At 35.4% G+C, this 72089-nt stretch overlaps 1 long non-coding RNA gene across 1 annotated transcript; it reads left to right on the top strand.

The window, feature by feature from the left end:
* Positions 1 to 33216: 33216 nt before the first annotated feature.
* Positions 33217 to 65774, top strand: LOC122468287. Its single transcript, XR_006293200.1, has 2 exons — positions 33217 to 35405; positions 65599 to 65774. It is a non-coding gene; the product is annotated as an uncharacterized LOC122468287 (long non-coding RNA).
* The last annotated feature ends 6315 nt before the right edge of the window (positions 65775 to 72089 follow it).

The raw sequence follows: 72089 nt of genomic DNA, 5'->3' as shown, positions 1-72089 counted from the left end.
AATGTTTGAGATAACACATGCTTTCTTTATTTTACACTGTACTGCTCACAGAAATAATGAAACAGAAATAATGTGGACCATTACAGTCCAAGAAGTTTATTTAGAACTATTGTTTTCTGTGATGTATGGACTTCTTTTGTCTTTACTGACTACCTTCACAGTTTACAAGTCCTCAGGTACCTTTGCCATATTTTCCATTTTAATTGTGAAGTATGCAATTCTATTTCATCTGAAACACATTGATACACTTAAAACAAGTAACTGAATTACCAAAATTTCACAATTTGCATTGTTTATCACAATTTGCATTGTTTACAGTTTTTTTCATTAATTATTTTCCTAATATAAGAGGACACATCATCATTGTGTCCATTGTATATTAATTTCTTTTTTTGGCAATAGAATAATATTTTTGAAGGATAATGTGATTTCAACAAATAATAAACTGAAAATACACATAATTAATGTGTTGTGATAGCAGTATTTGACAGAATATATGTGTGTACCTATCAAATATAACTAAAAGGGTATAAATACAAGATAAAAAATATTTCACAAAAGGTATTAAATATATTATGCTATAGACTATGTGTTTATAACACATGCAGTGCATTTTACACATAGAACTTTAATAAATATTGTTGATTATGTAAACAAATATCTGTACTGCCCATGATTATTATTATTATTTGCTGTAAGCTGGTTCAAAAGGTAAGCATAAACATTATATAAGATGGTAAAATGAAATTATGAAGTTAACAAACTTTCCAGAGGTAAAAGGAGAGAAATATTTTACCATTATTAGAACAATAGACTGTTAAATATCTATAGCACTTATAACTAATGGACTATTTCTTGATACTGGTGTAAACTTAATCATTTATATTCACTTCAAAGAAGCAGTGAGGTATAAATAAGCTTCAAAAAGTACTGACAATGAAAAAATGGAAAGATAGCCATTTAGGTAAAGATAATGTAAGTAACTTCTTTGCGCAAGATGAGTTTCAAGGTTGGTTTGCAGTTATTGTATTTTGCAACAATTTTAAATATAATGATATTCAAAAAGTAAACCACAAATTCCAGGCAAACATATAAACTTAACATAGGTCAATTACCTGATTAACAAAGAACCAATAAGATGCTGTGACTGGCTCAAAAATCATCTGAAAATTCATGATATATCTAGGTAATTTAGCACAAAAATGGGTGGATGAGATTATTGTGCAAAATATAAAACTGGTTATGTCTAAAAGACCCTAATATCTGAGGTTATATGATTCACCAGAAAGATTTTTTTTAATCCCTACTGGATAAATCTCTACTAATTAGCAAGTAACTTCATTAACCTTAAGACGTTACAAAATAAAAAAAACAATGACACGAACTGAATAGAGTCCCCTGAGCAATATTTGGGTATCTTTTGTTTTGGGGTGTTTTTTAAAGATGTGCCACCATCTTTTCAAGTTTTTTTTCCAAAATAGGATAATTTTTCTGACATATTAAATTGATAAATGAACAATTACAAATTACCAGGGATTACCATAATCATATTTACTACTACATAAACTTCAATATATCAAAATGGAAATGCAGCCATGAAAAATAATTGTAATTCTTATTATTTGATTGTAATGCAGACAACTTGAATGCAAGTTGGAAGATAAAATAATGGTGATGCAAACAAATCTATTTCAGGGATTTTGAAAATTATAATTATAAAATAAATTATTAAATTAATACTTGAGAAAAAGGAAAACAGAGCAACAGTTATAAACTATATGAGTATTACTGAGAATATTAATATGAATTTATAATAAAAATCTACCATTTATATGTTAATGCATACATGATTACAATTTATACTATTAAGAATATTATTGTATAAATTAAGATAAATGTAGCTTCTATGACAGATAACCTTAATTCCCTTTCATGAATTATATGTTAAGCTATTTTGTCATCCTTTCTGTTGGCCTAGTTATCTTATTACCAATGAATTTTTTTTTAATTTTTCATTCAATATAGTGTTCTCATCATCACTATTAAAGTCACCTGTGGGATTACAATTGTTTCTTCATAAATGTTCTCAGTAAAGGAATTGCTTCAATTGATGAAAGAGTGGAATTTAATATTCAAAACCTAAAACCTGAACAAAAGAAATTATACACTTATATTTGTATTAGAATATTTAAAATGAGCAAATTATAAATACACAATTTTGAAACATTATTATGAATCATTTATTATGAAATCACAATATATTCAAAGTTAAACAAATAATGTACAAGTATATAAGTGGACAAGTAGAGCTAAAAATAAATTGTAGCAGTAGAAATGCAGGGGGAGTACAATGTTTACTCAATTTATTTAAAGGTAATTTAAAGCATATTCCTAGGTTTTACTTGTATTATTTAGGTTAGAGTATAATTGTACTTAAAGTCTGCAAGTAGATGATACAAAATGATTTACATCTGAAAATCTAATTTTTTAAATATGAAGATTAAAAATTGTAAATAAAACTGTTATCTAAGGGATGCCTGGGTGGCTCAGTCAGTTAAGCGTACAACTCTTGATTTAGGCTCAGGTCAGGATGTCACCACTCCTGAGTTTGAGCCCCATGTCAGGCTCTGTGCTGACAGAGTGAAGCCTGCTTGGGATTCTCTCTCTCCCTCTCTCTCTGCCTCTCCTTTCCTCTATCCCTCTCTCTCTCCCTAAATAAATAAACATTAAAAAAAAAAGACATTCTGAAGACTCGATAATCTAATTTACAAAGAAACTCAGAAGATAGGAGACATGAAAATATATTAAAAATATATATTTCTTGGATGAAAGACCTAAATGTGAGACGGAAAACCATCAAAATCCTAGAGGAGAACACAGCCAGCAACCTCTTAGAAGCTATAGTTGTAGCAACTTCTAACAAGATAGGTCTCCTGTGGCAAGAGAAACAAAAGCAAAAATAACATGGCTTCATCAAGATAAAAACACTTCTGCACAGTGAAGGAAATGGGTCAACAAAACTAAAGGCAACTTTCAGAATGGGGGAAGATATTTGCAAATGACATATCTGATAAAGGGTTAGTACCAAAATCTATGAAGAATTTATCAAACTCAATGCCCAAAAAAGCAATCCAGTTAAAAAATGGGCAGAAGACATGAAGAAACATTTTCCCAAAGACACTCAGATGGCTAAGAGACACATGAAAAGATGCTCAACATTACTCATCATCAGAGAAATACAAATCAAAACCTCAATGAGATATCACTTCACACTTGTCAGAATCACTAAAATTAACACAGGAAACAACAGGTGTTGGTGAGAATGTGAAGAAAGGGGGACCCTCTTATACTGTTGGTGGAAATGAAAACTGGTACAGCCACTCTGAAAAACAGTATGGAGGTTCCTCAGAAAGTTAAAAATAGAACTACCCTATGATCCAGCAATTACACTACTTTGTATTTACCCAGAGGACACAAAAATACTTCTTCAAAGGGATACATGCACCCTGATGCTCATAGCAGCATTATCAACAATAGCCAAATTGTGTAAAGAGTCCAAATGTCTACCAACTGATGAATGAATAAAGAAAATGTGGTATAGATATAGATATAAATACAAATATAGGTATAGATACAGATACAGATACAGATACGGATATTATTCAGCCACAAAAAAAAAATGAAATCTTGCCATTTGCAATGATGTGGATGGAGCTAGAAAGTATTATGCTAAGCAAAGTAAGTTAGAAAAAGACAAATACCATATGATTTCACTCATCAGTGGAATTAAGAAACAAAACAGATGAACACAGGGGTAAAAAGAAAAAAAGACAGGCAAACTAGAAAACAGACTGTTAACTATAGTGAACAAACTGATGGTTACTGGCAGACAGATGAACAGGGGAATGGGTTAAATGGGTGATGAGTATTAATGAGGGCAGTTGTGATGAGCACTGGGTGTTGTATGTAAGTGATGAATCACTAAATTCTATACCCGAAATTAATATTAAACTGTATGTTAACTAACTGGAATTTAAATAAAAATTTGAAAAAGAAGAAAATGCGTATGTATATATATTTCTACCTTATGAGTTTGGACAAAAATATACATGTATATTTCATACTCATATAAACAATTTATATCCACATATATCCATATATATGTAGTTTTTATGAGCACCCCAAGACACTATGATGTATGTGTATACATTTTAATTAACTTATTGTGATGCTAAAGGTTTTTCTATAATCTGAAAGTTATAATAAACTTTACAATTGATAATTTTTTAAAGAATTAAGTGTTTAAGCTCATTTTGAGAGAGAGAGAGAGAGAGAGAGAAAGAGAGAATGAGCACACAAGCATGAGTTGGGGAGGGGCAGAGGAAGAGAGAGAATCCAAAGCAGGCTCCACACTGTCAGCACAGAGCCTGACTCAGGGATTCATCTCCCAAACCAGAGATCATAACCTGAGCTGAAATCAAGAGTCTAATGCTTAACTGACTGAGCTCCCCAGGAGCCCCAAGAATTAGAGTTTTTAAGGTAATCCATAGACCAATTATCATTTAATACAAATATGGAAATAAAAGCTAAATAATTTAACATCCTTCACAGAATTTTTTTAAGCTTCATTAATGGCTTGTGATTTGGTCAAAAGGTCTTGAATGATTAAAAAACTTGAAAAACTAATACAACTCAAATAACCTGATGATGTCTTTTATTTCTTTTTCTTGCCTTAAATGCTGTGGCTAGGACTTTCAATACTATGTTAGATAAAAGTGGTGAGAGAGACATCCTTGTCTGGTTTCTAGTCTTAAAGGAAAAGCTTTCAGCTTTTCATCATCAATTTTGATGTTAACTGTGGGTTTGTCATAGGTGGCCTTTATTACGCTGAGGTACATTCTCTATACTTTTTTTGAATCAATGCTTATTTAAATGAAAATTGGTAGAGCTATGCCATGTCACTTTTTTTTTCAATAAAAGAATAGTGTGCATGTTTTAGGTTATAAACAATCCTTCAGAAATCAGTTTCACACAAAAATTATTTTTACGTCGTGTAGATATATACACATTCTGTAAATACACTCACACATACATAGATATAAGTGGGATTTGTCTACTCCTTGTGGTTATTGATTTTAAAACATGTTCAGTTCACTTCAACCTTGTGTAGATTTTATGTAGAGATTTTACTGCTTTTCTGGTTACTTTTCTCATTATTTTTAGTTATAATGGTACAATTATTATCATGGTACATGATACATGGGGCAATTTTTCAAGTGTCCTAAGTAGTAGGAATAACTTTGCTTCAATCATTATAAGGTATCTAAGATTGATGACACCACTGCAACCAATTCTTTAAATCTGTCACTCTGGAATTCTCAAATGATTAGGAATTACTCTTCTGTGGCTGTTGTTTGCAAAGAGCAGCTAACCAAAGCATACAGTGCATAGTAAAAAGAAAACAATGATAAGAGAATAAGAATTCAGACACTGCCAAATGTAGTCTTCTTGACATTGAAAAATGATCCCCCCACTTTTTTAATGAACGTAATTTTAGCAATCTTATGTGATTTAGTGACTGAATACATGGTCCAAAACTAATATTTTTCTGACAACAAATATGGATCTTTTCTGAGACTCATGAGCTAATTAGACACGTATGACTTTTTGCTTTATACAGAGCTGGGACTTGGTTCTTGTTCAGAGTGATGTCTTCAATTTAAAATGGGATAGAATTAGCTAAGGAAGAAATATGAAACAGGTGTCCAAATCAAGAAATGGGTGTTGTTGGCTCAAGCTGATCTAGAAAAGTGTGCGTATCTGACCAGGATTTGAGGAGCAAGTGAGAAGAGAAAAGAATGCAAGTAGTCTAATGTGGAAAGTAGATTGCTGCCAAGGATTCCTAGGAGTAAATTTAATGCATTTGTGAAATTGTGTATATATTTTAATGGATTCTGCCTTTGATGGGTCAGAGAAGAGATGATTAATGCATCACTATACTACCCATACATGCTGTGGTAAAATATCAGAAAGCTTAAGAAAATAGATAATAGAAATAACAATAATAATAATAATGGAAAATTACTTTTTTAGTTATGTACTTCATTGCATTTTATCAAAAATATTCTGTAAAGCGTAGAATGGTAAAAATGGAAATAATTCACAGAATCTTGAATATAAAGATATTTATAATAAAATATATTTCTAGGGGTGCCTGGGTGGCTCAGTCAGTTGGGCATCTGGCTTTGGCTCAGGTCCTGATCTCACAGTTTGTGAATTCGAACCCTGTGTCCAGCTCTGTGCTGATAGCTCAGAGCCTGGAGCCTGCTTGTGATTCTGTGTCTCCCTTTCTCTCTGCCCCTCCCCTGCCTGAGCTCTGTCTCTCTCTCTCTCAAAAATAAATGAAATGAAAAAAATAAAAGAAAAGAAAATACATTTCTATACAAAGAATTAACAACAACAACAAAATTCTTAACACTACCAAGTGTTTACAGCAAGTTTACAAGATGCAGGCTGATAGAAAAGTGTTCATTGTTGTTATATATATCATCAATGAACAACTGGATTTTGAAATTAAAAACACAACACCATTTACATTAGCACATACACATAAAACATGAAGTGCTTTAGTATAAATCTAACATAATATGTACAAAATCTATATGAAGAAATCTTTAAAAAGAAATGCTGATGCAAGAAATCAACAATCTAAATGAATAGTAAAATATTCCATGTCTGTGGTTAAGAAGAATAAGTATTATTAAGATGTCAGTTCTTCTCAACTTGATAGCATAATCGCGGTCAAAATCCCAGCAGCTTATTTTTGATATCAACAAACTGACTCTAAAATTTAGATGGAAAAGCCAAAGACCCAGAATAGCCAACATAGCACTGAAGGAAAAAACAAAAAACAACAACAACAACAAAAAAACTCAGAAACTGACACTGACTGACTTCAATATTCGTTGTAAGTCTAGTAATCAAGACAGTGAAGTATTGGCAAAAGAATAAGCAAACGTATCAATGGAACAGAGGTGGAAGTTCTGTTAACTAACTTTGACAAAGGAACAAAGGTAATTCAGTGGAGAAAGGATAATCTTTTCAATAAATATGCTGGAATAACTGAAAATTCACATGCAAAAAAAAAAATTAATACAGACTAAGATTTTACACTCTTCCCCATACACACACACACCCCCTCAAAATTTATCATACACATAAATTTAAAGTGCAAACCTTATAAAACTTGTAGAATATAATAAAGAAGAAAACTGATTACCATTTTTTTCATATTTTAAACAATTAAATTAACATTTATTTCCATTTGGATTGAAATATACACATCATAAACTACTTACTGTTACCTAATTTCAGAATATTATATAATTACCCAAGCATTGGGCTAATGGATGGATTCTGGATATGGGCAGTGAAGAAAGAGGAACAAAGAACTCAGGAACCTTAAGATTGCTTTTTCTATTTTAAAACAAAACTACTGACTGACGAGCTACTTTAAGTGATTTTCCTTATTCAGAATGGTGATGACTCTTTAGATACAACACCAAAAGCATAATTATGAAAAAAAATGAGGGGCGCCTAGGTGGCTCAGTCGGTTGAGCGTCTGACTTCTGCTCAGGTCATGATCTCATGGTTCGTGAGTTAGAGCCACGCATCGGGCTCTGTGCTGACAGCTCAGAGCCTGGAGCCTGCTTCGGATTCTGTGTCCCCTTCTCTCTCTGCCCCACCCCTGCTTGTGCTCTGTCTTTCTCTGTCTTTCAAAAATGGATAAACATTAAAAAAAAATGGTAAGTTGGGACTTCATTAAAATTAAAAACTTCTGCTCTGTGAAAAAACAGTTAAGAGAAAGAAAAGACAAGCCACAGACTGGGATAAAATATTTGCAAAACATATTATTTAAAAAACTGGTAACTAAATTTTTAAAAAGAACTCTTAAAACTCAAGAGTAGAAAACAACCCAATTTTAATCTTTTTTTTTTTTTAATCTGGGGTTCCTGGATGGCTCAGTCAGTTAAGCAGCTGATTCTTGATATTGGCTCAGGTCCTGATGTCACAGTCATGAGATCAAGTCCCATTCAAGCTGCATGTGGAGCTCCGCTAGAGATTCTCTCTCTCTCTCTCTCCCTCTCTCCCTCCCTCCCTCTCTCTGTCTCTCTCACTCTGCCCCTCCCCACCCTTGCACGTGTGCTCTTGCTCTCTCTCAAAAAAAATGAAAAAAATATATATTATATTAAAATAGGTAGAAATCTGAATAGATACCTCACCAAAGAAGACATACAAATGTCACATAATCATATGAAAAAATACTCAACAGCATGTGTCACTAGGAAATTGCAAATTAAAACAGTAATGAGATATCACTATACAGCTATTAGAATGGGTAAAACTCCAAATCCTGACAATACCAAATGCTGGTAAAAATGTAGATTAAGAAGAACTCTCATTCACTGCTGGTGAGGATGCAAAATGGTACAGCCACTTTGGAACACAGTTTGACAGTTTTATACAACACTATTTACAGAATACCAACATGATTGGGCAATCCTGCATCTAGGTCAAATGACCCAAAGGAGTTGAAAACATACATACACAGAAATCTGCACATGAATGTTCACAGATGCTTTATTCATAATTGCTAAGACTTGGAATCGGTCAGCTGTCCTTCAATAGGAATATAGATAAGTAAAATGTTATACATTCATACAATTGAATAGCATTGAGAAGAAAGTAATGAGTTATCAAACCACAAACAAAGACATGGAGAAACTTTGAATGGTATTGCTAAGTGAAAGAAATCAATCTGAAAAGGCTACATATTGTATGATTCTAACTATAAGACATTCTGGAGAAGGCAAAACTATGGAAATTGAAAAAAAAAAAAACACAAAAACCAAAACAGTAATTGTCAGGAGGCTGGAGAGAGTTGGAGATAATGAATAGATGGAGCACAAAGAAATTTGGGGCTGTGAAACTACTCTGTACGATACTTTAACAGTACATGTGTGACATTATGCATTTGCCCAAATCCTTAAAACCATATAACACAAAGAGAAAAAGCTCTTATGTAAAATGGACTTAATAATGTATCAACGCTGGCTCATCAACTGTAATATAATTACAATTACTGTGCAGGGGGACAAGGGGATTATATAGGATTTCTCTGTACTTTCTTTTTTTTTTAATTTTTTTTAATGTTTATTTATTTTTGAGAGAGAGAGAGAGAGAGAGAGAGACAGAGCATGAGCAGGGGAGGAGCAGAGAGAGAGGGAGGCAGAATCCGAAGCAGGTTCCGGACTCTGAGCTGTCAGCACAGAGCCCGACACAGGGCTCGAACTCACAAACCACGAGATCATGACCTGAGCTGAAGCTGGACACTCAACCGACTGAGCCACCCAGGCACCCCTCTATACTTTCTGCACAATTTTTCTACAAACTTAAAAAGTGCTCTAAAATTAAAACCTATTAAAATATAATTTTAGACTTTTTATAATTGTTAATGTTTATTTATTTAATATTTTTGTTTTTGAGAAAGAGAGAGAAAGAGAGAGAGAGAAAGAGAAAGTGTGATGGGGGAGGGGCAGAGAAAGAGAAACAGAAACTAAACCAGGTTCCAGGTTCTGAGCTTTCAGCACAGAGCTCAATGTGGAGCTCGAACTCATAAACTGTGAGATCATCACCTTAGCTCACAACCTGACCTGAAGCTGGACACTTAACCAACTGAGCCACCCAGGCACCCCCAATTTTGTACTTTTTAAACACAGCTTTTTCTTTTTTTTCTTTTTTTATCATAGGTAATTGTAGCAGATTCAAAGTAAGGAGAAAATGTACATCTCCCTTGGCTTTGACTTGCATGTCATTTTATTTTTTTCATTTGGTTAAAAAAGGCAACCACAGATTAATTATATTTGTGACCTCCAGTGTGTAAAACACTGGTTTTAATTCTGTCCAGAACACCAGATATTTATAATTTCATAGAAACATGTATGGAATCAATCAGAGATGTGGAGGCTTTCTGTAAATAAATGTAAGGCACAAATAGTGACTTATGGAGCAGGGTCTTTAATCTAAAGCACTTCCTAAATATTTACTGTTGTGATGTTACTCCATCTCCTACACCTTACTCTGAAACCATATGAGAACAACATGCTAAAAAAAAACCACTGAAACTATCACTACACTTACATCAGTAACTTACGAATTAATTCTGAAAGCCTGACACAATTTAAACTTTTACAAAGTCATTGTTTTTTTTAGACATCTATTTCGTTTAAAGACTGCTTCATTTCTTTAGTATGGCAATTTCAAATAATATGTTGCTCTAAAATAATTATCTTGTTTTTAACATCTATGAAGAATGCTTCAAGGACACCAGCGTGGCTCAGTAGGTTAAGCATCCAACACTTGATTCTGATTCATGACCTCACAGAGGTGGAGCCTTGCATCAGGCTACATGCTGACAGAGCATAGCCTGCTTGGGATCCTGCCTCCCTCTCTCCATCTCTCCTGTGCTTGCTCTCTATTTCTCTTTCAAAATAAAATTAAAAAAAAAAAGATTGCTTTAGAAATTTATATGTACAAAGTTTATTTATTTTGAGAGAGAGAGTGTGGGAGAGAGAGAATCCCAAGCAGGCTCCATGCTGTCAGCGAAAGAGCCCAACAATCAGATAAGTCGATTTATCTTCACCTTTCCTTCTTTTACTCCATCCCATTTTGTTTCAGTACTAATCAGAAATCACATTCAAACAACGATAGTTAATAAATACAGAGCTTAATGCAATTTATCTGTTCTCTATCCACTTATATTCATTAAATTGAATGGTTTCATTTTTATTAAAAATGAGGGTATTCTCAGAAATATGAATCTTTTGGGGCGCCTGGGTGGCTCAGTCAGTTAAGTGTCCATCTTTGGCTCAGGTCATGATCTCACGGTTCATGAGTTCGAGCCCCATGCCAGTCTCTGTGCTGACAGCTCAGAGCCTGGAGCCTGCTCTGGATTCTGTGTCTCCCTCTTTCTTCCCCTGCCTCTCTCTCTGTCTCTCTCTCTCTCTGTCTCTCTCTCTCTCAAAAATAAACATTAAAAAAATTTTTAAAAAGAAATATGACCTTTTTAGGTTTCCCATATAAGCATAAGTTGAAAATCAATTTAAGGGTATCTAAGCTTGTACATTCTAGCCTTCATATCCTTCAGCAAAAAGTCTTGCTGGAATAACATAGGTTAAAGACGTGACAAAATAATCTTAATAAAATTATAACATCTCCAAAAATATTTCTTTGAAAATAATAAAAAGAAAATAAATTTGAGTGGCTCAAGTAGAAAATTATGCTCTTACAGTTCAGAGCCTGGAGCCTGCTTCACACTCTGTGTCTCCCTTTCTTTCTGCCCCTCCCCTGCTCGTGCTCTGACTCTTTCTCTCTTTCAAAAATAAATAAACATTTAAAAAATAAAAATTAAAAAAAAAAGGAAAAAAAAAGAAAATTATGCTCTTATAGAAACAAAAGTAAAGTTAGAGATTATTTACTCATGAATATGAACTTTAAAAGTAATAAAGTAGATAAAAGGACAGTAATATATTCACTTGGAAGTTCTAATAGAGAAAGCATTTTTATCCCATTAAAATTGATAAAATTAAGACTTTCATTAAAAAATAATAACATTTGAGGAAAAATAAATTTATTTCTATCTTTAAATAAAACGCATTAGTTCAATATTTAACAGAGCTTACCTTGACATTTGGAAAAAGAGATATATGTGGTAGAAATATTATGAAAATATTTTTTTCAATATTTGCATCTGAAATATAGCAGGAAAATTAACAGAAGAATATACCTTTTGCTTCAGGCATCCCTTCCTTCAGGCATTCTATATACATTTCATTATTCTCTTCACACACACACAAGATACACAAAAACCTGCATTCAATTTGTTTTCATTTGCATTTAGTTTTCTTCCTTTTATCAATTTAAAAAAATATCTGATAAATGGATTCTCTATGCTTTTGTGATCTGATATTATTTGATTTTAGCAGCAACTTTTGAGTTAAGACTATTTAATACTGGGAAGGCTCTCTATAAACATGTTTATGCAACATGGCAATGAAATTTTATTTAGTTGATTTTTAAGTTTACTTATTTTGAGAGAGTGAGAGCACAATCAGGGAAAGAACAGAGAAATAGGGAGAGAGAGGATCTCAAGCAGGCTCTGTGCTGACCGCACAGAGCCCTATACGGGACTTGAACTCACGAACCATGAGATCATGACCTGAGCTGAAATCAAGGGTTGGACACTTAACTGACTGAGTCACCCAGACATCCCAAATTTTATTTAATTGTGATTATGTTTTTAAATTTTATTATATACTCAGACTGCAAGATGCTATTTAGAAAAGAAGCTTCACAACTATATTAAATACAAATTGGGGTTTGGTGATTTCGTATCTTATCAAAACCGGAAAACTGTATTAAACACAAATTGGGGTTTGATGATTTCATACCTTATCAAAACATGAAAAAAATGAATCTTCACAATTCTTAGATGAACCTGTTGTGCTAGGTAGAGTTTGGAAAGCTGCATGCCTAAGCCAACAGTGGAAAACTTTAAATACTGCCTATCAACTTCAAATGTCAATGGAAGATTATTAGTAATAAATATCCTGGGGAGCTCTAATTACCTCCTACTGCTCCACTGCTTTAGAGAAGATGTTCTATCCACACAGGTCATGCTGTGTAACATATTCATCAAATATTTTCTGTGCTAATGAGAATTTGTACAGGAAAACAAACAAAAAATAATGCTTTATCAAAAACAACAGTGAAAGAACAGCACATACCAAAGCAAAGAATTCTTGCCATTAAGAAATAAAATCTCCAATTTACAAAAATCATACTGACTGGTATTATACCTTCTTTAATATTCTGTCTGGAAACAAACAGGTAAAGAGGTATTTACACATCATTAAGGCTATTTTATTTGTCCTCCATCCTTTCAGAATGAGGTACTACATTTTTGCACACTTGAAAATCACTTTAAAAATGCATCTCTAGTGCCACAAGTTTCTCTTCCATTGTCATCATATGAGTTATTTAAATATCTAGTATATGCAAAATGTTATTCATTTATGGGAATATTTTCACAGTTAGGACATGAAAAATTTTAATGTGCCAGTTCTTTTAAATGTAAGTCTGTTTCCCTAAAAGATAACTTTCCAGAAAAACAAATGGCATTAAAATTTTTTTAATCCAAATTAGGATTTGAATTTTAAAATTTCATAGGTCTATTTTAATGTTCTTTACATTTTAACAAAAGACAGAAAGATTAACATAGATTTGAACTGTGTGGGCCCACTCATAGGTAGATTTTGAACAGTACAATACTATAAATGTATTTTGACTTTCTAATAATTTTCTTAATAACATTTTCTTTTCTCTAGCTTCCTTTACTATATGAATACAGTGTATAATAAATATAACATACAAAATATGTGTTAATCAATATTATGTGTTTATGCCTTTATCTGTAAGGCCTCCAGTCAACAGTAGGCTAACAGTAGTTAAATTTTTGAGGAATCAAAATTTAGACGTGTGGGACATCACTATGTCTAACCTCCATGTTGTTCAAAGGCCAACTGGGATTGAAAATTATTTTGGGGGCACCTGGGTGGCTCAGTCAGTTAAGTGCCCAAGTCTTGATTTTGGCTCAGGTCATGATCTCATGGTTCAAGTTCCGCATTGGGTTCTGTGCTCACAGCGCAGAAACTGCTTGGGATTTTCTCTCTACCTCTCTCTTTGCTCCTCCCTCTCTCTCTCTCAAAATAAATAAATAAACTTAAAAAAAATTATTTTTTAAGATCCTTCACTGAGTTATTACAACTATCTACGTTCTAGAGTTTTTAAACAACTGAACATTCTGCTAATCATCTGGATTTCAGTTGGTTATTTTTTCATTGGTTCCATGTCTGCTGCTTCCTCTCACACCAGGTCCTTCAAAAAAACTGTGATGTCTTTTTCATCCCATAACCTTCCTACTGCAGAATCCACAATCTCTTCAAATTCCTTTTTTAAAATGACAACCTTAAAATATGAGATTTTTATAATTATAGTTATCTTAATTATTCTCTTTCGACAATTAGACTTCCTGATCTACTTCACTCGTTCACTATATGAAATTACAGTGTATCTGATGGACTCTCTCCCCAGCTATATTAAAAACAGCATGAAAGCAGTGTCTGACTGCTTCCCCAAGGTTTAAGTGTTCTAGGATACAGTAAGTATGAAAATGGATTAAGTCAACATTAAACATTTTTAATTTCATTTAAATTTAATTAATTTAATTGTCTATAAGCCTACCTCAAATCTCCAGGTGATTTTTATTTAAATTTATTCAAATAAATTACTATAAAACATATTATTTATGTCAAAGTTTTTATGAGAATTAAATGAATATATATATGTATATGCATACACACATACTAGAAAAGTTCTTGGCACACAATCAACATTTGTGAATTTATTTACTAATGTTTTTTTTGTAATTTATCAAAGAATTTTTTTACACAACTGTCTGTGAAATTCTAATATACTATATCTAAAACTTATTATTGGGGCAATTAAAATTATACAGACCACTCTTTTATAGAAGCTATTTTGGTAGTGGGAAAAACAAAACACTTTAAATTCTAGAATTTAATATCATCATTCCTAAAACATGGATCATTATTTTGAGAAACTTTATGTTCTCCAAATTAATATTTTATGTCTACAGTCACACAATACACACACACACAGGCATCTCATCTCATTTTGGATAAAATTATTCTATATCCTGGCAACCAGGATACTAAATTATACCTTATTAACTGCCTGCCTAAGAGTACTGAGAGTACTGACTTTGGACTCAGAACCCTGGATCATTTTTTCCATGTTCTTCCATTTGGTAATGTACCTTAAGCAAATTACGACAGTTACTATACACACTTCTGAGGTTCTATTTCTTCCACTGTGAAATAAGGAATACGATTCTATTCCTCAGAGAGTGGTTATAAAGATTCAATTAGATGATATATGAATCAATATGCCTAGAATTCAGTAAAGATCTAATAAATGCTACATAGATGCAGTGTTATTTTTATTACTAGATTCCAAAGAATTCACTCTTAGAAACATAGGTTGAGAGGAATATAGCTGTAATTTGAGATGGTGATTCAAAAGGGGGTAGACACAGAACCCTTAGACAATGGAAATCAAATTCTACAAAAAAATTATTTATAACTCCTAAACATATTTGTGCCTAAAACGAATTTAAAAATCTCGGGGCGCCTGGGTGGCTCAGTTGGTTGAGCGGCCGACTTCGGCTCAGGTCATGATCTCACGGTCTGTGAGTTCAAGCCCCGCATCGGGCTCTGTGCTGACAGCTCAGAGCCTGGAGCCTGTTTCAGATTCTGTGTCTCCCTCTCTCTGAACCTCCCCCGTTCATGCTCTGTCTCTCTCTATCTCAAAAATAAATAAACGTTAAAAAAAATAAAAATAAAAATCTCTTTGAGGGGTGCCTGGGTGGCATGCACAGTCTATGCAAGCAAACTGAAATGTAAGCCGGAATAAACTCCTATAAATGCCTCAAGGCTAAGAAATTAAAACCTAAGAACAAGTGGGCACCTGGGTGGCTCAGTAGGTTAAGCATCCCACTTAGGCTCAGGTCATGATCTCACAGCTTGTGAGTTCAAGCCCCATATAAGGCTCTCAGCACAGAGCCAGCCAGCATTGGATCCTCTCTGTCTCTCCCTCTCTCTCTCTCTCTCTCTCTCTCTCTCTCTCTCTCTCTCTCTGCCCCTCCCCGGCTCGTGCTTGTGTTCTCTCTCTGTCAGAAATAAATAAATATTTAAAAAATAAATAAATAAAAATAAAAATAAAAATCTCTTTGAAATCTCTGAGTTAAGTTCATCTTCTATGTGAATAATTTGTAGTAGTAAATGTGTGGAAACCAAGGATCATCATTTATAACAAAAACTATATTCATATTTACTTTTTTTTTTGTATATGAAATTTATTGTCAAATTGGTTTCCATACAACACCCAGTGCTCATCCCAAAAGGTGCCCTCCTCAATACCCATCACCCACCCTCTCCTCCCTCCCACCCCCCATCAACCTTCAGTTTGTTCCCAGTTTTTAACAGTCTCTTATGCTTTGGCTCTCTCCCACTCTGACCTCTTTTTTTATTTTTTTCCTTCCTCTCCCCCATGGGTTCCTGTTAAGTTTCTCAGGATCCACATAAGAGTGAAACCATATGGTATCTGTCTTTCTCTGTATGGCTTATTTCACTTAGCATCACACTCTCCAGTTCCATCCACATTGCTACAAAAGGCCATATTTCATTTTTTCTCATTGCCACGTAGTATTCCATTGTGTCTATAAACCACAATTTCTTTATCCATTCATCAGTTGATGGACATTTAGGCTCTTTCCATAATTTGGCTATTGTTGAGAGTGCTGCTATGAACATTGGGGTACAAGTGGCCCTATGCATCAGTGCTCCTGTATCCCTTGGATAAATTCCTAGCAGTGCTATTGCTGGGTCATAGGGTAGGTCTATTTTTAATTTTCTGAGGAACCTCCACACTGCTTTCCAGAGCGGCTGCACCAATTTGCATTCCCACCAACAGTGCAAGAGGGTTCCCGTTTCTCCACATCCTCTCCAGCATCTATAGTCTCCTGATTTGTTCATTTTGGCCACTCTGACTGGCGTGAGGTGATACCTGAGTGTGGTTTTGATTTGTATTTCCCTGATAAGGAGCGACGCTGAACATCTTTTCATGTGCCTGTTGGCCATCCGGATGTCTTCTTTAGAGAAGTGTCTATTCATGTTTTCTGCCCATTTCTTCACTGGGTTATTTGTTTTTCAGGTGTGGAGTTTGGTGAGCTCTTTATAGATTTTGGATACTAGCCCTTTGTCCGATATGTCATTTGCGAATATCTTTTCTCATTCCGTTGGTTGCCTTTTAGTTTTGTTGGTTGTTTCCTTTGCTGTGCAGAAGCTTTTTATCTTCATAAGGTCCCAGTAATTCACTTTTGCTTTTAATTCCCTTGCCTTTGGGGATGTGTCGAATTAAGAGATTGCTACGGCTGAGGTCAGAGAGGTCTTTTCCTGCTTTCTCCTCTAAGGTTTTGATGGTTTCCTGTCTCACATTCAGGTCCTTTATCCATTTTGAGTTTATTTTTGTGAATGGTGTGAGAAAGTGGTCTAGTTTCAACCTTCTGCATGTTGCTGTCCAGTTCTCCCAGCACCATTTGTTAAAGAGACTGTCTTTTTTCCATTGGATGTTCTTTCCTGCTTTGTCAAAGATGAGTTGGCCATACGTTTGTGGGTCTAGTTCTGGGGTTTCTATTCTATTCCATTGGTCTATGTGTCTGTTTTTGTGCCAATACCATGCTGTCTTGATGATGACAGCTTTGTAGTAGAGGCTAAAGTCTGGGATTGTGATGCCTCCTGCTTTGGTCTTCTTCTTCAAAATTCCTTTGGCTATTCGGGGCCTTTTGTGGTTCCATATGAATTTTAGGATTGCTTGTTCTAGTTTCGAGAAGAATGCTGGTGCAATTTTGATTGGGATTGCATTGAATGTGTAGATAGCTTTGGGTAGTATTGACATTTTGACAATATTTATTTTTCCAATCCATGAGCAGGGAATGTCTTTCCATTTCTTTAAATCTTCTTCAATTTCCTTCATAAGCTTTCTATAGTTTTCAGCATACAGATCCTTTACATCTTTGGTTAGATTTATTCCTAGGTATTTTATGCTTCTTGGTGCAATTGTGAATGGGATCAGTTTCTTTATTTGTCTTTCTGTTGCTTCATTGTTAGTGTATAAGAATGCAACTGATTTCTGTACATTGATTTTGTATCCTGCAACTTTGCTGAATTCCTGTATCAGTTCTAGCAGACTTTTGGTGGAGTCTATCGGATTTTCCATGTATAATATCATGTCATCTGCAAAAAGCGAAAGCTTGACTTCATCTTTGCCAATTTTGATGCCTTTGATTTCCTTTTGTTGTCTGATTGCTGATGCTAGAACTTCCAGCACTATGTTAAACAACAGCAGTGAGAGTGGGCATCCTTGTCGTGTTCCTGATCTCAGGGAAAAAGCTCTCAGTTTTTCCCCGTTGAGGATGATGTTAGCTGTGGGCTTTTCATAAATGGCTTTGATGATCTTTAAGTATGTTCCTTCTATCCCGACTTTCTCAAGGGTTTTTATTAAGAAAGGGTGCTGGATTTTGTCGAAGGCCTTTTCTGCATCGATTGACAGGATCATATGGTTCTTCTCTTTTTTTTTTTATGGTTAATGTGATGTATCACGTTGATTGATTTGCGAATGTTGAACCAGCCCTGCATCCCAGGAATGAATCCCACTTGATCATGGTGAATAATTCTTTTTATATGCCGTTGAATTCGATTTGCTAGTATCTTATTGAGAATTTTTGCATCCATATTCATCAGGGATATTGGCCTGTAGTTCTCTTTTTTTACTGGGTCTCTGTCTGGTTTAGGAATCAAAGTAATACTGGCTTCATAGAATGAGTCTGGAAGTTTTCCTTCCCTTTCTATTTCTTGGAATAGCTTGAGAAGGATAGGTATTATCTCTGCTTTAAACGTCTGGTAGAACTCCCCTGGGAAGCCATCTGGTCCTGGACTCTTATTTGTTGGGAGATTTTTGATAACCGATTCAATTTCTTTGCTGGTTATGGGTCTGTTCAAGCTTTCTATTTCCTCCTGATTGAGTTTTGGAAGCGTGTGGGTGTTCAGGAATTTGTCCATTTCTTCCAGGTTGTCCAATTTGTTGGCATATAATTTTTCATAGTATTCCCTGATAATTGTTTGTATCTCTGAGGGATTGATTATAATCATTCCATTTTCATTCATGATTTTATCTATTTGGGTCATCTCCCTTTTCTTTTTGAGAAGCCTGGCTAGAGGTTTGTCAATTTTGTTTATTTTTTCAAAAAACCAACTCTTGGTTTCGTTGATCTGCTCTACAGTTTTTTTAGATTCTATATTGTTTATTTCTGCTCTGATCTTTATTATTTCTCTTCTTCTGCTGGGTTTAGGCTGCCTTTGCTGTTCTGCTTCTAGTTCCTTTAGGTGTGCTGTTAGATTTTGTATTTGGGATTTTTCTTGTTTCTTGAGATAGGCCTGGATTGCAATGTATTTTCCTCTCAGGACTGCCTTCGCTGCGTCCCAAAGCATTTGGATTGTTGTATTTTCATTTTCGTTTGTTTCCATATATTTTTTTAATTTCTTCTCCAATTGCCTGGTTGACCCACTCATTCGTTAGTAGGGTGTTCTTTAACCTCCATGCTTTTGGAGGTTTTCCAGACTTTTTTCTGTGGTTGATTTCAAGCTTCATAGCATTGTGGTCTGAAAGTATGCATGGTATAATTTCAATTCTTGTAAACTTATGAAGGGCTGTTTTGTGACCCAGTATATGATCTATCTTGGAGAATCTTCCATGTGCACTCGAGAAGAAAGTATATTCTGTTGCTTTGGGATGCAGAGTTCTAAATATATCTGTCAAGTCCATCTGATCCAATGTCTTATTCAGGGCCCTTGTTTCTTTATTGACCATGTGTCTAGATGATCTATCCATTTCTGTAAGTGGGGTGTTAAAGTCCCCTGCAATGACCACATTCTTCTCAATAAGGTTGTTTATGTTTATGAGTAACTGTTTTATATATTTGGGGGCTCCGGTATTCGGTGCATAGACATTTATAATTGTTAGCTCTTCCTGATGGATAGACCCTGTAACTATTATATAATGTCCTTCTTCATCTCTTGTTACAGCCTTTAATTTAAAGTCTAGTTTGTCTGATATAAGTATGGCTACTCCAGCTTTCTTTTGTTTTCCAGTCGCATGATAAATAGTTCTCCATCCCCTCACTCTCAATCTAAAGGTGTCCTCAGGTCTAAAATGAGTCTCTTATAGACAGCAAATAGATGGGTCTTGTTTTTTTATCCATTCTGATACCCTATGTCTTTTGGTTGGCGCATTTAATCCATTTACATTCAGTGTTATTATAGAAAGATACGGGTTTAGAGTCATTGTGATGTCTGTATGTTTTATGCTTGTAGTGATGTCTCTGGGACTTTGTCTCACAGGGTCCCCCTTAGGATCTCTTGTAGGGCTGGTTTAGTGGTGACAAATTCCTTCAGTTTTTGTTTGTTTGGGAAGACCTTTATCTCTCCTTCTATTCTAAATGACAGACTTGCTGGATAAAGGATTCTTGGCTGCATATTTTTTGTCTAGCACACTGAAAATCTCGTGCCAATTCTTTCTGGCCTGCCAAGTTTCAAAAGAGAGATCAGTCACGAGACTTATAGGTCTCCCTTTATATGTGAGGGCACGTTTACCCCTTGCTGCTTTCAGAATTTTCTCTTTGTCCTTGTATTTTGCCAGTTTCACTATGATATGTCGTGCAGAAGATCGATTCAAGTTACGTCTGAAGGGAGTTCTCTGTGCCTCTTGGATTTCAATGCCTTTTTCCTTCCCCAGTTCAGGGAAGTTCTCAGCTATGATTTCTTCAAGTACCCCTTCAGCACCTTTCCCTTTCTCTTCCTCCTCTGGGATACCAATTATGCGTATATTATTTCCTTTTAGTGTATCACTTCGTTCTCTAATTTTCCCCTCATACTCCTGGATTTTTTTATCTTTTTCTCAGCTTCCTCTTTTTCCATAACTTTATCTTCTAGTTCACCTATTCTCTCCTCTGCCTCTTCCATCCGAGCCGTGGTGGTTTCGATTTTGTTATGCATTTCATTTAAAGCATTTTTCAGCTCCTCATGACTGTTCCTTAGTCCCTTGATCTCTGTAGCAAGAGATTCTCTGCTGTCCTCTATACTGTTTTCAAGCCCAGTGATTAATTTTATGACTATCATTCTAAATTCACTTTCTGTTATGTTATTTAAGTCCTTTTTGATCAGCTCATTAGCTGTTGTTATTTCCTGGAGATTCTTCTGAGGGGAATTCTTCTGCTTGGTCATTTTGGATAGTCCCTGGCGTGGTGAGGACCTGCAGGGTACTTCCCCTGTGCTGTGGTGTATAACTGGAGTTGGTGGGCGGGGCCGCAGTCCGACCTGATGTCTGCCCCCTGCCCACCGCTGGGGCCACAGTCAGACTGGTGTGTGCCTTCTCTTCCCCTCTCCTAGGGGCGGGATTCACTGTGGGGTGGCGTGGCCCGTCTGGGCTACTTGCACACTGCCAGGCTTGTGATGCTGGGGATCTGGCATATTAGCTGGGGTGGGTAGGCAAGGTGCACAGGGGCAGGAGGGGCAGGCTTAGCTCGCTTCTTCTTAGGTAATTCACTTCAGGAGGGTCCCTGTGGCAGCAGGAGGGAGTCAGATCCGCTGCCGGAGGTTTGGCTCCGCAGAAGCGCAGAGTTGGGTGTTTGAGCGGAGCGAGCAAGTTCCCTGGCAGGAACTGGTTCTCTTTGGGATTTTGGCTGGGGGATGGGCGGGGGAGATGGCTCTGGCAAGCGCATTTGTTCCCCACCAAACTGAGCTCTGTCGTCCAGGGGCTCAGCAGCTCTCCCTCCCTTTGTCCTCCAGCCTTTCCGCTTTCGGAGCAGAGCTGTTAACTTATGACCTCCCAGATGCTAAGTCTTGCTTGCTGTCGGAAAACAGTCTGTCAGGCCCCTCCGCTTTTGCCAGCCAGACTCGGGGGCTCTGCTTGGCCGGCGAGCCGCCCCTCCGCCCCGGCTCCCTCCCACCAGTCCGTGGAGCGCGCACCGCCTCGCGGCCCTTCCTACCCTCCTCTGTGGGCCTCTCGTCTGGGCTTGGCTCCAGCGACTCCATTCTGCTAATACTCTGGCGGTTTTCTGGGTTATTTAGGCAGCTGTAGATGGAATCTAAGTGACCAGCAGGACTCGAGGTGAGCCCAGCGTCCTCCTAAGCCGCCATCTTCTTGATTTCCCCCTCATATTTACTTTTAAACCCTGCAGTGTTACTCCATGTTTGGATACCTGTTTTTCTTTTTTCCACATATATTTTCTTTGAAAATATTTCCTCTCCAGTTTAGAAAAGTGGATTGGAATGAAAGAAACTTTTTTACTATTTGTATTAATCTAAAATTCCACAACCTAAGTAAATAAAGCAAATACGAAGTAAGTTCTACTCTAAACCTAAAAAGAAGTTTAAATAATTGCTTAGGATTCTAGTTATTAGTTGAAAGTATAATTGAGGACAAATAATGAAAAAAGGAGCCTCATTATTTTAAAATGAAAGCTTAATGTTTTATTTTAACTGATATGTGAATATGCAGATTTTTAAATTAATTAAAAATATGCAGCATTTATGTTTCTGTTTCACAACTCAGGTAAACCAAAAGCTACTTCTCTAAGTTTTTATGTAAACTCCAGTTAGTTAACATACAATGTAATATTAGTTTTAGGTGTAGAATTTAGTTATTTAAATTAGAATATTCTTATTGAACTCATCTCTCTGATCAAGTAGTGATGAAATGAGATAGATTTAATTTACAAATTAACATTGTAAGTTTGTCCAGGTATATATTATTCCTGGGTTTTGGATTTTTCGTAAGAATTTAGAATGCATAAGCAAGAATGTGTCAACAAGCAGTAAGTAACCACCAAAGTTAGATTTTGTCTCATGTGTCAGTCCTTGTAAGAAAATATATTAAACAGTAATATAGGCCAACTTTTGAGGGTTAGCCTATTGGAGAATCCCTATTTATACATGACATTTCTTTTTAAAGACAATTGTAAACTAAGTTAACATACAATCCATTACTCTTCCTGTTATAGTTTTTACTTATTCTGTACAGAAAATAAATTTTTTAATATCACAGACTAATTATTAAATCATCTTTTTTGCAGTTAAATAATTGAAAACAAAGGTGAACAAGTATATAAAACATGATACAATGGAGTGTACATGTCTACACATAAGAGATACATGTATTATGTGTATACATATACATATGTGTATATATATGTATATACACACATATACTGTATACACACGTACATACAGTAAAGCCTTGGTTTCTGAGCATAATTCATTCTAGAAACATGCTTGTAATCCAAGCACCTATATATCAAAGCAAACACTCTCTATTGGCTCAATGGAATCTTTTTCTTTTCATGCAATGTTAACAAGGAACCTATCCAATGACACTTGTGTTTGCCTCCTTTTGAGAATTTCACGTAAGTATGACACTGCATTGTCATTAAACTGATTGATCGTTTGCACTGCTACAGCATTATTCCTGTGGTGCTTTTCTACAAAATTTTGCACTGTTTCCCAAGATATAAAATCTTGCAATTTTGTCCACTTGCATACCCATGTTTCTCGATGATTTCCTTCTTAACTTCCACCGCAATCATCTCCTTATCACCTTTTTTTTCAACTTTTTTCTGCATGGGGACCATTGTATTCGCTCCACAGATGTTGACTACAGTGTGGTATTAATAAACTCTTGTCATATACTGTATTTAATGTAACTGGCAATAAGGCAGGAGAGGAAAAGGTCTATATCTGCAGGCAGCCTGACCTAGAATGAAGCAAAACATACCTAAGCTTACTCTCGTATGGAAAATAAAGGAGTGTCCGTAGGTGTTCTGCAGTGACAACAAATACACTAGTGCCAGTCGTGAGCACCTTCCAACATTCCAAAAAAAATCACTGATTTCTGCGAAACACTGCGGACTGAGACGGAGCACCTGAGCATGAGTGATGATCACTCAATACCACAGCAAGAGACAGAGAAGAATTATTGGCTCAGTTGTGATGTGACATTCAGTGTCACATCACATACTACTCGTATTGCAAGACACTGCTCATTTATCAAGTTAAAATTTATTAGAAATGTTTTCTTGTCTTGCATAACACATGCAGAAGAAGTTACTCATAATCCAAGGTTTCACTGTATTTGCCTACATACATACACACAAGTATATACACACATACACAAAGATTATCATAGATATATGCATATGCAATTGAATATTCTGTCCTCTAGCATGTAGAGAAATGCATGACCATATATAATGAATATCAATATATATATTTCACATATATATTGCAAATCACATACTCCTAAACAAAGTCAGCTAGCTACACCCCAAATCAGTGCATATTATAAGTGGATTCTAGCTCACTTCAAGCTTTCTTTTAGTGAATAAGCATTGAAGTGGCTTTGCTTCATCTTTACAAAATTGAAATTGAAAACAATATGTAACTCATAGGGCATTTGTAAAAATTAAGTACAAAAATGCATGGTAAATGATTTTCATAATATCTATATATGTTAGCTAATATAATTATCACGATTATAATTACCAGTAGGGCCTAAAATAAGAATATACTATATCATAAGATATTGGCTCACAGAATTTTATATCCTCCAATGTCTATAAACTATAAAACATTTCTATTCTGTTAATGAGTTTAATAACTTTGTAGATACTTTGACATTTATAATCCAAAGTTTTGAAGAGCATTAGCTCCAGAAATCTTCATTATTTTTAAAGATAAATATTTTAGAATATCAATATTAAAATATGTCAAAATATTTTACAATTATTTAAACTGTATGGAACATTATAAATAACATTTTTCTTTTTAAAATACATATATTCGAGGGGTGCCTGGGTGGCTTAGTCAGTTGAGCGTCCGGCTTCGACTCAGGTCATGATCTCACGGTTTGTGAGTTCGAGCCCCGCATTGGCTCTGTGCTGACAGCTCAGAGCCTGGAGCGTTTCAGATTCTGTGTCTCCCTCTCTCTCTGTTCCTCACTCACTTGTGCTCTCTCTCTCTCTCTCTCTCTCTCAAAAATAAATAAACATCAAAAAAATTTTTAAATACATATGTTTGAGTCTATGATACAAGAAACAGACATGCATGAATGCTTTTTCAAAGTCTAATATTTTACTACAGCACTGAAATATTTCAATTGTTTGTTAAAAGATAAACTGAGGCATATTAAAAACACTAAGGGTTTATTTGAGCAAAACTGATTCAATACAGCAAATAGAAAGAAGCTCAGAACGCTGTACAAAATGAGACTTTTATAGACAGAAGGAAGCAGGAAAAACGAAGTTATACTGGCAAAAAAAGCAGACTTGTTATTGCAAAGTAACTTTCCTTTAGATAATGGGAGGGATCCATTAGGCAGATCATCTAACTAGTGTTGATCGGGTGATTCCTGATTGACAGGTTTTAAAACTTCATTTCTAGGAAAGCTGTAACTGTCAAATCTCAGTTTGGTGACATGGTACTTATTATAAGTGACTCCATTTTGAGCCTGTTTTATTTTCAACATGTTGAACATCTCTAAAAATGTCTATAGAAATGTACCGCTAGTTATATATATTATGTATATTATCTTTTCAACTTAATACATCAATGAAAATTATTATATTCCAAATAAATTTTACATAATTGGAAACAGAAGAGTCAGATAATGTATACTCAGAGTAAAATTTTGACTTGTTTACTGATGTAGAATCTTTTGGAACATAGCTTCTAACCAAGGGACCCATATGCTGAAGGATGTGTTCTGAATAGCACATGACCCTGGGATCCACAATTTTTCCCATACACCACATCACCCAGAGGTACACAACCTGAAACAACACTGAAATGTTGTGTCATTCCAGAGTCACACAACACTGGCATACGAAAACCTTGGCTATAACCTGGAGGGTTTGAGTGTCATTTTTCAGGATGCAGCATAGGCACTGACACACACAAAAAATGATATACTGTATAGAGGTAGAATCGATTCATCCAACCATCATTCCCAATATCCTACTTGCAAATTTTTTGTTTTCATTCCTCCTGGAGGCTGTATCAAGTAGAGGACTGTTCAGTAAATATTCAATTCCCATTGCTCCCAACCCACTCATACACATGCCATGGAAAGATGATATTTTTCTGCTCCGTTGATGTTGAATTTGGCAATATAATCTGCTTGGCTCCTTAAAGTATATTTCCCCACACTTTGACTTTGGGCTCAGACAGTGACTTGCTTTAATCAGCGGTATGGTAGCAGAGATGACTCATGCAAAGGCTTGATGTGCACTAGCATAGTTAAACAAGGACGTGGGCCTTGTCTCCCTGTGTTTCTGCCATTATGAGAAGGTAGCCCACTTGATCCCAGAAGAACAAGAGACACATGGAGCAGAACCAATCCAGTCAACTAGCAGACCCACAGCTTAAAGAGGTGCTTTCCTAATAGACCTCTGAGCATCATAATAAATGCTTATTGTTTGGAGATTTTAAACAAATAAATAAAATAACCTTATCAGGTTATCTATAGACTCTACCCTAGTTGTTGTGACAGACAACTTGATTTCAAAAGTTCAAATAAAAAATGAAAATTTCCAGAAGGCTAAATCTACCTCTTATTTTTCTACTATTTCCTTCTACACTCGTTTGATAATATTAGGTATTTGAAAATGTAATTGTGTAATTATAGATTTCCTATATTTGGCAAAAACATAGGAGAACCTGGTTAAGCATATTTTAATACTAACCATAAGAGGGGACATTATGCTGAGTTTTTTTCCCCTGGTTTTAAAATATATTCACTGTTGCAGTAAAACACAAATGTACTTTAAAAGTGCCATTATAGCTGACCCCATAAATACCAAATTCACATTAAAGTAAGTGCTGAAGAATTCATGAATTGCTAACAATCTACTATGAAGTGTATTCTTTGTCTTTTTTCTTTTCCCCAACAAGGATGAAAACAGAAATCATCAATTTAATTACAGTGCTTGTATTCCATCCTTTGTTATCCAAGGAAGAACATTGTTATTTGTGACTTATTCAACCTACCACAAAATGTGCAAGTTAATTTCCAACTTTATTTTGTAACGTGAAGTAGGGAGTCTTTAAGCTGTCACAGCCCATGACAGGTATTTAAAACTTGTGTTGCTAGTTCTAAACATATTCATAAAGCTGACATTTCTGAACAGACTATGTCTCGATTCTGACTGGCAAGAATATTTAATGGAAAAATTTATTATTCTTTATTGAATAAAAAACATAGAGTAAAATTTAAACATCTAGAAAAAGTAACTTCTGCAATTAATGTAGTATACTTTCAATTAAATATCAAAACAAAATGCTATTTACTGAACATAATTAGGCCAAACCTAACTCTTAGGCTAATACTTTATAACATCAATCAGTCAGCCTTTCTCTTGACCTCCAAGAAATTAATCTATTGTTAGATCTAATACAATATTGGTTGTAGAAAAAAATCAATATATTCTATGTCTGTTTTACCTATATAAATAAAATCATGACAACTCTGATACACCGTCATTTGGCCAATAAATTGAATTTAAATGATATGTTGATTAGGAAACGAAATTCCTACAAAAAATTGTTATGTTACAATTCCTGTTATGTTAAAATTCTTAAGAGGTGAAATTCTCATAAGTAAAACAGAAAATCCAAGATTTTAACTTAATTAGTACTGATGGTACAACTTATGTTAAGAGTCTTTAAAGTCATGAACTAATTATTTACCCCAGCTATTTTATTATGCTCCAGATGAACTGCATAAAATGTATAATATATGTTGTATTTCCCATAACTATCATATATACAATCACATAATATATAAAACATATAATATACAATTATAAAATAAATGATAATAAAACCTTTGCACTTTAAAAATTTAATATTAAAATCTTTTATCTAAATTCACTTAATCTGTAAAATATAACTGTAAATTTCTTTGTTTATATTTATTTGTATATCTGACACAACAGTGCTTTAAGTCAATACCTTTTTGAATAGTGACAATAATTCAGTACCTTTCCATAAATTTCCCAAGACAAGGATGATTGTTTCTGGCTCCAAAAGGATAAAAAATTAGCCTAGACTCTTTAAAAAAAAAAAAGTTATTTTTTATCCTCAATTAATTTATAATGGTCTATTCTCTTATGGAAATATAGCAAATAATCAACAACATGGAATTAATATACAGAATAATAAAGACAGATGAAGAAAAAGATACTGGGAAAACAAACTATTCCAATAATAGCAAGTGTAACAGACATCTAATGTGTTGAAGAACTTATGAAAGCAACAATAATTATTCTTAAGTATGATACCAACTAATAGACCAGAGACAGGGGTTATAGGCCTATGGAGAGGAGAACACAAATACTCCTTTTAACAAGATAGATTTAAAGGGAGAACTCCAAAGTATATTCAAGTCAAATCAATCATGCTCCAGAAAGAGCTCCATGAAAGCAAAATTTTTACTCTATTGTTCATAACCATAATTCTTAGTACCTAGAACCCTGCTTGGCATGTGGTTAGCACTTGATAAATATTAAATGAATATATGAATGAATGAACCTCTTGAATAGAAGCCTTTTGTAAGTTAGACAAAGAAGTGAAAATAAAAATTCCAAAGGCAAGGGGTGCCTGGGTGGCCCAAGCAGTTAAGCCTCCGACTCTTGGTTTCAGCACAGTTCATGGTCTCATCATTTGTGGGATTGAGCTTGAGATTCTCTCACTCCCTCTCCTTTGGTCCCCTCCCTGTCACGTGCTCTCTCCCTCTCCCTCTCTCTCTCTCTCTCTCTCTCTCTCTCTCACAATAAATAAACAAACAAACAAACATACAAGCATTTAAAGACTAAGAGGGGCACCTAGGTTGCTCAGTTGGTTAAGCCTCTGACCTTAGCTCAGGTCATGATCTCACAGTCCATGGGTTTGAGCCCCAAATCGTGCTGTGTGCTGACAGCATGGAGCCTGGAGCCTGCTTTAGATTCTGTGTCTCCCTCTCTCTCTTCCCCTCCCCCACTCATGCTCTGTGCGCTCTTGCTCTCTAAATAAATAAATAAATAAATAAATAAATAAATAAATAAAATAAACAATCATTTTTTTAATATTAAAAAAGACTAAGAAATAAATTTATAAAAAAAATTTGAAACGCAGGAATGATATCCTAAACTTGAATGGTTAAAGGGATAAATACTATAAAATGGTATAAAAAGTCAAAATGGTATTTTAAAGTATACAAATCCCTAAAGAATCCCCACGGTACTTGGGGAAAAAACCTGATTACAGATCTGGTAGAAAAGGTACAAGATGTGCCTGGGATATTGTGCAAACAACAATGCAAATGAAACAATAATAGACAATTTTAGTGATGTCAAAAATATAAGTATCCAAATTAGAGAAACCTCCACTGGTTAATACTGAGATATATGTGGATGAAATCATATAATATCTAAAACTGGCTTAAAAATAATCCACTGGGTTGGGTTGGTGGGGTGCTTGATAGGATCTATAGATTAAACACAAACAATTTTGAGTTAATAAATAGAATCTAGGTAATGACTCCTTGACGGTTCATTATACCAGACTACATTTTTCCACGTGTGAAAATTTCCCTTAAAAATATTAACTAGAGTTTAAATGTAATGTATCCTGATATACAGGTAGTGTTTTGCAAAAATGAAATACACTGTTTTAACAAAATGACATTTCTTGTTTCATAAAGGTTTATATTTCATATTCTTAAGTAAATGCTTAAAAAATAAAGAAATGATATAGAAAAAGAAATATGTAATAAACATACAATTTTGTATTTCTATAACTCTGATCATCTTTTGCTTATAAAATGGTCTCTCCTAGGGGCGCCTGGGTGGTGCAGTCGGTTAAGCGTCCGACTTCAGCCAGGTCACGATCTCACAGTCTGTGAGTTCGAGCCCCGCGTCAGGCTCTGGGCTGATGGCTCGGAGCCTGGAGCCTGTTTCCCATTCTGTGTCTCCCTCTCTCTCTGCCCCTCCCCCGTTCATGCTCTGTCTCTCTCTGTCCCAAAAATAAATAAACATTGAAAAAAAAATTAAAAAAAAAATAAAATGGTCTCTCCTTCTTAACACATAATTAGGCTCGCATGTCAAGCTAGACCAAGCAGACAACTCCTCTAGAATGTGTGCCACAACTTTTAGATAAGAGTAAGCCTAAAAAACTTGTAGGATGTAATATAAGGACATCATGTCCAGCAATTAGCTGGAATATGTCTAAGAGATGAAGAGACGAACTGGCACCAGAGATCTCTTAAGCATTTAGTTTCAGCCATACCTAAACTCCTGGGTAAAAGTAATGTCCTTACTTTTTTTTAAGGTATTTTAAGTTATAATTATTTCACTTTCAATCTAAAATATGTTAATGAATATAGGCCAATAATGACCAATGATAGAATCAGATGATAATTAAATTGAGATAGTTTTGTAAATCAACTAGTATGGATACTATATGTATAAGAAGTTAGAAGTATGGTCCCTATTAAATCAGATGCAGGACAGTGAAAAAAATCTAAGGTAAAACAGAGGATCATGCCCACAGTGATTGGTTTAACGGCTTGATAAGAATATTGCCAGTGAGATAACCAGCTGCCTTAGGATACTAGATAAAGAAAGATGGTTAGGCACAGATTTATTGCAATTAATATGCAAATACCTTCAATATATTAAATGCGGAATTACTGAACAAGACTGAAAAGAATAGCCCTGATACACATAGGAGAAGGCAGAAAAAAATTAAAATAATAATAAGTAAAAACTAGAAAGAAGACTACTGACCATATTAATACAATTTATTAGTCAGAATCTGTGGAGAGGAGGACCTAGTGAGAGTTTAATATAAGAATCATAGCTTAATGTATATTAATTCTTTTGAGTTCCAGGACATATTGGAGTTAAATATAAAAATAGTTTATAAGTCATTTGTCTTTATGGGCACACTCTTTTGCTGTTCGTGTTTTTAGTATACAGCTTAAAAACAAAACAAAAAGAATTTCCAATTAATTTTATACATCAAAACATAGAGATTTTGAGGCTTTTATTTCATAATTAAAGTCAGAATTTTGGTGCCAGTATGAAGTATATTCATGCAAATATCACACATTAAGGGAAAGTACCTTTGTTATACTAGGAAATACAGGAAATATAAGAGTAAACTCACAATTATAAGAGAAGGCAAGGAATATTTGCTTGAATAAATAAAGTAACATTTCAAAGAATAGATGATTTTATTCAGGTTGCTCTGTGAATGTTTGTTTTATTCCAATAGTATTCAGTATTTGCTCAGAAAAAAAAAAAAAGAAAAATAAATGCTTCTAAAAGAAATAATGTTTCAAGTATGAAGTTGTCAATGAAATGCATTTCTACACCAAATAAAAAATGTATTTGTATTTTACTTAGTTTTATATTCATAGAAATTCTCATTTCCAATGTACAGATAAGAAAACCTACATTTCATTCAATTTTCTGCATTTCCCACCTATTTCAATCAAAAGTAAGCTAAAGGGTTTTTATTTCTTCTTCAAAATTGTTCAGAGTTACCATAGCAAGTTTTTATAGTTATTTCACAGTCCTATTTTAATAGATTATTGTATATTGATACTTCATTTAATATAGTTTCTCAGTTAAAAAAGAAAGAAAAAAATCTTGGTTTTAATACTGTGAAGTCTCTTAAAATCTCATTTAAATGGCTTAAACATCACTCTGCAAAAAAAGCAAAAAGACATACATTTCTCCTTATGTAATTATTGCCTAATTTTATTTAAGTTTATGTATTTATTTTGAGAGACAGAGAGAGTATGTGACTGGAGAAGAGCAGAGAGAGAAAGAGAGAGAGAGAGAGAGAGAGAGAGAGAGAGAGAGAGAGAGAGAGAGAGAGAGAGAGAAAGAACCCCAAGCAGGCTCTGCACTGTCAGCTCAGAACCCAACACAGGGCTCAATCACACAAATCATGAGATCATGACCCGAATTGAAATCACAAGTCAGACGCTTACCCAATGGAGCCACCCAGGTGCCCTAGCTGTTGCCTAATTAAAAAAAAAAAAAAAAAAAAGTACTTAAACTGAACACACAGCATTCTTTTATAAACTTTTAAACGATTTATTAAGCAGTAACTAAATCACATAATTAATTAGTTAACATACAGAGATAATGATATTTAGACATCATCTCTCAACACTGCATTAAAAAATTTTTTTAATGTTCATTTAGTTTTGAGAGAGAGAGAGAGAGAGAGAGAGAGAGAGAGAGAGAGAGAGAGAGAGAGAGAGAGAATGAGTGGGGAGGGGCAGAAAAAGAGGGAGACACAGAATCTGAAGCAGGCTCCAGGCTCTGTGCTGTCAACAGAGCCCAACACATACTGTGAGATTATTACCCGAGCCAAAGTCAGATGTTTAACCACCTGAGCCACCCAGGCACCCAAACACTGAATTTTTAAAATGCACCTGACAAACATTTATAAAAGTCGATACATGCCTAGCTATTCTATATTCCATGTATATGATAGAATAGATATAATCTGTCTTCTGAAATGGGGTGGGAAAGGAGGCAATGGTTTGAAAACCAAATAAATGACAAATGTACAAAAAACACCTAATGTAAAGTTCGGGTGGAAGAGTTACCAAAAGCTGTTACAGAGAATGGTGTGAGGGGGACATTCAAAGTTATCACAGAGGGCTTAATTGAGATAATATTTAAGGTGAGCCGTCCAGGATGATTTAGAGCCACAGCTCCATAGGAGCATAGCCTGTTCAATGGCCTTAATCCTGGAAAGGGTTTGGTATATTTGTCGAATAAGAAACAGTCCTGGCTGACATTGGCTACTAGGGCACAGGTGGTGGAGCATCATGGGATTTGACTGGCATAATAGGCTGCCTCAGACTATTATGTGTCAGAGCAGGAACCATAGAGTTTACTCTGAATGGAAAACTCCCAGAACATAAAGCTAGTGGTTGGGGTAGGGTGGGGAAATGTGGGCTGATGGTGCTATCATATAATGTGATTTAGGTTGTGAAAAGATCACTGGGCTATTTATGAAGAATACATTGGAGTTTAGAATTCCAGTAATGATTCCTTGTGCATTTTACCTACAAAAAGCAAACACTGAAACTTCTTAAAAAAATTAGGTGAGACTCTCCATATAAATATAATTACATATATTTCTTTACAGTGGTACCACTAGATTACTATTCAATTTTTCAAGTGTGTGATTTTCCTGACAAAAGCATACTGAATTACATATAAAAATTATTTTAAAAACACTGCATTTGAATTTCCCCTACAACTATATTTTTGTATTTGGTATTTTATATATATATATATATATGTATATATATATATTTTTTTTATATATATATTTTGTATATATGCCTCTGGTATCATGCGGGTACTAAACATCACAATGTGCACATGGCAAACCCCGCAACAAACAATATTGTAGCCTTAAATACCAACAGTGTTGTATCTGAAAAATCCAGGCTTACCAAGTCCCTGTGAGTAACATAAAATGACTAGGAACCAGAAACATTACAGAGAGCAAGATGGAGTCACTCATGTCAAGCAGGGACCTGCGTCAAGCAATGATGCAAGAATTACGGGCACTGCAACTACCAGATATCCCCAAGATCAACACCAGATGATGACACAGTCTGAACTGTTAACCAGCAGAAACACAGGAGGTCCGAAAAGGCCCAAGACTGATTAAATCCTTTAAAAGAGAGGATTTGTGCAGCAAACTGTCAGACTCCTCAGACACTGACCCTTCTAAGTCTGTCTACTTCAAAAAGGCAGCTGCCTCTGAAGACTCTGACTCATCTCTGAAAAGAACAGAGATCCTTCACTGCTTGAACATTGCAAGCAGTAAATGCCGAGAGAGATCACCGGACCCCAGACCCAGGCCTTATTTCAACTGTGCACCCGCAGACTGACTTCTAGTTTAGCTCCTTAACTTCCTACCCGCTTCCCTTTCTATCTTATTTGTGTGACTTGTCTTGTGCCTCGCTTTGCGGGAGGTGTGAGAAGCCAAATTAAACGTGTGATGAAATATCGTTGATTTCGGGATCCTGAACCTGCATTGTTAACCTTGCTTTATGACTGAATAAACATGACATTATAGAAACACACAACACGTGTGTGAGCCTTCATAGCCTTCTTATAACAAGCATACAACTTTGTCCCGCGTCAATTTACCATTAAAACAAGATGCAATCACAAGGATAAAAGGAAGCTGAAATTAACTTGGCAAAATGGTGGAAGGAGAGGTGCCCTGCTCTAGTCCCTCCCACAGAAACTCCCATTAAGCAACTCTCTATGGGGCTTTGGGAGACTTCTGGAACACAGGCGAAACGTTACAGTTCACCTACCAAACAAGACAAACAAAAGACCTGAGAAACACTGCATTAAAAGGATAAGAAAAGCAGTGCCGCTTTTACCGCCACACCCCTCCCGGAAGTGCATTAGCACAGCGCGGAGAAAGTCCCCGCCCACATTTCCTCCTGTGAGGGAGAGACCTAGAGGGAGTCCAACTCCATGGACTTCTCCGACACTGACAGAGAAGCCCACTTCTGATTCAACTGTGAACAACGTGGGGTCTGGCACGTTTAGACCATCTGGGGACAGCGAGGAATGAGGAAAACGGTCGGGGTTTTCTGTGACCAGTCCCTGGAATCTCAGTGATGCTGGCCCCTCGCCCTTCAGGCCAACCACAGAGCACAAGGGTTTGCTCTATCACACAGCTTTCCCAATGCCACACACAGATGAGGAGCCTGTCACCAAGCTTGCTCTGCCTCATCCTCAGGGCCTCCCGCAGCGGAACCCACACCTGGAGCCCTTCTTCACGGCAGACCCTGCCAGTGACCTGGCAATCAGAAACCCACCTACCAGTCTGTGCGCAGCACCACTGGCAGTCTCATCCCCCTGAAGAGCCTCACCAACAGCTTTCGCCCAATGCTGGAGCTTGTCTAGAGGCCGCCTTCACCGCGAAGCCCTGCAAGTGGCTTCCTGAACCCTGCGTGCCACCCACGTCAACGTCGACGTAAATCCCTGCTCCTGGCCACGCCCACCCAGAAAGCCCCGCGGGGAACCGTAGCTTTACAGAGCCCAGTTAGCGGTTTTGCCTGACAATCAAGCCCAGCCAGCCGCTGCAGGTGACCTCAGCGATTTACTGGCGGTGTCCTCACCAGAACTCAGAGCTCAGCAAAACAGCCCTGCCGAACTGCAGGGCCGTGGCAGTGTATCCTGCCCAATTGTGGACCCTGAGACCCCAACCCTGATCCTTATCCAATTGCAGACCCTGGCAACAGGTCACCCACCGGGCAAAGACGGGTCAGCTGGCCCTGCTGAAACTCCGAACCCACCAGGCAGCCCCAGCCCCCTCCAGAATGGATTCCAAGAGAGGGAACTGGCTCACTATGGACACCACCAACTGATGTGCCCAGAATTGTTGGCTGGCTGATATTGGCTTGCACCCTCAGGAGTTTCCAGGTGAAATCTGAAATTGTCCCCATACATGGAGGACAAGAAGAGACTGAAGAAAGAGGCAGACCACTCCAGATTGGTAGGTGGCAATTCTAATAAGCAAGGAAACTTACTTGGGAGGCTTGTTAGGCATTTGCAAGATAAGTAGATCTCTACCCCAGCCTATCAGAATTTTAAGTTTATATAGAGGCCTTCACTGGGTTCAATCAGGTATACAGTGTAGATGGTCTCAACAACACATTACTATCTTAACGATATTTCTTTGAAACAGCGTCTAGTATGGATAAAGCAAGTGGAATGCATGTTCCAAGGACAAGAGAAGGGGTGTAGAGCTTCCAATTTCCTGGGTCCAGCCTGTGGGTCAAATGTTGCTCATGTCCTCTTGATAATGTCCTCCAACAATCCACCCCTCTTGAGGAGCTCTTATAATCTTACACACACCTCATTCCCCTTCCACACTGTGCCCTGAGAGGTCAGCAAGGGCTTTCACTGGCATAGAAGTTGCTTGTTTGGCAGCTTTCTGGCTGTATTGGAAGCAGATGCTACAGCGACAGTACAGGCATATGCAAGAGAAAACACAGGTTAAAATAATGATGCCCAAAATAAGTAACATTTTTTTCCCCAGGAGCTCCAAGATCTAAACCACTAATTTATTAAGTCCCCTAGGCTGAGAGTTGGATCATTCAGGGCATTCAATTATTGACTAATGTGATTTAATAAAGATAATACATTAGCTGACTCATGGGTGTGAACACACAACATTCTCTTTAAATGACAACACAGTTGCTTCCTTGCAAGGTAGAGATAATATCCAAGGCCCTCCTATTTTGGAGGACAGCTTGTCTCCTTAGACACATTTCCAGTGTTCAGGAGAGACTGGCTTTATCAGCTGTCATTCAAGCCTTGCTTGGCGAATGTAGTAAGGGCTTCTATGTACGCTATAACATCCTCCATGCCAATGGAGGGGATAAAGGTGGTGTCCTGGATGACTGTACCAGTGGAACACAGGATGTGCTCATCTGCCATTGAGGAGAGGGAGGTTGGCAATGGTTACCATGAGGCAGATTCCCCTTTGTGCCCAGGGTAAACCCAGAGTGCAATGGTTCAACCACCCAAGTGGAAGCTAAGCCCAGTGCAGAGCCCAATGCAGGGCTTCAACTGCCAACTCTGAGATCAAGACCTGAGCTGAGATTAAGAATTGGACACTTGGGGCACCTGGGTGGCGCAGTTGGTTAAGCGTCCGACTTCAGCCAGGTCGCGATCTCGCGGTCCGTGAGTTCGAGCCCCGCGTCAGGCTCTGGGCTGATGGCTCAGAGCCTGGAGCCTGTTTCCGATTCTGTGTCTCCCTCTCTCTCTGCCCCTCCCCCATTCATGCTCTGTCTCTCTCTGTCCCAAAAATAAATAAACGTTGAAAAAAAATTAAAAAAAAAGAATTGGACACTTAACTGACTGAGACACCCAAGCACCTCCAGCCAAACTTTTCTTAGTTCAGGTCACTAGCTTCTGTGGTTCATAATTGTTTCCATTCAGATGGTGTCAGTGTTGAGGTGAATAGTGACTACAGTCCTTGTGGGCAGATTGTCCTGACCAGATTCATCTGTATTCCAGGAATCGATGGGAATTTCCCCCAGCCCCTCTCTGCAGGACACAATGGCCACCACAGAATAGGGGTGGGGGCATTTGGAGTATCTACCCACTCTGCAGGGCCTAGTAGCATCTACATTTCTAAGCCAGTGTTTTGGAAGACAGGATACTCCTCTGTTGCAAATAGGCATGCCACTTAGTCAAAGTGAGGGTGAGTCATGGCTCACTTTGTCTCTGCCACTGTGTCCAGCACCATTACTTCCAGAGTCACAGACACATCTAACTGAAATGGTAGCCCTGCTTCGGAGACGGCCAGAGCTTTAATGTACTTCACCAGTATTTTTGACTGCTCAAAGGTGACTTGCTGCTCTGATCCCCAGCCCCACACTTGCCCTTTATTTATTCAGCAATATAAGTGATAAAGGCACAATGCTAGGTAGGCAATAAAAGTCCTCTAAAACCCTCAAACCCTACAAATACTTGCACCTCTTTCATACTCTTAGGCTTGCGCCTAATCAATTACAGTTTCTGGGTAGGCTTACACCTAATCAATTATGGCGTCTGGAACAACACATTTCTTACCTGACCAAACAACTCCCAAAAAGTTTATGGCGGTACCTAAACCTTGAATTTTCTGGGGGTTCACTGCCTGTCATCTCCCTTGCAGATGTCCCAGCAAAGTCTGTAGAGTGTCCTGCAGCAGAAGCAAGTCTTCACATGTTATCATTATATCATCAATGTAATGAGCCCATTTTACTGATGTGTGGAAGGAGAACAGGGGCAGGTCATGGGTTACTATCCCATTACGTACTGTGGGTTTATGCAGGTAACCCAGAGGAAGCACTTGAAAGATCCATGATGCTCCTCCCACATCAAGGTAAATTGATCTTGTGACTTAGCAGCCAGGGATATATTAAAACAAAGTATTGACTAAATCTAGCAGAGTATGGTACATTTCTAGGACTGTGGTCAAGGTATCTAAGATGGTGGCAATGTCAGGCACAGCTTCATAGAAGGGAGATAACACGCTGTTCAGTTCTTGATAGATATCATCTATCATGAGCCGTGTGACTTTTTTTACCAGCCAAACTGGGCTGTTGGAAACAATATGGGCAGAGTGTACAACACCCAGCTACTGCAGCTCCTGGATATTTCTCCTATTTCATTGTGCCCTGGGGCAATTTATATTGTGTGACAGTTACCACTCTTCCTTGGGGGGCCAGGTTTGGCAGCTTCTCATTAGTGTTTCCCCCAGCACTTGTGGAATTTACCAATCGAAGTTTGTAGAGCGTGACTTCATAGGATATCAGTGTTAAGTATGTTTCTTGGTATTGGAGAGATAAAAATCTCATATTCTCATGGAAAAGAATGCCCAGTTAGCAAAGTCAAAAAGACCTTCTTGACCATAACTATTTGTCCTGAATAACCATTGGTGGCACTGAGGGGGCCAGAAAACTTTTGAGGGCTAGTATCAACTAGAGTCATCATCTTTTGTTTATTTCTGGGGAACCAGTGAATATTGAGCTCAACCTGATGTCTGGTCACCTCCAGTGGCCCTCTCCTGCAGGCAGGTTTGGCTTAAATTATATAGTCAGGGCATGGGAGGCACCTACCCTGAGTTGGACTGTATTCCTGAGGTCTTTGCTGAAACAGGAGGGGCATCAGAGAGGGTAGGGGCAGGTGAGAAAGGTCTCAACTGTTGTTAAGGTTTTAAGGCTTTACACAGGCCACCCAGCATAGTGTTGGGATACTGGTCTATCTTTGTAGGTGGAGTCATGGCAACAGTGAGGTCAAGCCACATATGCTTCTACGTGACTTTTATTGGACACTTTACACATGATTGGAATAGCCTTTTAGCTTTTCAAGTTCCCTCTCTGTGTTGGGTCTTTCCAATAGCCTGTACCCATTCCTAGGATTTGTGAAATTACCCCAGATGAATCATGGATTTCCCAACATTATGTATGCTTGCCCGGGACTGGCTCAGGATATCTATTCCATACTATGTGATGGGTGTGGACTGTAGTGTCTCACTTTCATTTCTACAGTGAATGTGACCTAATCAGGACCTTGAAACATAAGGGCATAGATGGTCTGTCCCATTCCCAACTCCCTAAGAATTTTTGTACATTCTCTATAGATTTCCAGGGTCCTACATGCCCAGGGAGAACCCCTTCATTGGACTCAACCTCCCTGAAGGCTAGAATAATGCAAACTATAAGGAAATGAGTATCTTGAACCCCCCCCAAATGCAGTGTGGGTGCTGCCAGAGGACAGAAAGTGTGGTGATGTTCCTGCCTGGTCAAAGAAGTACCATTGCTATTCCACATCCCATAGCTGCACTAACCCTCTAACCGTGTCTGGATACTTTCCCTGGCCTTTTACTGGAATTTGGCAGCTATTATCAGTTAGCTCAGCAGGAGTAAGCTCATCATGAACATTTCCTGATTTAGGGCCTGCCCCACTGGGTGGCATTGTTGTTGTGGTTTTGCTTTCCTTTTTTTTTTTTTTTTAAAGTTTATTTTTGAGACAGAGATAGAGCATAAGCAGGGGAGGGGCAGAGAGAGAGAGAGAGAGGGAGACACAGAGTCCCAAGCAGGCTCCAGGCTCAGAGCTGTCAGCACAGAGCCTGGTGCGGGGCTTGAATCCACGAACTGTGAGATCATGACCTGAACTGATGTCAGACCTCCAACCGAGCCACCCAGGCACCCCTGCTTTCCTTTGTATTAGGAGTTGGATGGCATGGTCCCATGAAATTTCATCTATTTCACTGTCAATTATCACAAGATCCTTCTCTTTGCTCTCCTAAATCCCCCAGGGATTCCACCTCTTAGGGTTCTAATCAGGCTTTGTCAAAGTGCTTGGAACTTAATCCAAGGCAACTTGCACCCTCCTACCTTTGCAAAACAGCATGCTAAGGTCTCCAATTTATATTATAATTCTATTCTCCCACCTTATCTATTAGACCCAAAGCTAGCAGAGTAGTGGAGAGCCACATGTTCTACTCTAACTCAGCTCTTCTTTCAAATTTCTGATTTGAACTTCAGCCTCGAATTGGACATCAGTGGCCAAACTGACCACAGCAGGGGCCAGAACACTGTGTCAGCTATTTTTTCCCCTCTTTGCTTCAGTCCAATATGCATCAAACCAGCCACTGACTTGGAAGCATCCCCATACTAACATGATACACAAGTATCTAACATATGGATCACCCCTCCACACATAAAGGTCAATGGCCAACTCAGGATTCCCCCCATAAATGTTTGTTTTGTTTTGTTTTTCCTAAGACCTATTTATCTGGTCTTCTACTAGCTAGCCAAGTGTTAGTGAGCTCCCTCAGCAGCTTCCCAGGTGAAATCTGAGGCTGACCTTGCACATGAAGACTAGAGAGAATGAGGAAAGAGGCAGGCCATTCCAGATTGATAGGTGGCAATTTTAACAAGCAAGGGAAATTACTTATGAGGTGTGTCTTGGGCAGTCACAAGATGAATAGATGTCCACTGCTTTTCAACAGAATCTTAAAAGTTTATATAAAGGCCTTCAGTGGGATCTGTCACATATACCATCCAGATGGTCACTATAGCACATTGTCATCTCAAGGCTGTGTCATTATGGGAAGGCAAGGGGAATGCACATTCCAAGGATGGGGAAGGGGCGAGGAGCCTCTGATTGCTGGGTCTAGGTCATAGGTCAATGGGTACTTATGTCCTCTCAGTAACCTCATCCAACAGCTGACTGGTGAAATCTTTCCTTTGCCAAAGCCAGCCTGTCAGACTGGAAGAGATCTTCAAATGTGCAGAAATAAGGCAAGAATGCAAGGATTAGGAAGAAACAGGAAAACATGACACCTCTAAAGGAAGCTAATAAATCTCTAGCCACTGATCTTTTTTTTTTTTTAATTTTTTTTTCAATGTTTATTTATTTTTTTGGGACAGAGAGAGAAAGAGCATGAACGGGGGAGGGGCAGAGAGAGAGGGAGACACAGAATCGGAAACAGGCTCCAGGCTCTGAGCCATCAGCCCAGAGCCTGACGCGGGGCTCGAACTCACGGACCGCGAGATCGTGACCTGGCTGAAGTCGGATGCTTAACCGACTGCGCGACACAGGCGCCCCTCTAGCCACTGATCTTAAAGAGATGGGGATCTATGAAGGCCCAAAGAAGAATTCAAAACAATTAAAGAGGCTCAGTGAACTACACATAATGGAATGAAACAAGATATAAATAATTGTGAGGAAGACAGGTATTCACAAACACATTTAAATTAAACAACATATTTTTAACAACTTTTTGGTTCAAGAAAAAATCAAAGAAGAAATTAGAAAGTACCTTGAGAGGGGCACCAGGGTGACTCAGTCAGTTAAGTGTCCAACTTCGGCTCAGGGCATGATCTCTCAGTTCGTGGATTCAAGCCCCACGTTGGACTCTGTGCTGACATCTCAGTCTAGAGCCTGCTTGGATTCTGTGTCTCCCCCCTCTCCCCACCCCCCCCCACTCATGCTCTGTCTCTCTATGTCTCTCAAAAATAAATAAATGTTAAAAAATATTAAAAATAAAAGGAAGTACCTTGAGAAAAATTAAAACAAAAACACAGCATACCAAAACGTATAGGATGCAGCAAAAGTAGTAAGGGGGGAGTTTATAGCAATAGATAATGACCTCACAAAAGAGAGAAAGCTCTCAAATCAACAACCTCAACAAACAGGAAAAAAAAATGAAGCTCAAAGTTAGCAGAAGAAATGAAATTTTAAGATTTAGAGCAGAAATAAATTAAAAATAAAAATAGGAAAGCAAAATTGATGTGATTTGTTAAAGATAAAATTTTTAAAAAATACTTAAACTTACTAAAAAAAAAAAAAGGAGCGAAGTCTCAAATAAATAAAACCAGAAATGAAAAGGGAGACATTACAACTCATGCCACAGAAATTTTGAAAACATCATAAAGGGTTATTATATATCAACAAATTGGACAACCTATATGAATTGGATAAGTTCCTAGAAACACAATTCACCAAGACTGAACCAAGAAGAAAGCTTGAACATTGCAGTTATAATCAAGGAGATAGAATCATTAATGGAAAACCTCCCAACAAATAAAAATCAAGGTGAATTCTACCAAACATTTAAACATAATAATAACAATTCTTTTTTTAAAAGCTTCCAAAAATATACAGAGGGAGCACTTCCAAACTTATTTTTGAGGCAGCATCACTTCAGACAAAGAATTGAAACCATAGAACTAAAAGAAAACATACTAGAAAAATAATTCTTGATATTGGCCTTGCCAGTGAATTCTTGAATGTGACACCAAAAGCACAGGTAAGAAAAACACAGACAAATGAGACTAGATCAAGCTGAAAGGCTGCTGCACAGCAAAGGAAATAATCAACAAATGTAAGGCAAACTATGGAATGAGAAAACTATTCGCAAATCATATATCTGATATGGGGTTAATATCCAAAATATATAGGGAACTTTTATAACTCACTATCAAAAAAACCCAAAAACTCAAATTAAAAATGAGCAAAGGACTTTTATAGACATTTCTCCAAAGAAGACATACAAAATTCCAACAAGTATATGGAAAGATGCTCCACATCACTAACGATGAGGGAAATGCAAGTCAAAACCATTGGAAGATATCACCTCACACCTGTTAATATGGCTATTATTAAGAAGATGAGTCATATATAATAAGCTTTGAGGAGAATGTGGAGAAAAGGGAACCTTCATACACTGTTGATATGACTGCAAAATGGTGTAGTCATTATGAAAGATAATATAGACATTCCTCAAAATTAAAAATAGAACTACCATGTGATCCAGAAGTCCCAGTTCTGAATACTTATACAAAAGAATTGGAATTGGGATCTGATAGAGATATTTGTACTTTCATGTTCATTGAAGAATTATTCACAGTAGTCAAGATGTGGAAACAACCGAACTGTTAATTGATGGATGAATGGGTAACGAAAACATGTAGATAATGTGTGTAGACATATGCTAGAATATTAGTCATCTTTGCAAAAGAAGGAAATCCTGTCATTTGCTACAATGTAGATGGACTTGGAAGGCATTATGCTAAGTGTAATAAACCAAACATAGACGGATACTACATGATCCCACTTCTATCAGGAATCTAAAATAGTCAAACTCATTGAAGCAAAGAGGAGAGTAGAGATGACCAAGGTTTGGGGAAGGAGAATCAGAGACATTGATCAAAGGGTATGTAGTTTTATTTATGAAAGATAAATAAGTCTAAGAGATCTACTGTACAACATAGTGTATATAATTAACAATACTATACTGTATCCTTAAAAATTTAAGATGATCATATATTAAATGTTCTTAAAAAAGAGGAGGGAAGGAAACTTCTAGAGGTTATGGTTAAGTTTAAGGCATTGTATATGGTGACAGTTTCATAGGTGTATTCATATCTTTAAATTCATCATAATGTCTACATTAAATATGTAAAGCTTTTTTTGTATGTCAATACTTCCTAAATGTTTTTAAATAAATAAAGGGGGCTCCATTGTGGCTCAAGTGGTTAAACATCTCATTATTGATTTTGGCTTAGGTCATGATCTCACATTTCCTGAAATTGAGCTCCGTATTGGGTTCTGTGCTGCCAGCATGGAGCCTGCTTGGGATTCTCTCTCTCCTGATGTCTCTACCCCTCCCTTGCTTGCACTCTTCCTTCTCTCTTTCAAGATAAATAATTAAGTAAAACATAAATCAATCAATCAATCAGGAAAAGAGCACACTGAAATAGAGAAACTATGAGATGATAAATGTAGTTATTTTTATGCCCCCTACCCCCTCCAAAAAATAATAAAAGAAATAGAAATAGCAAAGGACAATATTTACAGTCTTAGGGAGTCAAAGGACTCAAGTGAGCTAGAATGTCCTTTGTTCAGGTTACAGGGGCTTTTCACTTCTAGGACACTGTTTCTAGGCATACCCTGACATTGACATATCTTCTAGAGATAATAATTGTGATGTCTTAATCTTTAATTTTTTTTAATATTTATTTATTCTTGAGACAGAGACAGAGCATGAACAGGGAAGGGGCAGAGAGAGAGGGAGACATAGAATCCGAAGCAGGCTCCAGGCTCTGAGCTGTCAGCAGAGAGCCCAACGCGGGGCTCGAACCCATGAACTGTGAGATCATGACCTGAGTCCAAGTCGGACGCTTAACCAACTGAGCCACCCAGGCACCCTGTGATGTCTTAATCTTTAAATGTTGCCAATAAAACTTCACTTTTTAAAAACGTGGTATGAGCTAGCAAAGTATGATACAAATTATGTGTAGGCCTACTTTGGCAGAACTGTAATATGGAGGTCTTTGGTGATGATCAAGAACGGTTTCAGTGTTGTATTGGGACTGAAGGTACTGGAAGTTATTTAGGGAGGTAGTGATGTGAGGATGCAGAGTGATTTACTATAAGATATGCTTTTTAAAAAATTTTTCTGTGAGTTTATAGCTTAAAAGGGGTATGGATTGAAGTTTGGAATGTATGTATAAAGAGATACATAGTTGGATAGATGAAGATATATTTTGAGATTGAATTTTAGATCTCATTAGTATGCTATAGGAATGATTTAATAGAGAGATAGAAATTGAGCACATATGAGAGAAAAGCAATAATTGCAATAATGAGATCTTGAAAGAAATGTAGACTCCAGAGTGAAAATTGAAGCCTTGATTTTATAAAAAGAAACTAAAAATAAAAAATAGAGAATACTGTACAGCAGGTATAAGAAGGATGATATGTTTGGAGATGAGATGAAAAAGTGCTTGTTTCTTTTTAGGTCAGAGCAGCAGGGATTGGCTAAATATATTACTTAAATATGTACACATAAAATTCCATTTGCCCTGGTAGTCTGAGAATCACACTATATGCCTAAAGAAGTAAACATTCTATGTGCTTTGAATTATTCTGTAGTATATGGACGTTACTAACACTATCAATGTGATGTCTATAACTTATTTCCTTAATCTTTTAAAAAAATATGTAGTAGTACCTGGACGAGTTTATTAGTATTTATCGTATGCAATATCATACATGTCAAATCTAATTATCATTAATTTTACATGTGTGGGTATGCTTTGTTATGAAAGACCTGAAAATTTTTTGTTCATATATAGAAAAATCTCCCTATGGGTAAAAGTACATCTTATATATAAATGGTATATTTATATTATACATTTATATATGATATAAAATATATATTTACATATTCATATATTTGTATATGAATGTACTGTTATCAGTCATTTAAAAAAAGCAACTTGAGGAGAAAAAGTAAAACTGAAGTAATATTGAAAGGCATGATAAGTAATATCTGTTTATACATATAGAATTAATTGCTTAGTTAATATTATTATAGACAACAGCATACAATTTCATTTTGAATCATGTTTAACAACAACAAAAAAAACATTTGAGTTTTTTGCTATTTTCTTTAGCAGTTGATTTCACACACCTACATGCCATTAGTGCTTTAATCTTCTAATCAACCAAAATAACTTGACCCAGAATAAACTTGCTTCCAATCATCAGCAATATAAGAAATATTATTGATTAAAATTATGTGACAGTGTCAGAGCCACAACTATTCGTAAGGTCTATAAAGCTGTTTAGCCTCCAACAAAAGGATTTTCAAACTGTGTTCAGCATCATACTGTGTCTATCATAATGTTAATAGTTCTCTTTCAAAATGCTTCCATTGCCCATAAAATTGACAAGTTATTATTTTTACCTTTCTAGATATTGTCAGTTCAAATTAGTATATTAAAAATATGACAAATCCTACAGTAAATAAATGATAACTTTTTATTGTATGTATTATTTTAAAGTTTATGTATTTGGGGCACCTGGGTGGCTCAGTCAGTTGAGCGTACAACTTTGGCTCAGGTCGTGATCTCACAGCTCATGAGTTCGAGCCCCGCGTCGGGCTCTGTGCTGACAGCTCAGAGCCTGGAGCCTACTTCAGATTCTGTGTTTCCCTCTCTGTCTGTCCCTCCCCCACCCATGCTCTGTCTCTCTCTGTCTCCCAAAATAAGTAATAAAAAAAAAGTTAAAAAAGATAAAAAATATGGTAACAATGGCCTTATTTATGCTCAAAGGTAACCTGCCAACATACCCTGAGAAATGAGACACTACTGTTCTAGGAATCAGATAGAAAAATGTTATTTTAGGATATTCACCATACCTCATGTTTAAGGGAAGGGAAAAGATTTTGTAATTATGCCTGTTAATGGCAAAGGCGTGTGTGTGTGTGTGTGTGTGTGTGTGTGTGTGCTTTTACTTATGTCTTCGCTTCTCTGGTGAGCCAACATCATAATGAAGGATAAAATAAAAGCCATCTGACTTAACCATTCTTGTGAGATGTCTTTTATTGTTGTTAAACAATTCCACCATTCCAGCATAAATCCCTCTCTCTCTGTTCTCCCAGGATCACCTCATACCTGACTATTTTCAAAAAGAATGGCAGGGGCACCTGGGTGGCTCAGTCAGTTAAGTGTCTGACTTCGGCTCAGGTCATGATCTCACAGCTTGTGGGTTCGAGCCCCATGTCGGACTCTGTGCTGACAGCTCAGAGCCTGGAGCCTACTTCGGATTCTCTGTCTCCCTCTCATTCTCTGTCCCTCCCCCACTCACACTCTGTCTCTCTCTCAAAAAAAATAAACATTTAAAAAAATTAAAAAAAAAAACAATGGCTATTATCATTCCATTAGAATGACTATTATCAAAAACACAAGAAATAAGTTTGGCTAGGACGTGGAGAAAAGGGAAAATTTGTGCACTGTTGGTAGGAATGCCACTATGGAAAATAGTAAAGAGGTTCCTCAAAAAATTAAAAATAAAAAGACTGTATGATGCAGCAATTCTACCTTTAGGTATTTATCCAGAGAATATAAAAATACTCAAAACAGTGTTTGCACTCCCATGATTGTTGCAGCATTATTTACAATAGCCAAGGCAAGATATGGAAACAATTTAAGTGTCCATCAACAGATAAGAAAGAAATGATATATAATTGAATATTATTCAGCCATATTAAAGAAGGAAATCTTGCCATTTGTGACTCGAGTGGAACTTGAGCACATTATGCTAAGTGAAATAAGTGAGACAGAGGAAAACAAATACCATAATACAGAGAAGTCATAAATACAGAGAACTTATTGGCAGTTGCCAGAGATATGGGTTGGGAGGTGGGTGAAATGAATGAAGGAAGTCAAAAGGTATAAACTTCCAGCTATAAAATAAATGTCTGGAATTCAATATACAACATGGTGACTATGGTTAATAATAGTATTTCATACTTTAAAGCTGCTAAGAGTTTGGGTCTTAAAAGTTCTTATTAAAAGAGAAAACGTTTGTGTAACTATGTATGAAGACAGATATTAATTAGGCTTCTTGTGGTGATCATTTCACAGCATATGCAAATACCAAATAATTATGTTGTACACTTGAAACTAATATAATAGTACATGTTAATTGTATCTTAATAAAAATCGTGTGTAAATGTAAAGGGCTTAAGTAGCCAAAACAAATTTGAAAAAGATAAATAATATTGGAGCACAACCATACAAGATTTTATGATTTATTATAAAGTTCCAGTATTAAAAAGAGTGTGATATTGACATAAATAAAGAAATGGAACATGAATCTAGAAATAGACCTACACATATAGGGACAACTGATATTTCATAAAAATACAAATACAATTATTGGAGGAAAAAAGTTTCCTTTTCAAAAAATGATGTTGGAACAATTGGATACCTATATTCAAATAATAGACTTCAATGGGTACCTTACAATATATGAAAAAGTTCAAAATAGATCAAAGATAAAATTATAAAATCTAAAACTATTAAGTTTCTAGCATAAAATATATATGAAAAATTCTATAACTGTGGGTTAAGCAAAGATTACTTTCTTTTGATAGCAATGAACGTGATCCAAAAAGAATATGTTGATAAGTTGCACTTCATCAAAATTAAAACCTTCAGGTCTTCAAAAGACATTGTTAAAGATTAAAAGTCAAGTCATAAACTGGAAGAAAATATTTGTAAAACATATATCAGATAAAGGACTCATATATAAAGAACTTTCAAAACTCAATTATAAGAAAACAAATATCCAAATTAAAAATTGACAAAAGATTTGAGCAGACACTTAACCTGAGAAGATACAGAAATACTGGAGATAGAGATTTTAATCATTGTTCCTTTGCATGGAACACAATGCTAAGATTTGTCAGTGGAGAAATATTCTAAGAAGAAGGGTTTTCATCATTTACTTCTTGCTTGTTTTGAACAGCTGTCAGGGTAAGAGTTATGGGGACATTCAGCGATACTGTATTGAAGCTGCTCACTCAGAGCGTTCAATCCCCTTGACTTCACAATTCCAGCTCCAGTAGAGTGAACATCTCTCTTCAGTTCTCCCACTTCAGAGACCACAGAGCCCAGGTCTCATTCTGCATTGCAGATGAGAACTCTCCCTGTATACAAAGCATTCTTTCTGGGAGTGTAGACTGGTAAATGTCCACATATGAATCGCTTTTCAGTAACCAGCTTCATCCAAAGGAAAGAATGTGATCCAAAAAGAATATGTTGATAAGTTGAATTTCATCAAATTAAAAGCTTCAGGTCTTAAACATCACCCTCCCCAGGATCATATCAAATCTAATGACTGGTGGATGTGTAGGTATGAAGTCCCAGTCTCCTTATCTTAATTTAGGCTACTTTGAAGGACCTCCCAGCTCCAGAACTTTCCATGGTATTAGCTGAGGCCTTTCTTGCGAATTGTATCACAGTTCAATTTCTCTCTCTCTGATTTGCTTTCTTACTTTCTCATCAGTGTAGTTTTCAAGAGCAATTCCCAACAAACTTTTGGCATGAAAAACTCCATCTCAAAGTCTGGTTCTACCTTGAAATTACGGCTCTCAGTAATTACCTTAAAATAATAGATAGACTCAAATTTTATTATACTTACTTTTCTAGAATATTTGATAGCAGTATATTTTGTAACATGAAAATATTTGTTCCTTTTATCTTCTTGTGTATCAAATTACCAAAAACTTACTGGTTTCAAACAACATATATTTATTGTCTCACAGGTTCTATAGGTCAGAGTTATAGATGGAGATCACTAGGTCCACTGCTCAGGGTCTCACCCAACTTTAGCTAGGTTCTTGGCCAGATCTGCAAACTGATCTGAGGCTGAAGGTCACCTTTCAAGCTCACTTGTTGGCAGAGTTCAGTTCTTTGTGGTTGTGATAGGAAGTCTCTCTCTCTCTGTTTTCTTTCTTTTCTTTCTTCCTTTTTTCTTTCCTCCATTCCCTCTTTCTTTCTTTCTTTCTTTCTTTCTTTCTTTCTTTCTTTCTTTCTTTCTTTCTTTCATTCTTTCATTTTCCTAGTTATTGGCCAGAGATACTCTTGGCTCGGAGGTTGGCAACCTATCATTGCCACATGATCCTCTCCATAAGATCTCTTACAATGTGGTAGGTCGTTTCCTCAAGACCAGGTCAGGTGAAATCATCTGATACTTTACTTTCTTTAAGGGCTCATCTGATAATCTTTCTCACCCAGGATAATATCACTTTCAATTTACTCAAAGCAACTATTGGTAACTGCTCATGGGAGTAATAGCTCATCATATTCAAAGGTCTTGTCCACCTCCAAAAGGGAGTGATTTATAAAATATGGCAATAAAGGTTTGGGCCACTGGGTATCAGTTTAACATTCTGCCTACCGTGATATTCATATAGCATCTTCCTTCATGTGATTATGTAACTTTTAAAAAGTGTCCATAATACTTTAGTTAAAACGTGAACTACAGATTGCAGTTTCGTAGGCATAATTGAACTGTGCTGGTGAATTTCACTGAGAAAGAAGTAATGGAAGAGGAGTTAAGGAAAGGAAAGGGGGAGGAGAGAAAGAAGAATCATTGGACTGATTTATCTTTTGTAATGCAATCCAAAGTCTATTATGAATAAGAAATTGCTTAAAGTAGGGGCACTTGGGTGGCTCAGTCAGTTAAGTGTTCAGCTCTTGGTTTCAGCTCAGGTCATGATCTTGCAGTGAGTTTGAGTCCCATGTAGGGCTCTGCTCTGACAGCGCAGAGCGTTTGGGATTCTCTGTCTCTGTCTCTGTCTCTCTCTCTCTCTCTCTCTTTCTCAATCTCTCTCTCTGCCCTTCCCTGCTCTCTCTCAAAAAAAAAAATTTAAAAAAAAACTTAAAAAAAGAGAAATTGCTTAAAGTAGAAATACAAAAACTAGAAGTGACAACATTTAAGTTTTAAGATGTAATTTGTAATGTAGTATAACTTCTTATCCTTTCCTTTTTAAATTTTTTTTTAACGTTTATTTATTTTTGAGACAGAGAGAGACAGAGCATGAACAGGGGAGGGGCAGAGAGAGAGGGAGACACAGAATCTGAAACAGGCTCCAGGCTCTGAGCTGTCAGCACAGAGCCTGACACGGGGCTCGAACTTGCGGACCGTGAGATCATGACCTGAGCCGAAGTCGGACGCTTAACCGACCGAGCCACCCAGGCGCCCCATCCTTTCCTTTTTAAAGATTATTCTTGCCGAGTAGGAACCAGATGAAGTAAACTTGGAAAATTCCACTTTTATCTGTGCCCCTGTTATTCATTCCTTACCTTAGGAGAAGAAGCAATTTCCCAAGTGAATGAGTTTTGCATTAAGCAATTGTACATGCTCCACCCATCTCTTTTGAGCACATCTTTCCAGATTTACCAGTAGAAAGGACATCACCCTGCTCTGGTTTCCAGCCCACAGAGTTCCCTGTATCAGAGGTTTGTGGTTGTCTGTTTCTCTCTGATTCTGAATTTGGGCAGGGGAGGAAGAAACACTAATCACTGGCTCTCTAAAATATCAGCAACCATTAAATGTATTTAATGCATGTGCATTTAGAATGATGAAGGGCAAGTGGAAAATCCCTAGAAGATCAAGTTCACATGCTTTACAATTTTGAAAAAGGTTAATGGCTTTAATATGTGGTGCCCTTCTATATTTGAATTCTGTACTTTGGTTAAAGGTATGCATTTTAATCTTTTAATAGGTTTTTTTTTTCAACTTTGTTAGTTATGCATGCTTTGCACCTGCTTCCACAGCTGTTAACCACTATGTCCTCTAAATTACTTCTTGGATTTTTTTAGAACTTTATTTTTCTATGCTTCCTATTAGTTCTCTAATTTGGTGTCATGGAGTGGATTTCCACTTCTGAATTGATGATATGCTAATTTGTCTGGAAAATAATTTCTGAAACCCTGAGAATTTTTGTTCAGTGCCATATTTACTACAGGGCATCAGTTTAAACATCAGGCAATTGGTTATATCTTGGTGTCAGATAAGGCTGATTGCCTTCAGAAAGCTTTTGGCATAGCTTCCACATCGACATCCTGATTGTATCACATTCATAGGGAGAAACACATTGCCATCCTACTGTGTTAACCAAGTTATTAATTATAGATTTCCACTATTTCCACATCAGGCACAAGAGTAAAGGTGACAAACCTGTAATTATGCCTATGGAGTGAATGCATTGCTATAACAAATTAATATTTATAAAGCTCTTTCATATTATTTTAGAATGCTTCCAAAATCTTATTTACTACATGGGTCTTAGCAACATTCTAAATCACACAATCACACTTCATTTTCAGAATTTTATTTCTAAATATAATCCTAATCCTTCTCTAGGCTTAGAAAATAAAATTAATGTGGTTATATATATTTCTATGTGTTCTCCCACCTGGTTAAACTGATACATTAATCAAAATACCTGATAGTCTTTGATGTCTTACAGCCTCAATTTGTGCCATTTGGGGAGATAGGCTTGCTATACTTGTAACATATAATTTCGAATGAAATATAATATGATATTTATGAATAAGAAATTATTTTTAAAAAAAAATTAACATGTGACATGTGTATAGCTTATAGTTTTAAAATGCCCACCAATGTGTATTAAATATTTTTAATGAGGATTAGGGTTTTCCTATATTAATATGTTATTCATGCAATAAATACTTACTTTAGGCATATGTATGATGCTAAAACTCAGGAAAATTATAATATTCTATTTCAGATTTTTTTATATCAAGTAATAGATTTATCATGCTTGTTTTATAGAAGTGTTCTCATGTACTTCTATTGTTAATTCTAAGTGAAATATTCATAGAGACTTCACTGCACTTATAAAATTCAGCTTATATAACACTCACAATCCTAGAATCTATGGTGAATTGCTTTAGTTAACTCTCATCAGACCCTATTTATTCATTAATGCATGTATTCATTCAGCAAATATGGAGAGTCTCATTCTGTGCAAGGTATCCTGCTAGACCTAAAGATACAAGAGTAAACTGCAGAGCTGAGGTACCCAAGTCCATGGAGCTTCAAGTTGATACTTTAAAAACTATATTTTATAGTGGCACCTGGGTGGCTCAGTCAGTTAGGAGACTGACTCCTGATTTCAGCTCAGGTCATAATCTCCTGGGATCAAGCTCCACATTGGGCTCCACACTGTCAGTGAAGAGCCTGCTTGGGATTCTCTCCCTCTCTCTCTATCCACCCTCACCTCTCAAAATAAATAAATAAACATAAAAAAATACATTTTATAGATATAGAAACTTTGGTCTATATATAACTCTCTGTTAGAGCCACTCTGCCAATCTCCAAACCTAAATCATCCTTACTTATAACTGTATTTTAATAGCACTCATACTGCTGTTGAGCCGACTGCACAAAGGAATATGCAATGTAATCAATACAACTGTTTTTATTTTGTTCCTAAGTCCACTACCTTTTAAAAATCTTCAGAACATTTTCTCTCATGGAATATAGCAAATCTACACCCATAATGTATACTAACAGCTATTGCCTTCCTTATAAATTCCCCAGGAGTTTTACATAAATGTGTACCTAGGGAAACAACCTTTTGCATCTATACTCTACCTAACTCTATCCTAGAAAACTCACTTCCCCACTCCCCTGTCATTGCATGAACAGACATTTCTCTTTCCACATAAGTCCCATCTACTTACCCCTACACAGATCCTTAATTTTTGTGGAGTTTCTTCACATCTTAAATCTCTGCCTTCGCCTGGGTGGCGCAGTCGGTTAAGCGTCCGACTTCAGCCAGGTCACGATCTCGCGGTCCGTGAGTTCGAGCCCCGCGTCAGGCTCTGGGCTGATGGCTCGGAGCCTGGAGCCTGTTTCCGATTCTGTGTCTCCCTCTCTCTCTCTGCCCCTTCCCCGTTCATGCTCTGTCTCTCTCTGTCCCAAAAATAAATAAACGTTGAAAAAAAAAATTTGAAAAAAATAAATAAATAAATAAATCTCTGCCTTCAAGAGATAGTCTATGGTATGTGTGTTAGTTGAGAAATCAGGGTTTCAGGATAAAAAACAATTCCAAGTGATCATGGACATATTCATATCCAAATGTAGTTTTTCATATATCTTTCTCATCCATGTGATGTATTGATAATCAATACATAAAATCTTAGTGTACCTAAAACTACTTTAACATTCATCTATGCATATATCCCTTTCATTTTAGTATTGCATTCGAACAGTTACCCTCACATGTAAGTGTGGATTCATTCATTTAGCCTGAGAAATATTCCATAATTTATACTTCCAGCTCATATCCTCCAATTCAACCATTATATCTATATATAGCAATTAGCATAATTTTCAATAAATTCAATATAAAACTCACAATTATCTTTCTTGACTATCTTTTTACATCAAAGTCATATTTGTCAATAACATTTACATGCTTTCTGTTTTGACTAATTTTCTTTTATGTCTGAATAATAGTTGGCACCAAAATTTGAAATTCCTTCCTTTATGTGTCACACCTAATTTATAGCCCTTCGGTTAGTATAGAATAAACAACTTATGTTCCACTTTACTAGATATACTTAATCTTAACAATACAATTACATTTCTCCTATCATAATTTGAATTGTTCTGTCATTTCCCCATTAAATTAGATTTTATGGTAATTATAAAGAGACATTTTACATATTGTGAGTTTGTTATAAAATGAGAGAGTAAATGGATTGAACACATATTTTGTATTTAAGGTATTTGATTTTCGAAAGAAGACATATAAAAACAAAAAGGAAAAAGAAATGATGAAAATGCATTTTCTTTTTTCTAAATAAACTATTATAAATATATGCCAATTATTTTTCAAACATAATACCTAATATATAAGACATACATAATATACATATTTTGTTTGTTTGTTGGTCACGTTAAGAAATGTTAATATAATAAGGAAAATGCCTTAACTCCTGGGATTTACTCAGTAAAAGGTTATAGGTCTTCTGAGTTCCTGTTGTTCTAGGTTATTCTTTGGGGAAAAATATTTCAGGTACTGCTTAAGGAAGGGGGAAAATATCGGACTCTGAGCTTAATTCCTTTTAAGAATCTGGCTATATATATATATATATATATATATATATATATAGCGATAATCACTACATAGCTGTTATGTAGGCACATACATAATAGATTGCTATGAAGCCAAAGTGGGATGGAGCAAGGATAGAATGACTATTGCCTCCAAAAAAGTTATGTTACATTTAATGGAGTAAATAGTTTTTCTCCCTGTGTAAGCATGTTTGCTTGTAGACCTCAAACTACAACTGGCTTAATGTTTACAGATTTTTAAAATTTTTTTTTAATGTTTATTTATTTTTGACAGAGAGAGAGAGACAGAGCATGAGCGGGGGAGGGGCAGGAGACAGGGAGACACAGAATCCGAAGCAGGCTCCAGGCTCTGAGCTGTCAGCACAGAGCCCAACGCGGGGCTTGAACTCACAGACCGTAAGATCATGACCTGAGCCGAAGTCGGACCCTCAACCAACTGAGCCACCCAGGCACCCGTATTGTTTACAGATTAATAGCAGTATCTGTTATTTTTGTTGCATAAATTGTGTTAATACAGATTTAAAAAATCAAATAACTTCAGATAGAAACTTTTGAAAGAGTCTTAAAAAACAGCAGTTATAGACTGAATGCGTCTCCCCAAAATTTGTATGTTGAAGACCTAAACACCAAGGAAGGGTTATAAGGGGATGAAAGGAGAAGGCAACCCAAAGGGAGAGCCCTCACCAGATATAGACATTGCTGAGACATTAATCTTAGACATGCAAACTCTAGAATTGAGAGAAAATAAATTGCAATTGTTTAAGGCACCCAGTCTAGTATTGTGTTAAGGTAGCCCAAGATGACTAAGACAAATATGCAAGTCAGTATCTATACATGTCTAAATGTTTGAATGCTCATGTGTTTATTTTACCATAAGTAGGAATATGAAAGAAAGTTTTAACATTATAAATAATACAAATGTATTCAAGTATTTTGTAAACATATTTTTAAGTGAGAAACATTCAATAATGCATTAATACAACAATTTAAACCACTCTGTGGGATTTTCAACTATGAACAGATTTTCAACTTATCAAACAACAAAATTCAGAATAGTAATATAAATGGAAGTTGTGAAAATATATGGTAATAAATACCAATAAGGATACTCTGAGAAGGGCACTTGGGTGGCTCAGTCAGTTGAGTGTCTGACTTCAGCTCAGGTAATGATTCATAGTTTGTGAGTTCAAGCCCCACATTGGCTCTCTGATATCAGCTCAGAGCCCGCTTCAGATCCTCTGTCCCCCTCTCTCTTTGCCCCTCCCTGCTCATTCTCTCTCCCTCTCTCTTTCTCTCTCCCCCCCTCAAAAATAAATAAAACATTTAAAAAAAGATACTCTGAGAAAACAGGCATTAACATTTGATCTTATTATTTCATACTTCATTATTATCCTAAACAATACAATAAGTACATATGTATGTTTTATAAAATAACTTGACCATGTGGTGGAGGTGAATTTATAATAGTAAAATAATTTATTATTAAAATATAAACCTATGTTTAAAAAATGAATGTTACATTTATAAGTATATATAAGTATGCATTTATAAGTATATATGTTTGCATACATTTATAAGTATATATGTTTATACATTTATAAGTAAATATTTATACTTCTATTTATAAGTATATATACTTGCATTTATAAGTATATATATTTATAAGTATATATATTTATATACTTTTATAAGTATATTTATAAGTATACATTTATAAGTATATACATTTATAAGTATATATATTTGCATGTACTTAATAGTTAAAAGGTTGCTTAGACATATTATTATGTACATGATACATTTTATGTATGTATGTACAAAATAAAAAAGTAACTGGTAATATTCCATTATTCCATATTAATGTCATAATTTAATACTCAAATGAAAATTTTGTAATATAAATTCTAAACTACACCAAGCCTTCTAGCAACCTTAATGCAAAATAAAATCTTATTATTACCTAATGAATTCATAATTTACATTAAAATATCAAAATGTATTTAAGACTCATGGTTTAAAAGTTTGCAGCTATAGGGGCGCCTGGGTGGCGCAGTCGGTTAAGCATCTGACTTCAGCCAGGTCACGATCTCGCGGTCCGTGAGTTCGAGCCCCGCGTTGGGCTCTGGGCTGATGGCTCAGAGCCTGGAGCCTGTTTCCGATTCTGTGTCTCCCTCTCTCTCTGCCCCTCCCCCATTCATGCTCTTTCTCTCTCTGTCCCAAAAATAAATAAACGTTGAAAAAAAAAATTTAAAAAAAAAAGTTTGCAGCTATAAAACTTATTATTGTCAGGTTTTAAATGTGAATTGACCTACGAAGTCAAATGAAAATACTTGAATACTCAATTAAAATGCTTAGTAAATGTCACTTGAAGAAGCTAGAGAATTAGTTAATATAATTAGAAATATTTTTTTTAAAGCACATTTAGTAATATATTATTGTGATGGACATAGATAATGTTCTTTTTTTGAGAAGTAGCATAAGCAGTTTTTTACTCCCTTTTAAAACTGTGTCTATGGGGCGCCTTGCTGGCTCAGTCAGTTAAGCGTCCGACTTCAGCTCAGGTCATGATCTCACGGGTTGTGGGTTCTAGCCCCGCGTTGGGCTCTGTGCTGACAGCTCAGAGCCTGGAGCCTGTTTCAGATTCTGTGTCTCCCTCTCTCTCTGCCCCTCCCCTGTTCGCGCTCTGTCTCTGTCTCAAAAATAAATTAAAAAAAAAAAATTAAAAAAATTAATAAAAAAAAACTGTCTAAACACTTTGCTCCTACCTACAATTCTGAAATAAAAATTAAATCTGTTTGTTTTTAATGTAAATGATTACCTTCCACAATTACAATATTATAAAAGGACCATGAATAATAGACAAATAATAATGAATTTGACACCATTTCATTAAAAAAAAAGGTTTCTTGGTGCATTCTAAAATACTGTCAAATGATTTAGTGACTTTTCTATTTTATTATGCATAGAAAAAAATATCCAATATAATTATTTCAGTTGTAAAATAATGTTAAGAAATTAAACACAGTTAAAATATATAACTTATATTTAAATGGATAGCATAGAATAGCATTTTTAGGTCTTAGTTATTTAAGGCCTTGTTTACCTTGTAGTTATTGTAGTTATACAAAAAAAGTGTTTTACGTTTTTCTACAATAAAAAATCTACTGAATTTAAATATGTAATGGTTGCAGACTTCAGTGTACCACTATTTTTTAATGATAAAAAATATATTATTCTATGTAACGGTTGATCTAGTTACATAGATCATAGGTTTATTGAATTAGAATACAAATAATTCTTTCAAAAGATTTTCTTTCAATAAGCCTTAAAATGATAAAACATGCAATATATCATGATCAAGTATTACATGTGTTTTAATGACATCTGGATTTATATCAATTTAAAAATAGAACTTGTAGAAACATTGTTTATTAATTTTAATGAAGTATTTTAGTAAGAATTTTGACATTTAATTCATAATTTGACTTAACAAAACAACTAAACAAATATTAAAATTATTTAATATTTTTCCCACAAAGATTTGGGAAATTCAATACTTAAAAAGGACAATGAAAGCTAAGTTGAAGAAACACACACACATGCACACACACACACACACACACACACACACACATCTACAACAAAAAGTCTTTAAAATTAAACATGAAAATCTGTATCATTATTATAAAATCACTAAGAAGGATAGTATATCAGTGTATATCAGTGTATACATACTTATGATCATAAGTGATGGAGCTTCATCAATTTATCTCTCTGGGATTCCTCTCCTTTTCTTAAAAAAAAATACTACAAGGAGTAAAGTTTCTTTATAGTTTCACTTTTGGGTTTTGTTTTTATTGTTTTTTGGGGTAGTTTTTTCTCTGGTTCTAAATAATGGTCTTGATGATGATATAAGACATACTAGATATATATTATCACATAAGTATTGCCAGGTAGTCTATAAGCAAAAAATAGAGCCAACCTAAAATTAATGAGAATTTGGCACTTATTTACCCTAAACAGAAATCAGAAAGTCTTAATAGATTGCAAAATCTCTGATTAAAAAGATAAAATTATTACATAGTATGGCTATTAAATGCTCTTAGAGATATTTTGCATTACTTTTTGAGTTGTGAGGACTTTTTTTATAACAGGTAGTAAGATATAATTACCATGACATAAAATCCATCCTTTTAAAGTGTACAAATCAGTCTTCAGGTATATTCAAAGAGTTTAGCATGCATCACCACTTTGGGAAATTATCACTAATAAAAGAAACTCCACACTGATTAGCAATTATTCCTCATTTTCCCTTATGCCCAGACCCTGGAAATCACTAATCTACTTTCTGTCTTTATGGACTTTCTATTCTGGACATTTCATATAAATGGAATCATGTAATATGGGACCTTTTATGTCTAGTTTCTCTTCCTTAGCACAATGTTTTGTTTTGTTTTTTCTTTTTTAAGATCCCTCCATGCTATATTATGTATAGTTACGTATCTCAGAGTTCAACTTATCTGTTTCATCCTGCTTTCTTCACTCCTTCCTAAGTACTGTTGCAGAGTACTCTCCAATAAACACTGTGTATGTGAATCTCTTTCTCTGAATTGTTTCCAGGGAACTTGGCCTTGGACACAGAGTACATAGAATTAACCTGACAAAAAGAAAACAAGGAGTCTTCCCAGTAGCCATTAGCCAACTCAATATGCTTTCTGTAACACTTAGCTTAATTTGTTTTATTATTACAGCACACCAGCCCTAGAAAGCATGTGTTTACTTCATATTTCAATTCACTTTAGTGTAGTGGTTGAGGGAACTGGCTCTGAGGATAGACAGATCTGGGTGTGAATGCCAGCTCCACCTCTCACTAGATCTGTAGTTACACACTGCCTTCATGAGAATTTGATGGCAACCTTTAACATATATAAACCTATCAGCATAACACCTGACATATAAAAATAATAAAATCAGTGTTAGTTGTACCTATTATTAGTAGTAACTAAAAATGAATACAACAAAGTATTCATAATTTTAAAAATTAATATTAGTGGACATAAAATCTCTATAGTTGAACGGTCTTTCCATTACATACAAGGTATTTGCCTAAGGAAGTTAATATATTTTATTCAGATTTCATATTCCAAGGTTTTTAAATTTGCTGTTTTAATACAATTTTAATTTTAAAATATCCCTCTGTGCTATTGGGGATAGAAGAAATGCACTAAAAGTACATGATAGGGTTTTGCAAGTATTGGCCTCTCCTAGCCACGTTCCATAATTACAGGCTCCAACTTAATAAAAGTTTATTGCTGTTAGGTTTTCATCCAAAGTGTAATATTTCATCCAGAGTGTTACAGTTGGCTGGTTTGTTTGAAGTATTTTTTGTTTGTTTTGTTTTGTTTTGCTTAGATTATAACATTAAAGCATAGAATCTTTGGTGTAATGTATGTCATTTTCCCTCTAATTTAAATAATAGACTGAACTAAAAATCCATGGATGATAAGGAAAGTAAAAGATCACAAGAAACATAACAGCAAGGGAAACTGTTTAAGAAAATGAGTTGTCACCTTCGGGCCCTCATTTTAAGGTTGTTCTGATAATGGAACCAAGAACTTGTAAAAGACTAGATCAATCATCATTTCAATTAAATTTGTAACTACCTGGTTTAAGAAGTATAGTCTTATTATGTTTCAATTATAATTATGTCTACTTGATGCTTAAAATTGACACATTTTGTTAAACAGTAAAAATTGTATTTTCAAATTATTATAGTTATGAATTATTCTAGTTATGCAAGAAATTAGCGGGGTGCCTGGGTGGCTCAGTCAGTTCAGTGTCTGACTTAGCTCAGGTCATGATCTCATGGCTTGTGGGTTAGGGCCCCACATCGGGCCCTGTGCTGGTATCTCAGAGCCTGGAGCCTGCTTTGGATTCTGTGTCTCCCTTTCTCTCTGCCCCCTCCCGTGCTTGCGCTCTGTGTGTGTGTGTGTGTGTCTCTCTCTCTCTCTCAAAAAGTAACCATTAAAAAAGTAAATTAGAAAAAATTTTCTTTATTTTTATTGAAATTATTCTGCATTATAAAATAATAAACAATGCATACCATTTTTATAAGTTTAATCACAGTATGACTGTACTTTCAGTTGTATTAGAGGCATTGCTGACTAAAAATAATGTTTTATACCAAGACTAAATTGAAATATTTAATTAATTAATTTAATTAATTAAAATTGAAATATTTTCTCATTTCTTTCTAATTTTTTCATCTTTATCTTTTAACTTATAACTTTAATCTTGTAATTTTAACTTTTTATATTATAGTCTAACCTTTTTATTTCACCCTTTTTGTTTCAACAAGTATTTCCTAAACTGCTCTTACTCTTACACGTTATTTTCAATAAATATGGAGATGAAAATATGAAAAAAAATGGTGCCTAAAATATTCTTATTTGTTCTGAATTGGATTTCTTAATTATAATTAATGAGATATCAGTTGTCATTACAACCAGATAGGTAAGAAAGTAGAGATTAGATGCAAATAAAAATATAGATAATTCAAAGCAATGTGACATTTTAAAATTGTAATTTTTATACATCATTTGAGACTATTTTTTTATAAGAACTACTAGTAGGTATAAATATGATTTAGTCATTCATCATTCAAATATTCCTGCATGATTTTTTAATTCGAACCTTATATGTTTGAATGTTACATTACATTGCTACGACATTTGAAAACTCAACACATCTAACTAAATATGTTGGTTCACTTGAAACTATATCCAGTTCTTGACTTAATATGCCCTAATTAATATGATGACATTAACTTATTTTCTAAATACATTGGCTTACTTGGGGATTAGGAAATATATAACAAGTTGTTATATCAACTAAGCATTCTTATACAAATACAAAAATATAAAAAAATACATGTAAATACCTGGGTATCTTATTATAAGCTACTACATGATAAACCCACTGTAAATTCTAATTACCAAATTCAGTTATATTTTAAGTTGTTTTTAATTAAAAACATTTTTTTTAATGTTTATTATTTTTGAGAGGGAGAGACAGAGAACAAGCAGGGGAGGGGCGGAGAGAGGGAGACACAGAATCGGAAGCAGGCTCCAGGATCTGAGCGCTCAGCACAGAGCCCAACAAGGAGCTCCAATTCAAAGATCGCGAGATCATGACCTGAGCCGAAGTCTGCTGCCCAACCGACTGGGCCACCCAGGCTCCCCAAGTTGTTTTTAATTTTTAAAACAAAAATGCTACATTACTTTTATGAGATAGTATACAAGGATTTAGCACTACTTTTCAAAAGGATTATAAAATTTGATAATGTTAGTATAAGGTAAACCACTTATACCTAAAGTTACTTTAATACAATAGAGATATTAGTTTGTTATCTCAATTAAATTGAGTTCACTTATTTTATTTAATCAGTGTGCTTTAACCATCTTGAAGCTTAGGTTGTGCCTTTTGATGTCCATTGGAGTTTCCAATAACATGAGATTCTATCCAGTTGTTAAAGGTATATGTAAGGGTCATATTTTTAACTTTTATTTCCATCTCCAATTTTATATGCAATAAGAGTATACAGGAGTAATTTTTATTGCTTTGTCTTATGTATTAATTGGGTGCATTTTGATTATTTTTTTCCATGAATTGTATGGGGTTTTTTGTAAATCTCATTGATAATACATTTTTATAAGTTTATATAAAACTCAGTAAAGCATAAAATATTTTGATAACTTTGAAGTGTTTGATGAGGCTGATCTTTTCATTTTCACTGAGTTTAATGGAATATCCCTGTAATCTTATATTTTCATATTTGTCATTTTTCCTTACATGTTTTCTTTACTCATTCTAAGCCACAAAGTCAAATTCTGAGTAGACTGAATAATTCAATTTTAAAGTATTTTTTTATTCACTACAGAATGCATATAACAATATTTGCTGAGAACATATTACTGTCAGAAACTCATTTAGGCATTAAAGATAGAATTGTTAACATTTAATTAATAACTTGAAATTTTATGGTTTCATTCTATCACAGAATTAACAAAATATTTATTTATAAATTCACTGAGGGGTCACACATCACTATTCTCTACATCAATGAAAATAATCTAACACCTGCTATTGGTGTCATGGCACACATAAGTGAGAAATTTCTATTTCCTTTGATTTTTTTAAAAATGAGGTCCCATAATTCAATTGCATTTGTATATCATTTTTCCAAACTCTTTTTGAAATGAGCCCATATTACTTAGATTATTTAGTCATTCCAGTCATGATGGTTAAGATAATTTTTTATGTAAGAATACTGTTTATTTTCTAGCTTCCCTTTTGTGTTTTTATACACACAACTTGGTGCTTGCTATTTTTATTATATTAAACTGTTCACAAAGTTTTCACATGATGTCTTAATTTGTGTGTAAATATGTCCTCTATAACTTTTAATTTTCTTTTCTATCATTATGCAGAGTTTATATCTCATAAAGTGATAGAAACACCCATCACAGAAGAAGGTGAATTTACTTACTAGAGATACATCTAACTAGATGGATTCCCAATATTCAAGCAATGTTAATGGCAGGCACTGTAGTGCATGACTGCTGGAAATCAAACAAACTCATGTTTACATATTCATTTCCAGAGTTCATCTGCTTAAACATCTTGTCCCTGATTACATAAACAATTTAATGTCACAAAGTTTTCACAGATATATTCCAACTGCTATAGATGTGCAGATTATGAAAATGTTAACATTATCCCCTGGAAGGAAAAACAGCTCAATTATTTGTTACAGTCTCTTTTAAAGTAAATAGTTGGCTTTTACTTTTTTTTTTTTTTTTGAAGAATTTTCTGGGGAAAAAAAAAAACAGTGAACAATGAAGAAAAAGGAAAATGAGAAAGTATTTAATGTATATTCTCAGTTTTAAATATTTGTTTCATTGAGGTATGAAAATTGAATATCATTAACAGTATCTTTTCATCTGGTTAGCATGTATTACATTTTCTTATTTTCTAAATCATAGTATTTATTATCAATTCTAATGTGATTTCACCTTACCATTTAAGTCATGATATAAGAATCTTGGCATCTGGTGCTTCTTACTTTATTCCAAGTTAAGGTCAGAGTTCAGTGTTTTCTCAAGCAATGTGTTTAGCTTCTCTAGAATTCTGCTTTTATTCAAAAGGTAATCCTAAAAAAAGACATTTTTAATCAGTTATGTTCATTAAATCATTTTCATGAAAATAACTTAGTACTACAAAGTAATTTAAGGACATATGTTAGTTTTGACCAAGTGAAGGCCAAAAATACCATAGCATAATTTTTTTTAATAAATAAATTATTGTAATTTAAAAAGGGTAATATAGGGATGGTTTGTTCTTTACTTAGTATATGTTAGATAAATAAGCCACAAAATGAGTCACTTTCTATTCAACACAACAACATATATCATATATTTTTAATGTTGTATTTTGCATCATTTGTACTAATTTTGGATATTTTTATTAATTTTCTGTTAAAGTATAATTTTTCAGCTATATTTATGTTTTCAGTTATATAAATAATACAGTAAGAAAACCTAATTTAAGACCATATGAGCGTTCAAAATTTTACTTATTATTTAAAGACTCTCATGCATGACTCAACTTATTATGAACTTGGAAGTTACCAGTGTTGATTTGTAAGTATTGGGCACTTCTATCTTAAAGGGCATCAAGGTTGTCAAGTCTCAGAAATTCTGTATAACATATTATCTACTTCTTTAGCCATGTAGCTGGGAATGGGTATAAACATGGATGAAAAATGGTATGATGGGAAGGTCTATTGCATTCATAATCTGACAATATCAGAGTATACACAGAGGAAACTTGTTTTTCAATATTTTTCTGATTCCTCTTTACCATCTCCACTGAAAAGTAGTAGATTTACTGAAATCTTCTATCAGGCTTTATTTTCTAAACAAGGAATTTATTATAGAGCCCCATTTTTAAGGGGAAAGATATCATGATAGGAACTTGAATGTATGACCCCCTCTGTGTATAGCATCTCTTCTACAATTGGCTCCTGAGAGAGGGGATTTTACATGAATAGAAGTTTACAGGCCTCTAAACAAATATGTGCTCTCTAAGCAAATACCTAAATAAAATTAAATAATCTATTTTTAGATTTTATGTATATTTTACTTTGCTGTCTTTTTTAGCTCTTCTACGTGTTCATCTCACAGGATGCAATGTAGTCAAAGTCAAAGTGTTCACTCTAACAAGCCCCTGCTCTCATGACTTTTTCTTCACTTCATAAGTGACAGACAACTAAGAAGTCCTTTTCTTCTTTGGATTTTTTCTTTATATATTGCACCCTCACAGCATATATATTTAATTTCTGTTAATAATACCAAAAATAATAAATAACCCAGAGGTGAGCATGATATCTTGAAAAATGAGTGTTTAATATCCTTTTACCTCAGTCAAGGACTTTTATGTTGACATTCAGAGGAGTACTTAAGACATTTACAGAAATGAAAAGTTATGATATTTGTGTTAGTCCGCTAGGGCTGCCACAACAAAATACCATAGACTGAGTGACTCAACTACAAAAATTTATTTCTCACGGTACTGGAATCTAGGGATCCAAGATCAGGGTATCATCAGAATTGATTTCTCCTAAGCCCTGTCTCCTTGACCTGCAAGAGTGCTGTCTTCTTGTGTCTTTACATGGCCTTTTTTCTGGGCATACACATCCCTGGTATCTCTTCCTTTTCTTACAAGAACATCAGTCATCTTAGATTAGGGCCTCCTATGACCTCATTCAACCTTAATTATTTCTTTAAGGTTCTATCTCCAAAAGAGTCACATTGAAGTTTAAGCCTTCAATATATAAATTTGGTGGTGAGGAAGCATAATCTATTCCAGAAAAATATTCCTTCAGAGTTAATGTGACAACTGGTTAAAGGATGAAAAAACATTGAGGTGATATTTTGTGTTGTATGCACATGTGTTTTTCTTCTATGTAATGTGGTCAGAACACACAAGATGCTCAGAAATCTTTTTTTTTCTAACTGTAGGCATAAGAATATTACATTTCCTAGTCCCCATGACATTTACACAAATTCTTTCCAGTGAACTTGGGTAGAAGAGATGTATATCACCTTGGACTAAGCCAATACATCTTCTTTTCTTTCTCTCTTTTTCCATAGACAAGATCAAAGCAACATATCCAGTATATAACTAGAAGAGACCTGGGAAGATGGAAATGCCACAAGACAGAGGACACAAGAGTCCCTAAGTCTCCATATAAAGGTGCTTGGCAATTCCCTATTTGACTGTGTATATATATGATGACATTTCATTTTGAATAACAACCAAAATTTCACGTGGTTTGTTATGTTATTTTTACCTTGAATTATAGTACTTTTCTAACAAAGACTAAAATGTGTGGTATTGGTTTAATATTCAGAAAATTGGCAGCAAAGTAAGTTTTAGTGTTTTAGTGTTTAGAAAGTTTTAGTGTTTAGAAAGATGGCAGTCCATGTTATGTGGTGATAATATATTGCTTAAAACCCCTCTCATCTCCCATAACCTGGGAAGTAAACCACATACATACTGAATTGGTGGATATATAAGAAGAAAGTGGAAAATTAAAATTCATAGTGTTTTTGGATTATTATTGGTTGTACCTGGCAAGATATTCCTATGGAAGATGAGTTCTAAAAGGACCAACCAGTTTGTAAGCAGACATGAAAGGGAAACAAGTAATTCAGATCTTCATGGTATTTGCAAGGGTGGTAATGTTAACTGAATCTAGATACAGCAAAGAATTAAAATACAAAGTTTGGTACAATAAAAGCCAAAGAAACATTTTGTTAAATAATGTGACTGAATGCAAAGATCCAACTTTAAATGGTTTCTCAAAGTTAGGTGACTTCAAGGTAGCAGTCATTATGTTGTAGAAAAAAAAATACAAAACAAAACATAAGGGCTAAAGTTCTGCCTAACCAAAAACTATGAGTATGATTTCTTAACTATGGAGCCAGATGGAAGGAAATAGATAAGATACAGATTAAAATTTTGGAGGGTTCGCACCAAGTGTGATTTATACCTGGTATGCAGGGCTGGTTCAATGTCCTCAAAACAATCACATTGATTCATTACATCAATAAAAGAAAGGACAAGAACCACATGATCCCCTCAATAGATGCAGAGAAAGCATTTGACAAAATACAGCATCGTTTCTCGATAAAAACCCTTAAGAAAGTAGGGATAGAAAGATCATACCTCAAGATCATAAAAACCATATATGAAAGACCCACCGCTAATATCATCCTCAGTGGGGAAAAACTGAGAGCTTTCCCCCTAAGGTCAAAATTTTGGAGGGCAAATAAATAAGCCCAGAAACAAAACAAAACAAAACAGCACCTTAACTCTTTCAAACTTGAAACAACTCTTGGTTCTTCAATCTTATAAAATGTTTCAAAGACTGGGAACTCAGCTAAGGGCTGTGAGGAACAGTGGAGAGGAAAATTTCTATTAGAGAGAAAAATTAGGAAACTTCCTATACATCAAGAGTTAGATTCCCAGAATATTAATGGACTATAATGTACAATGTCTGGCCATGATGATGAGAATCACATATCAATTGGAAATCCTGGGCTTTGAATAGCATGCAATGACTGTATGGGACTTTGTGGTATCTTTAGGTTAGGGATAATGTATCCCGTATGTTGATTAAAGAGTAAAACAGTAATTAGATTATCAAAAAACTAGGAGACTGGATAGATTTTTTAAATCTAGGACTTCAGTTTAGTCTACAGATATAATAAGATAGTGGTGTCAAAAGTTGAAATGAGTAAGGACTACTGAATCACTAAGAGGGGGTGTACCTGAAGACCTAGACATGCTAAGAATTAAAACAACCTTTATTTTATTAAGCCACTAAGATATTCGGTCACTTTGTTCCATCATCTACTGTGAATTGTCCTAAAAAAATATATATTACCAAATTTTCTAGTATTCATTTTTCCAGCAAATACTTTTCTTCCTTTCAGTGTTAGTTTTTTTTTTTTTTTTTAATTCATCACCTCCCCTACAACCATAATATATTATCCCTAGGGAAAATAGAGAAAGAGACTTCTATTTTACTTTTTAATTATTGACATTTGTTGAGAAATTGTCAACAGTTGTTCATTAGAACCATGTATCTCTAGACATTGACTCATTACAGGTTCTTTAATATCATATATGCAGAAAGAATAAATTGGAAATAAAGTCTAATTATAACTATAATGAGTGACTGCATTGACTTAAGGAGTTGTCAAAATATTTAAATGGGGCCAGAGAAGAAAACAATATGCATACAGTCTTGATGGATACTGGGGAAAATAGTCAGAGCTGTGTGGTATTTTTTTTCTTTGTTAGTATGTACTCAAGAAAATTCCTTTTACCTGAAGAAGCACAACCATTTAAGAACAATACATGACCCTTAATTTTTGTTTGTTCTTCCCCAGTATACACATGGACTGCGTCAAACTGTGAAATAAAGACAGTTTTTGTTTTTGTTTCATAATACTTGTATTGGAAAGAGCAGTGATTTACTGCTCCTTCAATTTCTTGAATGTGAAGAGGTGTAAAAAAGTTGAGAAAGAAGAGGTGAGCTGCTGGGATGAGGTGGAGGTTGCAGGAGGTTTCTGGGAAGGCCCACAGGAGATGGAGTCCTTGCCATGCCAAATCATAACAAAATTAGTCCTGCCACTGCTTTTTCTTTTCTCCATTTCTTCATGGGAGGCTGAGCCAGCCATGTTTTTTATGTTCTGTGTTCTTCATGTGGAAATCAGAAACTTTTCTCTGTGTCCTTACTGTAAGGGGTACATTTCAAGCTCCCTTAAGAACTTTCTTTTCGTCTACTATTCCATTGCACTGTAGGTTTTTTTTGTTGTTTGTTTGTTTCCCTCGTAAGCCAAAGAGGGAGAAGAGATGGCAAACTCCTATTCTTCTAGATATGAAAATTCTTCAAGAGCAGGTATCACTGAATCATCTTCACTTGGACCAATGTAGAGGAAAGAGAGAAAGTTCAGGCCAACTTACAGAATATAGAACTTTCTTTTGAATTTTCAGATTTTTCTTTCTGTGGGCTGATTCTGGTAGTGGACTGAGTGATAAAGATTTTTACTGTGATCATTTTATAAACACAGGAGTGGGGCAAAGAACTTGCAGTTCTTTAGGACTCTCTTTGGAATATGGAGATGCTAATTGCCTATTTTCCCCAATTTCGTGGCTTTATCTGAAATTCTGAAATAAGAAAAAAATAAATCTTCTTATTCAAAACACTTGATCTCTCACAATACTGGCAGTTAAGTCTGCAGCCACTTTTTGAATCAGATATTTCCTCCAAGATTCTACTTATATGGTATATCTGGGTTTTGTTTTGTTTTATTCTTATTTGATTTGATTATATGTTTTTGTTTTGTTTAGTTTTCCTTTATGCATAGAGCCATGAGAGAAGTATTTGTTTGATTTGTTTGCTTTCCCAATTAACAGTGAATAAGTTATTTAATTCTCTGCCTTCTCAGTTGTAATATGAAGATAACATGTATGCTAAAGTGTTGGTATGAAGAGAATAGAAATAACCTGTGTGTAGTTTCTGCTAAATAGTACAAACTTCATAAGACAAGACTAATATGATTTATTTTGTCATGGTCAGTTCCCCCCCCCCCCATCATCTGGCACAGTACCTTCTATAGACTAAGTAATCAATTAAAGGCTGGCAAATGATTGAATGAATAACAATTCATGTATGTTTTATTGGAGAAGTAACATTATCATATTATCACCCATTATAGATTGTTAGGTTTCAGCTTAATAGCCTACATAAGACTACCTTTACAGGACAAGTAACGTCTTGTAATATAAATACTTAAAAGCAAGAATCAATGAAAGAAAATACTGTTACTTTGGACTCATTATTGCCAGGGCATAAAATAGATGTGCTTCGTGGGATTCTGCATATCCCAGGCTACAGGGAGTAGCTTGGACACAACACAGTGCAAAGTGAAACAGAATTTGAAGTTAAAGAGTTAACATCATCCCCTTTAATTTTCTATTTTCTTTCCTATAGACTAGCATCACTTGCAGACTTTTTATTGTTATATTAATATTGACAAGATGGAAGGACTGGAAAATCAAATGCTTTGCTATTAAAAAGCAATAAATGTGGTCATTTTAAAACAATATGGCACTGTCATGATTGGGTTTTTAGTAATTTGTTGCTTCATTCTTCACAGTGTTTATTTGAGGTTCTCCTTAAAATTCCGTATCTTTCAGCTAATAGTAAAGAAAAGTAATTCAGATCTCTTAAGAACACATGTATGTCAAAAGCAGCAACTATTGCCATGTTACAGCCAGCATTCCAGTGATCAGTTAATATAACATTAAAGTTTCTCAGAAGACTGAATTGTTTAAGAGGGATAGAGTAAGAGTTAGCAATAGCTTTACTTTCATGACATTATCTTTCCAATTCAGTTTCACCAAACTAGAAGATGAATGTGTGTTAAGGCAAATTTATCAGATTATCTAACCTACAAACACCAACGGGCAACGACTACTACTTCTGGAATAATGTCATGGTACCAGTATGGGATCACTCTCTTTTTTCTTACCGTGTTTTAAAATTACCCCTGGATTTGAAGTTGAATTTTATTCTTGTGCATCAGTAAAGATTTATGTACAAAAGCATTTTTAAAGTTAAGGTTCTTGTAGTTTTGATTATTTGAGACGTTCCTATTCCACTGTCTAGTTACCTAGGAAACAACCATGTGACAGAGTTGGACTCCTATTATCTAAGTCCCACTTGCTTTCCTTATATTTGTTTAGTACTTTGTAATACAGACAGCTATTGCTAGTTTGCTCCAATATTCATATCAAAAATGGTTTAGGTAGCTTTGTGATGTTTGTATGCTCTGACTACTCATAGGTGTATTATAATTTCCAGTTATTTTGCTTCTTTTAATACTGCATTACTGCATATTGATTTGCATCAAAGTAGGGTTTATTATGCAGGGTATGGTTTATTATGTTGCTGATGCATCATATTTGAACAGCAATGAAAATTAACTGCAGTGCATGCTCAGCAGCTAATTTTCAAACTCAGAGCTTTTGGGGATATGCTGGTCACCCATATATTTATAAGGCAAGAAGATTTAGCCAGTTTATTGCTGACCTTTCATGCTATTTTGTGAATGTTTTTACGATGCCATTAAACTAGTTTGTAAATACTGGATTGAATACTAAAGCTCAGTTGGCTGTTCCTTTAGGGCAGAGAAAATGCATTACTGAGTGGGGAACTGAGACTAACAATGCATGTGGTCAACTTTTGTACATCTGTAGAATCAGAAGAAAGTGTAGATAACTTAAATATGTGTAACTAGAGATACATACACGTTTTTATTTGAATGTATATGTTTCTGAAATTCAAAACATGTACTACTTCAAGCAGAATATTTAAATCTCTCTCTAAAATTTCTCTAGAGTGTTTGTGTCTTTGTAGTCCTGTTTAGTATCTTTACCAAACCTGTTTTTAGAAAGAGATCAATTAATTAACTATCAAAACAGATAATAGGGGACCAGCATAATGCAAAGATCAAAGACATGTCAGACTTGCTGACTTTTATAATGCACATAACAAGTGAGTTATTTCTATATTATGGTAAGATTTACTTATGCGATTGCATTTCCACAAAAATGCTAGCTGACAATGAGCTACCAAATGCCCTGAAAAATATCAAAGCAACCGTATTTGCTTGAGTAGTCCTGCTGTATAAATTGCCATCTCCTTCATTTTCTTTACTGGCTGTTACCAGTTTACATTTCCATCAAGAGTATACAAGTGCTCCCTTTTCACCACATACTTGCCACACATACTTGCCACCACATACTTGTTGTGTCTTGTCTTTTTGATAATAGACACGCTAACATGGTGAGGGAATATCTCATTGCATTTTTTAAAATGTTTTAAAGTTTATTTATTTTGAGAGAGAGAGAGAGCAAGAGTACGCATGTGTGCATATGCATGGCGAGGAGCATATATAGAGAGAGAAAGAGGAAAGAAAGAATCCCAAGCAGGCTCCCCACTGTCAGTACAGAGATGGGTGCCAGGCTGAATCTCACGAACCATGAGATCATGACCTGATCCTAAATCAAGTGTTGGATGCTTAACCTAATGAGCCAACCAGGCACCCTCACTGTGGTTTTGATTTGCATTTCCCTGATAATTAGTGATTATCATGTATCATATAACTGTTCATCATTTGTATGTCTTCTTTGGGAAAATGTCTATTCAGATTCTTTGTCCATTTAAAAAAATATTTAATGTTTATTTACTTTTGAGAGAGAGAGAGAGAGACAGAATCTGAGTTTACCTGTCTCTCTGCCCCCTAAAGCACACTCCAGGCTCCAAGCTGTCAGCCAAGAGCCTGATGTGGGGCTTGAACTCGTGAATGCATGAGATCATGACCTGAGCCAAAGTCAGATGCTTAACCAACTGAGCCACCCAGGCGCCCCTGCCCATTTTTAATTGGGCTATTGAGTTTTTTGTTTGTTTGTTCAGTTGTATGAATACCTTGTATGTTTTCTAATATTAATCCCTTATTAGATAGACGATTTGTAAATATTTTCTCCCATTCCATAGGTTGCCTTT

Source organism: Prionailurus bengalensis, chromosome B1 (assembly GCF_016509475.1).
Source record: "Prionailurus bengalensis isolate Pbe53 chromosome B1, Fcat_Pben_1.1_paternal_pri, whole genome shotgun sequence".
Lineage (NCBI taxonomy): Eukaryota > Metazoa > Chordata > Mammalia > Carnivora > Felidae > Prionailurus > Prionailurus bengalensis.
The sequence above is the reverse complement of the archived record's forward strand: the minus strand, read 5'-3'. Positions and strand labels throughout refer to the sequence as shown.